Source organism: Ailuropoda melanoleuca, chromosome 4 (assembly GCF_002007445.2).
Source record: "Ailuropoda melanoleuca isolate Jingjing chromosome 4, ASM200744v2, whole genome shotgun sequence".
NCBI classification, from domain to species: Eukaryota; Metazoa; Chordata; class Mammalia; order Carnivora; family Ursidae; genus Ailuropoda; species Ailuropoda melanoleuca.
This window is the reverse complement of record NC_048221.1, coordinates 7,059,178-7,127,825: the sequence shown is the minus strand read 5'-3', so window position 1 is coordinate 7,127,825 and position 68,648 is coordinate 7,059,178. Positions and strand designations below refer to the sequence as shown.

The 68,648-nt window shown below is 51.8% G+C and overlaps 4 protein-coding genes and 1 long non-coding RNA gene across 8 annotated transcripts; 3 read left to right on the top strand and 2 right to left on the bottom strand.

Moving 5' to 3' along the window:
- Nucleotides 1–18,912: 18,912 nt before the first annotated feature.
- On the top strand, nt 18,913–26,498 carry OLFM2 (olfactomedin 2). Of its 3 annotated transcripts, none has more exons than XM_034657735.1 (6): nt 18,918–19,070; nt 21,626–21,663; nt 23,308–23,454; nt 23,702–23,921; nt 24,257–24,363; nt 25,370–26,498. In XM_034657735.1, exons 2-6 carry the CDS (start codon nt 21,655–21,657, stop codon nt 26,045–26,047), a joined length of 1,161 nt encoding a protein of 386 aa, XP_034513626.1. In that variant the 5' UTR covers nt 18,918–19,070; nt 21,626–21,654; the 3' UTR covers nt 26,048–26,498. The 3 variants fall into 3 exon arrangements, with proteins under 3 accessions (XP_034513627.1, XP_034513626.1, XP_034513628.1); XM_034657737.1 differs by having other exon boundaries at nt 18,975–19,014; nt 21,570–21,663; XM_034657736.1 differs by lacking the exons at nt 21,626–21,663; nt 23,308–23,454; nt 23,702–23,921 and adding exons at nt 20,751–20,897; nt 21,145–21,364 and having other exon boundaries at nt 18,913–19,108.
- A 3,732-nt stretch (nt 26,499–30,230) lies between these two features.
- Nucleotides 30,231–41,877, bottom strand: PIN1 (peptidylprolyl cis/trans isomerase, NIMA-interacting 1). The gene is made up of 4 exons (XM_034657738.1): nt 41,721–41,877; nt 39,473–39,685; nt 31,728–31,838; nt 30,231–30,854 (listed from the first exon to the last, which is right to left on the bottom strand). The coding sequence occupies exons 1-4, from the start codon at nt 41,776–41,778 to the stop codon at nt 30,745–30,747; spliced, it is 492 nt and encodes a 163-aa protein (XP_034513629.1). The 5' UTR covers nt 41,779–41,877; the 3' UTR covers nt 30,231–30,744.
- A 7,387-nt stretch (nt 41,878–49,264) lies between these two features.
- UBL5 (ubiquitin like 5) lies at nt 49,265–50,851 on the bottom strand. Its single transcript, XM_002921385.4, has 5 exons — nt 50,712–50,851; nt 50,371–50,437; nt 50,087–50,170; nt 49,903–49,940; nt 49,265–49,428 (listed from the first exon to the last, which is right to left on the bottom strand). Exons 2-5 carry the CDS (start codon nt 50,424–50,426, stop codon nt 49,385–49,387), a joined length of 222 nt encoding a protein of 73 aa, XP_002921431.1. The 5' UTR covers nt 50,427–50,437; nt 50,712–50,851; the 3' UTR covers nt 49,265–49,384.
- A 55-nt stretch (nt 50,852–50,906) lies between these two features.
- LOC117801844 lies at nt 50,907–52,459 on the top strand. Its single transcript, XR_004624593.1, has 2 exons — nt 50,907–51,044; nt 51,285–52,459. It is a non-coding gene; the product is annotated as an uncharacterized LOC117801844 (long non-coding RNA).
- A 2,125-nt stretch (nt 52,460–54,584) lies between these two features.
- FBXL12 (F-box and leucine rich repeat protein 12) lies at nt 54,585–58,327 on the top strand. 2 transcript variants are annotated; one of them, XM_002921386.4, is made up of 3 exons: nt 54,586–54,929; nt 55,048–55,120; nt 56,860–58,324. In XM_002921386.4, the coding sequence occupies exons 1-3, from the start codon at nt 54,844–54,846 to the stop codon at nt 57,679–57,681; spliced, it is 981 nt and encodes a 326-aa protein (XP_002921432.1). In that variant the 5' UTR covers nt 54,586–54,843; the 3' UTR covers nt 57,682–58,324. The 2 variants fall into 2 exon arrangements, with proteins under 2 accessions (XP_019657496.1, XP_002921432.1); XM_019801937.2 differs by lacking the exon at nt 55,048–55,120 and having other exon boundaries at nt 54,585–54,929; nt 56,860–58,327.
- Nucleotides 58,328–68,648: the final 10,321 nt, after the last annotated feature.

The following is a 68,648-nucleotide window of genomic DNA, read 5'->3' as shown; positions in this document are numbered from 1 at the left end:
CAGAGGCTTCTCATCAACACACCCTTCCACAATTGCTGAGACAGGAACGTGGCAAATCACGCACTGGCTCTTGAAGCTGTCACTGGGAAGTCACTAACACACAACGTTGGCTAGAGGGAGTCACAGGGCCACACCTGGGAAGCACGACGCTATCATGTGCCCGAGAGAGAAGCAGTGGGAAAGTTGTGAACAGTTGTATTGACTGCCACAGTTTCTAACACATTTAGAGAGTTACACGCTCACACCTGCAGAGTCACACACGCACGCTTTATCTCCTCCTGTATGGACCCATCTTTGTGACCCGTCCCTCTCCTTGGGGCCAGGCAGGGGGCTGCGTATGCCCTCCCCGTGGTTTGCTTGCAGAGCTCCTTTGCCTCCTGGCACATGTGAGGGGCCTCCCCCATCCCTCCTGAGCCGGGGGTCCCAGGGTAATGAGTTTCCAAGCCGGAGCTGAGAAAACAGCACAGACACCTTCTCTGCCCCCGGAGTGGGCGGTATTTTTCCACAGACACTGGGGAAGAATAATAATAGGCATTGGGAGATCTCTGTATTGGCTGAGAACCTTCCCCATCTTGCCAGCTGCAGCTTGGAAGGGGAGCCCGGAGGGGAGAAGGCAAATCCAGAGAGACCCCCCTTCTCCCCACCCGCATGTCCTCCCAACACCACAGGAGACCCTCTCCTTCCACTCATGGTCCACCCACTCCTCCTTTCAACTACTTAAATATTCCAAGGCAGGAAGCTCATGAATATTTATAGGGGCCTGGCAGTGAGAGAGATTAAAAAAAAAAAACATTTGGAATTTATGAACCAAGATCCGTCTATAAATAACAGGCCTGTGGCTGATGGGGTTCTTCCCTCACCCACCACATTTTTCAAGTTCAGTTCCAACCCCATCCAAGCCTCCTGGAGCTACCCCACACGTGCGCGTGCGCACACACACACTCACACACACACGGACTCACACACACACGCACACAGCTTGGCTACGGTTGCACAGGCTTCCATCCTCCCGTGCACACCCACAGCGAGTACACAGACACACGTTTGCACCTGCCTGTAGTCTGGCTTGCTGCCTCCCTTCCACACGCAGAAACTCGCACGCAAAATCTGTTTGAACACGTCCGAACAGCCTCCTGGGTCCATGTTCAGGCAGATACAACCCCTCAGGCTCAGACCAGCACATGCGACACACAGTCACACACAATCTTACACACCACGGAAACGGCTGTGGCCCCAGCGCGTGGGCCCACTCCCTGACCCATGACTTCCCCTCTGGGCCTTGGTTTCCTCATCTGTGTAAGGGGGACACTTCGAATCCCTACCTCATGGCGTGTTTGTGCAGAATTTTAACAAAGCAGTATCAAGTACCTGTGCAAGGTACTGTTGAAGGTGCTGGCGACATAGCAGTGAACAAAAACAGGTAAAAATCCCTGCCTGGCGTTCTGGAGGGAAGAATGATAATATACACAGTCAGTGCACAAAGGCGTCAGAAGTTGGTAAGCTAGAGAGGGGGTGGGTAGTGCTGAGACACTTGTAGTTTTGACCGGCATGGGAGCCGCCAGGGAAGGGCTCTGGAAACAGTGACATTTAAGTAAAGATTTGAAGGAGGTGGAGGGACGTTCCAGGCAGAGGGAACAGACAGTGCGAAGACTTGATACGGAAGCAGGCTTGAGGCATTGCAGGAACAGGAAGCAGACCCGCATGGCTGGAGCAGAGTGAGGGAGAGGGAGAGAGGGACAGGGGGACAGGGGCAGGGAAGGGAGGGAAGGGGCAGATCGTGCAGGGCCCTGTGGGCTCTGGTGAGGATTTTGCCCAGAGGAGGTGGGAGCCATGGAGGGTTCTAGACAGAGGAAGAATATGGCCTGAGGTTCTCACAGGCGCCCTCTGGCTGCTTTGGACCCAGGGTGGCAGCAGCGGCACCAGGGCAGAGGCACCTTCCCTGGGGAGATGACTGTTGAGATGGGGAGAAGTGAGTAAAAGAATTGGAAATTGTAAAGCTGTACAAGAAAGACATGATTAAAGCTGTCTGTAAGTGAATGCATTCAAAGATTCCTTCTTTAATTCCAGAAATGCTTACTGAGCACGTACTATGTGCTGGACACTGTTCTAGTTTGAGGACACAGTGATGAGCAAAGCGATAAACATCCCTGCCCTTGGAGAGCCGACAGTATCATGGAGGAGAGAGACAAGAAACAAGATAAATTTTAATGCAGGATCAGGGGGTAGTGAATTTTTATGTGGAAAATGCAACAGAGCGAGCCCTGGAGAGTGATGGGGGCTGCACACAGAGACTGGTTGGACTGGGCAGGACTCGGGATGCATTTTGAAGCTAGAGCTGCTCCCAGGATTGGCAGGCAGATGGCACGTGTAGGTGGAAATGACAGAACTTGGTGCCTGGGTGTGAATGTGAGGTTGGAAGGGACACCCACATAGATACCCTTAGGTTGAATGTTCATTGTTTCCCTCCGTCTTAGGTTGGGTTCCCAAGAAGAACCTGAGTCAGGGATTTGGAGCACATGATTAATTGTGAGTGGAGGGTAAGGGAAGCAGCAGTGGGGAGGGGATGGATGCCGTCTCAGGTAAATTCCAGGCTTGGCCTGCTCGATGGGGGTGGCAGTGCCTCTAGAATGTAACTTGCACTGCGGAGGGGTGGGCTTTTGGACCACTGTGTCAATCCAGTTTTGGCTGCTCCTGGGGGTGGGGGCTACCTCTTAGACCTCTCCAGGGTGTGGTGATTCCCCAAAGCCAAGGGCAGGTCTCCAGAAAAGGTCACAGGTGCTAGCTGTGAGCTCCCACTCCCAGCATCTGTGGGGTGGGTGTGCCCAGTGAGGAGATCTGGGCAGAGACCCAAGAGCATCTCCTGTACCCCAGGCTCCATTGAACAGGGTCACAGGAGCACCAGGCATTTATGCCAATCAGCACGGATGTCTGACACCAGAACCTGTTGTCAGCTCTCTCGGGATGAAAAACAGGCCAGCTTGGCACCAGGGCTCCCCTGACACAGCTGAGATCCTTTCTGGATTCATTAACTGCCGGAGACTCAGCCCTCTGCTTCCCAGACTTGTCTGGGAATTGCAGATGGGAACTGAGAGGAAGAGATGCTGCCCTGGAGCTGGTCAGAACAGCTCATTTAATTCTCCCATGGTCCTATTGAAAGACACTGCTACCCATTTTGCAGATGTGGAAACAGACGCACAGAGAAGTTAAATCACTTGTCCAAGGTCACACAGTTAGAAAGTGGAGCAGCCAGGATTTGAACTCAAGTTTTTAGGCTCTGGGGGTCTATGTGCTTCCAAGCTACCCCCAACTGCCTTAGACCCCTTGACTCCTTCAAAACCCAGAGCCCTCATACCCACCCTGAGAAGGAAGGGGGAAGAAGGGAGGTGAGCCTGAGAGAGGGTGGGCACAGCGTGTGGGAGAAAGAGGTCCCATGGAGGACTTGGAGTGTGCAGGAGGCATTCATTCATTTATTCATTCACATCCTGATGAGGCCTGCCTACTCTGTCCAGCATGTGCTGGTCTTGGGACCCCAGTGGGAGAGTAGATCCAGTCCTGCCCTTGTGGAGCTCACAGCTTAGTAGGGCACACAGACGCCCACTCAGGCAAGGGAAGGTATAAAAGATAAGAACCTTGTGAGAGGTAAGGGGTAGAGAACTATGGAGACACACCAGGGGAGGGTCTCTGATCTGTCTACAGGGATGGAGCAGCTTCCTGGAGGCAGTGATGTTTACTCTCAGCCCTGGAGGAGGCACAGAGTGGACAGTCTTGGGATTTGGCTGGAGGGCAGCAGAGTAGAAACACCAGAATCCGTACAGCCCCACAGACCTGTGTTTGTAATTCCAGCCCCACCACTTAATATATAAAGAAGCAGCTTTGTAAAAAACACTGTGCGAACATTTATTGAGCACCTACTATGTGCCAAGTGCTGTTCTAGGCATTGGGAACATAGTAGTGGCCAAGGTGTGAGGTGTTTGTACTTGTACATTTACTTCCCCGTGGGAAAGAACCACACCAGCCAACAAATGTGTACACTAAGATGTCTACCACGACAAGTGGCAGGCAGGGAGATGGGGACAGAAAAGGGCTTCTTTAAGGAGGTAGTCAGGGAATGCTTCTCCAAGGAGGTGACTTTTAAACTTAGTTCTTAACTATGGACAAGAAGGATCCAGCATCATCACTATCCCATCAGACTTAATGTGGGGCATGAAATGGGACAGTTGTCGACCTGAGCAAATGCTCTTTAAGTTTGTAGCTTGGTGGTTGAGACAACTTTAGGGAGAGGCAGCATGGGGCCACAGTCCTGTGGGCTGGTCAATTACCTGGTATCCCTGAGATCTATTCTTTGCCCTTCCTTTAAACATTTTTTTTAAAGATTTTATTTATTTATTTGACAGAGACAGAAACAGCCAGCGAGAGAGGGAACACAAGCAAGGGGAGTGGGAGAGGAAGAAGCAGGCTCATAGCAGAGGAGCCTGATGTGGGGCTCGATCCCACAACGCCGGGATCTCGCCCTGAGCTGAAGGCAGACGCTTAACCGCTGTGCCACCCAGGCGCCCCAATTCTTTGCCCTTCCTTTGTTCTCTGTATCGCAGGGCAGTTGACTCCTGAAAACTACATCTCCCAAGTTCCCTTGCTCACTGGCTTCCTGTTTGGTTCAGCCAATGAGAGCCTGTGCTGGCAGTTGGAGGTGGGACAAAGAGAGAAGCCAGAGGATTTCTCCCCTCCTTTCTTTGCTGTAGGCTGTGGCCTTTTCTCCTCCCTGGGTCCAGCTCCCACCTACCCTCCACTCAGGCGGCCACGATTCCTGCCTAGTGGTCCCGGCTCCTGGGCTCTGGTAACATCCCTCCTCCCTTTGCCCTGCCAGCCCTGAAGCTTCTTGAATTTACTATTCTTTTGTTCATTCACTCCCCCCACTTACCTCTTTCAGCCTTTCTGCCTCCTCAGTATCACACTCACCATATTAAATTCCCTCCGTGGAAACATCTAGCATGGCCTCTGTTCCTCTCTGTTCCATATCAGGCGCCACCTCTCGACTTTTCCTCCCTCACCTTACACAATTCTTAGTCTGTATGGTTCACAGACACTCATTTACCTCCACAACAACCCTGTTTCACAGATGGGGAAACCGAGGCACGGTGAGGTTCAAGTCACTTGCCCAAGATCACGTGGCTAGAAAGTGACACTAGGAGGTCCCTCGCACATGCACTGTGCATGCATAGTGCCTGGCACATAGGCAGTGCTTGGCAAGGCTGAGGACAATAATAATCATTACATGTGGAGCTGGTCTGTGCTTAGTACCGAGGCTGGAGGTGATGCTGAAATGCCACCTGGGATGGACACCACAATGCATGCTGATTGAAGGCTCTTCTGGGACCTGCCACCTGGCAGAACAATTTTCAGGCTCCTGCTGGCTCCCGTCCCAGACCTGGAGGAGAAGGGGCAAAGGGCCTCTCTCTGGCAGCGCTGGCTGGGAGCAGCTGCTCGAAGCTTAGCTGGGATCGATTTCCCTTCAAGTGGCCCATTCTCGTTAACAAAGGGCTCCGGTGACCCTGGTGGCTGTCACTGCCCCCTCCCCTCTGAGAGGAGGATGTGTCTCACGGCTGGAGCTGTTTTCTGTCTTTGAGATTCATTTCTTTGAAAGCTCTGGAAAACTCACAAGGATAGGCCAAGTCAGCCCTCCGATGTGCTCATCTGGTGGATTTCTCTGCCTCTGTCTTGCTTGGGCCAGTCCATCCTCCATGATGTTCCTGACCAACTCCTTCCCTACTCACACATGGTTATGGGCTGAACTGTGCTGCCCCCACCAAACTCTCTCTCCTCTGCACCCCTGTCTCCTACGGCTGCTGTCATTGACCGGGTTCCACCAAACGCTGGATGGCATGGGGTTCCGGAAGGCAAGGGCTGCAGGGGTTAGCCTCCCAGAGCACAGAGAGGATAGAGGAGTCGGGAGTGAGGATCTGGACAGACTAGCAGAATACCTGGCTCATCTCCCACCTCCTGATTTGAGCTTCGGCACTCCATTGTACAACTTCCGAGTGTGCTGTGCCTCTGCCTACCAGAGTGGAACCGGCGTGAGGCCTGGGATCTTTATCTCCTTTGCTGCTCTGTCTCCAGTGCCTAAAGCATCCCCAGCACATAGTAGGTGCTCAAAAAATACTTGTGGGATGCCCAGTTCTCTCCCTTCCAGGTCTTTGCCCACATTGCTCCCTCTGCCTAGAACCCTCTCACTCACCCTGCTGACTCCTGCCCATTCATCCAGGCTGTTTGGCTATGGCTTCTTCCGGAAGGCTGTCCCTGAACCCTCAAACCCAGGATCTGTAGTCAGCCTTTGCTTACAGTATCCTGTACTGCCCCCAGCATGGCACTTGTCATACTGTTTTATATTCACCCCTTCACTTGTCTTTCAAACATATTAGCTCCCTCAACCCTCAAAACACCAACATTGTCATCACCCCGCCTCCCCTTTGAGAGATAGGCACACGGAGGCTCAGAGAGGGTAAGTAACTTGCCTAAGGTAACACAGAGCCAGGATTTTTTTTTTTTAAGATTTTTTTTATTTATTTGACAGAGATAGAGACAGCCAGCAAGAGAGGGAACACAAGCAGGGGGAGTGGGAGAGGAAGAAGCAGGCTCATAGCGGAGGAGCCTGATGTGGGGCTCGATCCCATAACGCCGGGATCACGCCCTGAGCCAAAGGCAGACGCTTAACCGCTGTGCCACCCAGGCACCCCATAGAGCTAGGACTTAAATGCGGACTGTCTGTTCCCCCAGATCCTGGGCTTCCTTTGTATGTTTCCCTGTCAGCACCTATCTGCTTATTTTTATTCGATCATCAATTTTATGGCTCTCCCTTGTGTACACATTGCCCGTGTTAAGCCATTTGAATATATTAACAACGATCTCAATAACATCACTCCTATTCTCAGCCCCATATTACAGTCGGGGAAACGGAGGCTTGGGGTGGCTGTCACTTGCCCAAGGTCACACAGAAGAGCTGGAATTTGAATTCGGGTGCCTGGCTCCAGAGTCGGAGCCCTCCATGACTGTGCTCTGTGGCCTCACCTTGGCTGGAGGAACTGAATGCCTTTGCGATTCACTTCCTTGAAACCCCAGGATGTTTGTCAAAGATGCACCCAAGTGGCAAAAGACTTGGACCCCATATTAGCTTGCAGCCCCCCAGGGTATACGCGGAGCCAGTGGAAGTGGGTTTTCAGGCAGTGCTAGCACCTGGCTATCCCTGTGAGTTATTAGCTAGCAGGTTGGTCCCCTGTCACCTCCTGACCACACGATCCAGCCTTCAAGGTTCCTCCTTCCAGCCTCCACCAGGGAGCCTTGCAGCAAACACCTCCATTTTGTGCAGGGGCGTCCCTGGCTATCGGCATGAAATGCCTCAGCCAGCCACGGAAGATAAATTTCCCCCATGACGACCTTTTCCACGCGCCGACGGATTGATTTCAGAAATCCATCCCCAGCCAATATGCCCAGCCCCAGCCCCCACCGCGGGCGTGATGGCTGCAAATTTATGCCCAGTCTAGAAATTGAATTCCTGTAAGTCGAGGGAAGTGTCGGAAAAGCTCACCCAGGCTCATTTTTACTTCAGGCAAACTTCAGGCGAGAGATTAAACCCGGGCCAGTGTCTTCCAGCAGCGGGGACCGTGGTGGCGGGGCAAATGACCTCGATGGGGGCATTTTCCTCATGTCCCTGCGTTCAGCCTCACCTGCCAGGGCTGAGAAATTAAAAGCAGCCAGACCCACAGGCCTGCATAGTTAAAGGGAGTTCCCATTTTTGACCTGCTACTGTTAGAAAAGGGGCACACTCTGTGTACCCAAAGGCAGGCCTCCAGGTCCCCATGGCAAATATTGAGCCATTCAGAGGGATGGGAAATAAAGCTGTTAATTCATCTCCATCACCAGCCAGGCTCCTGCACCAGTTCCTGAGGCTGGCTCAGTCTCAGCAACTTTGTGGGGTTCTAATTAAGCTTCCTTGGGCTGTGACAGAGAGGACTTCAAAGCGTGGATGATTCCAGAGTCCCAAACCCCCACCCTGCCCCTGCCAGCAGCCCAAAGGCCGGGGAGGGAGAAGCACAGAAATCAAGTGACAGCTCTGGGAACGAAGAAACCCGTCTTGCTGGAAAAAATCTCTCTTACTTGCCTTGAAAAATGAGACATCTGATGCAAATGTAGCCGCTTCTCTTTGGTACAAAAACCCCTAAATATTAAAGAAATGAATCCTTGATGTCTACAAAGAAAGGATCAAAAAGGAACCCTTCTGAAAAGAGAAGAGCTTTTATTTCACTGTGAACTTTTCTAGATCTAGCCTCTGGCAGGGATGCCTACAGAACACGGGGTGTGGGAGAATAAAGAAATAAATGATTGCCATTCATGTATTCATTCACTTAGGAAGTGTCTATAAAGCAGCTACTGTGTGCCAGGCATCGGGCGGTGTGCCAGGGAACTGCGGGGAGAAATTAAGACCTGGTTCCTGCCCTTCAAAGCCAGTGGGGCATGTGCAAAGTCCTTGACCACTAGTCCTCAAAACTGTCAAGGTCCTGAGAAACAAGGAAAGACTGAGATACGATCACGGATGGGGGATCAAAGAGATGAAGGTGGAGAAGAAGGAGTCGCGAGGACTAAATGCAATGTGGGATTCTGGTTGGGACTCCGGACCAGGAAAAGGACATTAGTGGCAAAACTGGGGAAATCCAATAAAGTCTGAAATTTAGTCATAGTGGTGCACCAATGTTGGTTTCTTGTGACAAGTGTACCGTGGGTACATAAGATATTGTCAATAGGGGAAATCGGGTGGAGGGAGTATGGGAGCTCTCCATCCTATCCTCACAACTTTTCTGCAAATCTAAAATTATTCCAGAATAAAAAAAAATTATTTAGAAAAAGTCAGCAAGGGACATGGAACTATTCTAGTTGGTTCCATGAGTTGCTAGAGAATGTCCTACTGACTGAGCTCGCAGTGTGCCAGGCACTGCAGTTGACTCTTGACAGGTACTAACTCCTCATCCTGGTGACAACCATGTGAAGACGAGAAAGCGGAGAGGTTAAGAAAGGCACAGAGGGGTTAAGCTCCTTGCCCCAGGTCACAGAGGAAGGAACCGATCAGAATTTGGACCAAAGCCAGCCTGTGCTGTTAAAGTCTAGAGCTGCCTGTTTGTGCACGTGTATTTTATTGAGCATCTACTGTTTCCTGCAGGGTCTGACTAAAGAAACATGTCTTTGAGGAGTTGTAGGGGTTTTAATTTGGGGAACTGGATACCAAGATGATGGAAGAGATATAAAACTAAACAAGGGTTGGACATGAAACCCAGAGATTAGCAACAGCAGAGAGCCTCTGTCCCCTAGGACTTGGGGTCAGATAGAAAAGGTGGTACAGAGTCCAGGAGTGGAACTATTCGTGAAAGCTGAAGCCACAGAGGAGCTGTAGCTATGGCCAGAACACAGGAGACAGCAAGGGGAAAATACTCCTGCTTCTCCCTTTGTCCCGCCCTCAGATCTTCCCTGAATGCTTCCATTGGCTGCATCTTCCTGGAAGCCAGAGAGCAAGGCAGTGTGGGAAATGTAGTTCCCAACCATAAGGAGCAGGGGAAGCTGTCAAGCGGCTTACACTTAAGTGTGTGTGTGTGTGTGTGTGTGTGTGCGCGTGCACGTTCAGGAAGCAGAGGACAGTTTTGATCTCCTTTTTCCAAATGACAAAGGCCAAGTGATCTGCTTAGGAACTCACAAAAGGATAGCTGCATACCCAGGAATTGAGCTTTTATTTGGTTCGACTGCGTAGGGCTCTTATGAGGATTGGTGAGAAATTAGCTGCAAGGCCCGGAATAGGGCCTGGCTCACAGGATATGTGTCACCAATGTTAGCTGTTACTGCTGCTGCTGCTGCTATTATTAATTATTATTATTACCACTACCACTTTCGTGGTGTTGAAGGAACCCCTCTTTGCATAGAAGAGGCATATCCCATGGTCAAAGGACTCTGTGTGTCTGTCTTGGGGGGCAATACTAAAAATGCCATTTAAAGCATCGGAACCAGAGCACCCCACCCTGCGGAGGCCCGAGCAGGTTTTCCCCATGTGAAGGGGAGGGGGGAGTGTCCTAAGCAAAGGACAGAGCACAGACGAAAGTCCAGCAGCAGGAGAAGGGAACTAAAGTAACCGTGTGGGGTGGACGCCAGCAAGTGGGGAGGCTAAGAATTCAGCTGGGCTCCACGGGGCAGGACTAGTGACTGGCTTTATGTGGAGGGCACCTGGAGCCACGAAGGGTTCAGTGTGGAAGTGACTGGCTTCTCAGCGGAGAACGGATCAGAGCTGTCGGTCTTGTGGCCAAGCTTCTGCGGTGGAAGAGACTCTTCTCCCCCGAGCATCATGGCTAGGAGCAAGGGTTTGAGAGTCTGACCAGCCAGGGTCCAAATCCTGGCTTGGATACTTATCTGCAATGTGAGTTTAGACAACTGACTTTCCTCTCTGTGCCTCAGTTTTCCACCTGTAAAATGGAGCACTTGTTAGTACCTGTGTCACTGTGTGAGGGGAGGCTATGAGGACTCCACGTTTGTAAAGCAGCTTAGTGTCTTAGTGTGTTTGGGCTGTAGAACACACGAAGTATAGACGGAGGGACTTAAGCAACCGAGAGTTATTTCCCGCAGTTCTGGAGGCTGCGGAGTCTATCGAGGTGCTGGCGGATTCAGTGCCTGAAGAGAACCAGATTTCTGGGTCATAGACAGCGTCTTCTCACTGTGTCCTCACGGGTCAGGAGGGAGGAGGGAGCTCTCCGGGGCCTCTTATCAGGGCACCAGTCTCACTCCCAAAGGCCTCATCTTCAAATACCGTCACATGGGGGTTGGGTTTCAAATACGAATTTTGGGGAGACAGAAACATTCAGTCCATGGCAAAGGGCAACCCCTCAAGTGTTAAATAAAATATGAAGGCTCAGTGTGGGTGCTTGGTGTCTGCTCCTCCCCTTCATCTATTCTGTGACTTTAAACCCCATCCCTCTGCAGGCAGCACCCAAACGCACATCTCAGGCCAGACTCTTGATGTCCATCCCCCTCCCTCTGCCACAGGCCCCTCCTCCAGCATGCTCCATCTCAGTAAACGACACCCCCGTCCACCCACCCACCCTATTGCTCATCTCCCTCCTCTTTCCTTCCACCCATGTCTGGCCCCTCAGCAAATTCTGTGAGCTCTGACTTGTCTGTGCCAATTGCATCTACCCTGGGGAGGCCCTCATTATGGCTCACCTGGACAACTGTGTGGTGAGCAGCGAATGCAAAGGCCCTGGGGTGATAAAGAGCTCAGGAGTCATTGAAGATCTGAAAGGAGGCCTGGGAGACTCAGCAGGCTTGGGAGAAGGTTTGTTCCCTCTCAGAAAGGTCTCCTCAAATAGGGTGTTCTTGAGTGTTGGGGTGGGCGTGGTGGGGACTTGCACTTTCTCAAAGCAAGCTTGTCTGATGACGGGCGTGATCCTTGTATGAGAATCCCTAGCCTTCATGTAAACCCTTGCCCATAAACCCTACTTTTAGGGCTGTCTGCAGGGATTCATGGTGGTTCCAACACAGTGTGAGCCACACTCCGACGGAATGGACTGGGTGTGTAAATACTTGCGCAAGGCAAGCCTTCTCCACACCTTCCTTGGACTTGAGTGGGGGAGGTCAGTCGAACTAAAGACTGTGTCTCCTCCTGCATTTCCCAAGAAAGTCTGTGTCATTGATTACTGGTCCATGTTGGCGCTGTGATGGCAGAGCCTAAGACATCCTCAAATGTAAGCACTGGCTTTGACTGGGGCTCAGGCAGTGCTGGGGGTCTTCTGCCAAGGCGTGGGTGGCTTCAGAGGGTAAGAGGTTGTGCTGTGGGGCCAGCCTGATAGCTGCTCAGGACAAGATGGGAGGAAGGGAATGAATGAATGATGAGTGAATGAATGAATGGGCTCACAGTTGCCCCCAGCCACAGGCTGAACAGGCAAAGCCCCAGCTGCTTAGGCTGTGGAGGCCTGGGTGGGCTGATACCATCTTTAAGACCTGTCAAGCTTATCTCTCGGGGGGCACTTGCCCAATATCTCCCGGTCTGACAGGAGCAGCCTGCTATTATCTCAAGCCCTCCAAAGGGACGCAGCCCCTGTCACGGCTCAGACGTGGCAGACAGGCATGTCCCTGAGTATTCACCACGGCCCTTCTGCCATCCCGGTGGTCAGGGAGAAGCCATGAGTGCTGTAAGCCTGCCGGGTGCCTATCTCCAGCCTGCTCCCTCCTCAGGACAGACAGAAGCTCGTTCTGTGGCAGAAGGGGAAGCGCACGGTGGATCTGTCAAGAGATTTGCTCTCTGTCCCCCTGGCCACCCACTGTCCAGTCATTCATTCAACAAACATTCAGCGTGCCGGGCCTGAGGGGTGCAGTCGATGAGCCAGGCAGACAGGGGCAGAGGCAGGCTTTGAGCCATTGGCCACACCCATGAGGTCCTAATGGCCACTGTGATGAGCCCTTGAAGGAACACTGGGAAGGTACTGCCTGGAGGTGTGGACTGGGGAGCCAGATGGCCTGCGTTTAAGGCCAGGGCCATACCACAGGCTGTGAAGGCTGGGGAAGAGATCTGAACCCTCTGCCCCACTTTCTTCCCCTATCAAAGGCCCAAATGACAGTGCCTGCTGATCGCCTACCTACAAAGTGCTTAGAACAATGCCTGACGTCGAGGAAGAAGTGGCGGTATTAGGGAAGGCCAGCGCAGGATATGCCTTGGGAGGACACATTTACGTGAGAGCCCCCAGGAGTGGGAAGGGTTCACCCGGCCATGAGATGGGACAAGAATGTTGATGGCAGAGGGTCCAGCCAAGGCAAAGGCCTGGAGGTGGGAAAAGCGGGGTGTTCCAGGAAGACTGGAGGGTGGACCAGAGACAAGGGCCGCGGTGTAGACATGGCCGATTGCTGGCCGGCCAAGATGAGACAGGACTCGCCTCCATCACGTAGTGTCTCGGAGATGCTCCGGGACAGCAGCCTACTGTGCCACATGGCAGTGAGGACGGAGCAAGCCTCTCCACCCGGCTCCTCGCTCACTCCTCTGCTCACTCCTCTCCAAGGTCATCATCCTGTGGCCTCAGCCCCAGCCCCGCAGGACTCTCAGCAGTTCCTCCAGATCGTCTCACCTCTGTGCCTGCGTCAAGCTCCGACCACTTTGACTTCAGGAAGCTAGTGAATTGGCTTTAGCATCATGAGGGTATTAATAATAATAATAATAATAATAATAGGGGCGCCTGGGTGGCACAGTGGTTAAGCGTCTGCCTTCGGCCCAGGGCGTGATCCCGGGGTTCTGGGATNTAGCAGCAGCAAACACATAGCGCTCACTACATGCTGATGACTGTCATAATCGCTTGCACTTAGAGAGCATTCACTCATTCAAGCTTCCCAGAAGCCCTGTGAAGTAGGTACAGCTGTCATTGTGTCCATTTTCCAGATGAGGAACCCGAGGCAGGGAGAGATGAAGTGACTTGCTTCAGAAAGATAGCAAGCGAGTTGCCCAGCCAGCACATAAACCCAGGCAGCCTGACCCCCAGACTCTGTTCTTAACCACCTGCCTCTATTCTACCCTCTGAGTAGGCGTAAGAAACAGCCAAAGGAAATGAGTTGTTTCTGTCAGAAGCGTTTTTAAAAAAGATTTTATTTATTTGTTTGAGAGAGAGAGAGCACACACACGTGTGCACGAGCACAAGCAGGGGGAGGGGCACAGGCAGGGGGAGAAGCAGAGTCCCTGCCAAGCCCGGAGCCGGATGTGGGGCTTGATCCCAGGACCCCGGGATCATGACCTGAGCCAAAGGCAGACGTTTCACCGACTGAGCCACCCAGGTGTCCCATGTCCTAAGTTTTTTTAATTGAAAAAATATACAATGTTCTATTAGTTTCAGGTGTACAACAGACTGATTTGGTAATTCTATACCTTCAGCAATGCCCATGACGGGAAGCGTAGTCACCATCTGTCCCCGGACGATGTTGTTACAATAGATCGACCACATTCCCCATGCTGTGCTGTTCATCCCCGTGACTTATTTATTTTATAACTGGAAATTTGTGCCTCTTAATCCCCTTCACCTATTTTGCCCACCCCGACCCCCTGCCCAGTGTGAGAATGTGGCCGGGAAAGGATGCTGGTGACATCACAGGGACTCCTTTTTGGGAGGATCGTGGGAGAGAGCCTTGCCTGTTCTCGGCACCGAAAATAGTGAAACTTGCTCCTAAGCATCTGCTGTGCTTTCGTTTCAGGACACTGGGAGCCGCATAAATGACCAGCTTTTCCTTTTTGAGTTGGCTGCTAAGAAACTTGGAGCCAAATTTATGGCCTGACCATATGCTGGTTGTTCGGGTTTTAAAGGGATGAGTTTTTCTTAGCCTAATTTCTGGCTCTGTCTATGTCCCCACTTTTCCCTTCCTTCCTTGTCTCCCTTGCAAAAAAAAAAAATTAAAGGATTGAGAAATTTAGAAGAGAAGACCAATCTGAAGAGGACAATAAAAATCCTGCTAATTTCCAATTTTCATGGCTGCATAGTATTCCCTCCTGTGCCTGGGCCTTAAGCTTTGACATCAAGCCCCCTACTGTCCAACAGCTGGAGGTGGGGAGTTCCAGGGGTCCAATTTGAAACCGCGCTCTAATGAGCATCCTCGTAGCGATCACGTGCTCGTCCGCACGATTCCCCTGGGCTCAATTCCTCCGCTGGGATTGGCTGGGTTAAATGCAAATGCAGAAACCTTGAGGCTTTGGGTCCGGATTGGCAGACTGCCCTCCAGAAACATCGAATTCCTACTCTCCTATCTAAGTGGAGCTATTGTGTGGTAGTTTACATATCCTTGTAAGCCGCTTGGAGTCCTCTGGAACAAGGCAGGGTACAAATAAATATATAAGCCCCAAGCCACTTCTGCCTCCTGATTAAATTACCCGGCCTCAAATGCAATAATATCTTTGTCTTATTAAGAGACAGCCGCTCGCTCGCTTCCTGCTGGCTAACCCCCCCCCCCCATAGCCAGTTCTCCACGGATGGCTGCCCCGAGACCTGTAGCCGTCCCTCCACCCCTGGAGGGACCCGGCATTGTGTCGGAACCAGGATGTAGGTGGCAGAGCTCTAGGCGGAGATGATGATCGTGCGTGTGACAGCGAGAAACGTTTTTCCTGCGTGTCAATCCCGGACCTGTTACGGGGACTGCTGCTTAATTGGGGCAGCATCCTCGGCGGAAGTATTTGAAAAAAATCCCAGCCAGAAAAGACAATTTGAGAAACAGCTACTTGAGCGCGTAGCGTGCCCGCTTAGAGCCCATTAGCAGGAATATTAAACTCAGAACCAGCATCTCAGCCAAGAGAGCAGCTGGCTTCTCCACTTCATTTGCCACATCCGAGGTGGGACAGGCCACCTGATCGCAGGTTTCTGTACCTGGACAGTTCCTGGGCTCTCACACCTGCTGTTATCAGCATTTTTCTTAGGATAGGCCATTCTCTATCCCTAGGACTGTGACCTCCAAGAGTTCATGACCGAGGTTCCAAGCTAAACCCAGTCAGAGAGCTGGCATTTGCACTCTCCAACAGTGAGCCTTCCAGGACATTTTCAGTGGTTCCCGGGGACGTGAACTCGACTGCGTATTTGAACTTGAACCTGCCAGGCGAAACTCTGGATCTCTGCTGTGCTGAGACTTGGCAGCCTAGCCCCAGGCATTTAATTACACTGCTGCAGAGAACACTTCAGCGAGGTGCGTCCAACGCAGACAATTATTTTAGGAAAGCCATGGAGGCCTTCTCTCCTTGCCACTTAAATCTTGCTTCTCTTTTACAATTCAATATTTCGTATGTTGAGAGAAAATGGCTTGTTTGCTTCAAAGGACACACTAGGAATTGTAGAAAGGAGATGTTAATTATGTTGAACTGGGCTGCATTGTCTCTGCACAAATGAGAATCTTTGAGGGGGTTCTGTCCAAATTGCTGGGGGATCAGAGCCAGGGGAACACGGATGGGGGTGCTTAGACTCAAGTTCTTTGTTTTGTTTTGTTTTAAAGAACTGGATTTGTCATGAAAGGAGACAAAGCTAACCTCACATTCTCCTGGAATCAAGGCGGAAGGCATTCTTGGGTCCCCCCTTCTTGTCTTAGGTGGGACTGTCTCAGAAGCAGAGTTAGTGGGGAGGAGTTGAGTGCAAGTGTTCACCTGGGAGGTGATACCACTGGGAACTGGTAGGAGAAGTGACGGACTCCCATGCAAGTTCAGCTAAGGAGCTGGGCCCTGCTGTGGGCACCTGGAGCACAGGTCCCAGTGGGCTTTCCTGGAAAACCGTCTGCAGCATGCCTCTCAGAGCCCTCCGACTGGAGAGGTGAGAGGGCTACTGGTATCCGGCACTAACTCCTATGTGGCACTGTTGGGGACTGCCGGGGGGGAGGGGCTTCTGCTGCCCAGTGCAAAGGTGGAGTGGGCTTTGACGGCCAGAGGAAGTCTTTGGCGGGGGGATTCCGGATGTTTCTGCACTGAAGGCCTGGGAGCCATGAGTGTTGGCTCTACCTGAATCATACCTGCATGCAAGAAAGGCTGGGCAGGTGGGTGACTTCATTGCTCCATGGAGGAGACGTGGACTGGTAAAAAGGGGGATCCCCCAACTTCAAAAGGGTGAACATAAGGCACAAAGAATGCCTAATTACAATCATTTCAGATGGCACTTATGAATGGTTTGTTTTTCTTATAAATTAGTGGAGTCAAGCTCATCTGTACGATTATATCACTCGCTTACATTACAATAAGCTTAAAAAAAAAGATTTTATTGAGTGGGAGAGAAAAAAGGTGGGCTAATAGCTGGCATCTCCAGGATTGCTTGTAACTCACAGTCTGGCTTATCTCTGCCACGGCTCATGGGAACAGCGTCTGTGGGCGATCAGTTAACAGCTGTCCAAATGAACAATTATTGTGGGGCTTTGTTTCTCTGTAAAACACTTGGGTTTTATCAGAATTTCTTGCAGGTGTATAGGAACGCATTCTGGTTAGGACCAGAATCTTCCATTGCCCACCTCTATGGCCACCACCCATCCTGTTCACCTGGTCCTATGCAGTCTCATTGGCCCTAGTCCTCTGTCTTTGCTTCCCAGTCTGTTCCCTCCACAGCCACCAGAGGGCGCCTGTGAGCACCTGAGTCTAGTGACCTCCCTCCTTGTTCAGAACCCTCTGTGGCTCCCACCTCCCTCAGGAATAAGCAAAGTCCTTCCTACAGACGACAGGTCCTGAACATGATGTCCTGTCCCCTCCCTGCGCTCATCCCCCACCCCACCACCTTTCTCACTCTGCTCCAGCCATGGTAGTCTTCTCCATGTTTCCTGAACATACCAGGCATGGTACTGCCTCAGGGCCTTTGCACCTGCTTTTATCTCTTCCTGGAACATCCCCAGATATCTGCATGGCTCATCCCTCCCTCAGGTCTGGACTCAAACGACACTTTCTTGGAGGCCCTCCCAGGCTACCTTAAAACTGCAACCCCCAACCACAGCATCCCTCCCATCATTCCTTCCCTATATTATTTCTCTCTGTGGCACTCATCACGCTTTAAATATTTGACATTTACTTGTCTATGTTTGTTTTTGTCTAATGTAACCTCCCAGAAGAGCTTTTATGTTTGCACATTTTGTTTACTGCTGTGTTTTCAATATCCAGAAAAGAGCCCGACACACAGTAGGAGCTTACCAAATGTTTCCTGAACAAAAGAGACCATCATGCCCTGATAAAACAAAAAGATTGGGACTTGTGACTAAGTCCAGTGTGTTCTGGGGAAGCTCAAGGGGGCCTGATCTGGGGGCCCACCATGTTCCATCCAGTGATTACTCAGTGCTTTTTGAACAATGTTTCTCAAACACCTCCAGATATTTATTTGAATCTGTGCTGTCAAAAGTGTCCCCTCTCCTATCGCCTTCTCCTGGCTGACTCATCCCTCAAGTTCAACTTAAATGTCCCTTCTCTGGGGGTACCTCCTCTGAAATCCCCAGCCTGAGGAAGACCCCCTGTAACTCCTTGCACTTTCTTTGAAACATTTACTGCAGTGAATGGTTCTAGAAGTATCAGTGGGGTTACATGTTTGATGTCTGTCTCCTCCATCCATGAGCAGCGACCAGATGTTTTGTTCACCCCTCTCTACCTAGCCCTATCCCAGACCCTATACCATGCATAGAATAGGCATTCACTATATATTTTCTAGTAAGTGTAGAAAATTTTGGAGTTCCCTGATGCACATTAGCATTTCAAGGGCTCTGATAAGTCCTGCATCAAAGGAACTTGCTTCACCCAACAATGCACAAATTTATTTGATCACAGAGCATGCCTGGAAAAATTGCCAGTGTTCCAAGGAGCATGGCTTGGGAAATAGCCACGATTGATCACTGAATTATCTAAGCATCATAAACTGATCTGAAGTTGAATTTAGGAGTCTGCAGTGATGCTTTCTTTTCGAGGGACTGGAAGTCCCTATGAGGATTCTGTCACCTTTTCATTACCTTATCTGGGCCTCTCAGGAGGAGGGGTGGGGTGGGAGATGACACAGTAGGGTTACTCCTAGTGATCCTTGGGCTATATCCAGAGTCCATGTTTCACAGTGTGCTGGGAAGGCAGAGAAGGTGGCCCAGGTTTGGGGCAGTACAAGTGGGTCTGTGCCCTGTTGACAGTTATGGAGGCAATGTTGTGTGCATGTGAACATGAGTGAGAGAATGAATTCCTGTGTTGTGGAAGGGCTTGAATCCCTCAATTCCTTGCCGTATTCCTTAACCTCCCATACCTCAGTCTTATCATCTGCAAAATGGTTTTCCTTGAAGAGGAATGGAGATCCCATGCATCAGGCATTCAGCACTTGGTCCAGCACATTCCAAGGCATCTGTCATTTCCCTGGGTCCTCTTTCTCCCCCAGCATGGGCAGGGTGAATCCCCCACTGAGTTCCTGCTCTCTGACCCCTGACTTCCCTGCAGACCCTCTTCCAAAGCCCAGAGGAAGGCTGGCAGCTGTATACCTCGGCCCAGGCCCCCGACGGGAAATGCATCTGCACAGCTGTGATCCCCGCACAGAGCACCTGCTCCCGAGATGGCCGGAGCCGGGAGCTGCGGCAGCTGATGGAGAAGGTAAGAACCTTCCAGGTGCCCCAGGAAGACTGTGAAAATCTCCCAATTCCCACCCTGCCTCCAGCCCCCATCCAGGCTAGCTGGGGGCCAGATCTAGCCATGCAGGTTGTTCAGAGCTGGGGGATAACCCGGCTACCCTCCAAGTGGATATTTTAGTCAATATCTATTCAGTGCTTCTTTCGAGAAGCTGAGTGTTGTGTGGGGACAGGGAGACAGCATCTGAGTCTCCCGTGTGTGGTCCCTGGCCCCACCATGCATGCCCTACTCAGCTCTTTAACTCACCAGACTCACCTCTGAGAAAAGTGTCTTGTGTGCCTTGGGGAGGGGTCTCACCCTCCAACCCAAGACACATATGAGATTCCATCCCCTCCTGACGATGGTCGATATAAAACAGTCCCCATTCAAAACATCCCTGAGGATGTTTTGATGCCCTTTGTAGATTGATTGCTGTCCCTTGACACTATCCAGCTGAACTGCTCATTAGTCAGCTACAGGGACCAGCTACCTCCCATCCTCATCCTACAGAGGAGGAAGTGAGGGATTGGTAGAGAACAGGAGATCCTGGTCACCTCTAGGGTCTCTGACCCACGAACTCCGCCGGATCCTGCCCTGCCCACAACACCAGCCCTGCTTTGCCAGTTTGGGACACCCACGTGGGGTCCCCTGATTGTTGACAATGGCTATAAACATGTGTGTGGCATCCAAGATAGGACTGTTGGGTTTCTGAGAACTTCCAAGTGTCGTGTGAACAGGGGTTCAGGAAAATCTGTGTGTTTCCACAAGCACCCGGTGCTGTCTCTGAGTTCACCTTCACCAGGGAGCTCACTTTATCCAGGTAGAGCTCACCTTAGCCGAGTGAAGTTCACCTGAGGCAGGTGGACGTGGGAGCCAGGGGGTTCTCGTGCCGGGTTAGGAGGGGCTAGGGCAAGGGGATTCAGTTCATTCACGCAGCCGGAAAGTACTTACTGAGCATCTAGTTTAGGCCGGTGCTGGGCCCCGGTGATTTTGCTGTGGACAAGCTACGCGGGTCTGCCCGTGAGGATCTCACCTGAAGGAGGCAGATGAAGAAGAATGTTCCAGGTCGTAGCTGTAGCTGGGAAGAAAATAACCATGTGAGGGAGAGAGGATGGAGAACTACTGGAGGCAGGGGGGTCAGGGAAGGTCACTGAGAAGGTGACGCTACAGATGAGGCCTGAGGCTGAGGGTGTCAGCATGGCAAGACAAGGGGAACAGCGCCCCCGGCAGAGGGATCAGCAACTGGAAAGGCTCTGGTGACCGAAGGAGCTTAGAGTCTGAGAGAAGAAAGGGGGCTGGCAGTCGCCGGGGATGAACACGGAGAGGAGGCAGGTGCAGGGTCTGCTGGGGAAGGTGATCCGGTCTTCCTTTTGAAAAGCTCCCTCTGGCTGCTGTGTGAAGAACTGACTGTGGGGGTGGGGGGGCAAGAGTGCAAGCCGGGGGACCAGGGAGCAAGGGGAGCGAGGTGAGAAGTGGTCGTGCCCAGACCAGGTGGGAGGTTGCCGGTAAGATCAGGGGAGAAAGTTGGTTGGGTGCTGGCCTCCGGCTCCACCAGGCCTCATCTGTGGCATCTCAGGGCTTGGGGAGGGCAGGAGTCTGGCTCTCCCTAACCCTCCCAAGCTCCTAGGTCCAGAACGTCTCCCAGTCCATGGAGGTCCTTGAGTTGCGGACGTACCGTGACCTCCAGTATGTGCGCAGCATGGAGACCCTCATGCGAAGCCTGGACGCACGACTCCGGGCCGCTGATGGGTCCCTCTCAGCCAAGAGCTTCCAGGTGGGTCCTTCTGGGTCAGGTCAGAGGTCAAGGGAAGAATTGGGATCGGCGTCCGTTAGTTCTAAGAGTGGGGTCCTGTCTGGGAAGGACCAAGGGTAGGCTCGGCTCCAGGGTCTAGTTTGGACCAGATGTCAAGGGCCAGGTGTGCATCAGAGATAAGGGGTGAAGTTATGGGTCTAAGGCTGGGGTCAGGCCTGGGTCAAAGGTCAGGGGTTAGGATCAGTGAGGATTCCATCTTGGTGGGCAGGAGCTGAAGGACAGGATGTCAGAGCTGTTGCCCTTAAGCTCAGTCCTGGAGCAGTACAAGGCGGACACGCGCACCATCGTGCGCCTGCGGGAGGAGGTGAGGAATCTCTCCAGCAGCCTTGCAGCCATCCAGGAGGAGATGGGCGCCTACGGGTACGAGGACCTGCAGCAGCGGGTGATGGCCCTGGAGGCCCGGCTCCATGCCTGCGCCCAGAAGCTGGGTATGCCTTGACCCTTGACTTTGATCCCTGACCTCCACGCCCAACCCTAATACCATCTAGGTGCCCAGAAGCTGGACATGATTTTGACCTCTAACTTCTAAACTTTGACCTTTGACTTCTCTACCCAAGGCCTAAAATAGACCCCAAAACTGGAAATGGCCCTGACCCTTGACTCCCAGTCCCCTTACCCTCAACCTAACTCCANCGACGGGAAATGCATCTGCACAGCTGTGATCCCCGCACAGAGCACCTGCTCCCGAGATGGCCGGAGCCGGGAGCTGCGGCAGCTGATGGAGAAGGTAAGAACCTTCCAGGTGCCCCAGGAAGACTGTGAAAATCTCCCAATTCCCACCCTGCCTCCAGCCCCCATCCAGGCTAGCTGGGGGCCAGATCTAGCCATGCAGGTTATTCAGAGCTGGGGGATAACCCGGCTCCCCTCCAAGTGGATATTTTAGTCAATATCTATTCAGTGCTTCTTTCGAGAAGCTGAGTGTTGTGTGGGGACAGGGAGACAGCATCTGAGTCTCCCGTGTGTGGTCCCTGGCCCCACCATGCATGCCCTACTCAGCTCTTTAACTCACCAGACTCACCTCTGAGAAAAGTGTCTTGTGTGCCTTGGGGAGGGGTCTCACCCTCCAACCCAAGACACATATGAGATTCCATCCCCTCCTGACGATGGTCGATATAAAACAGTCCCCATTCAAAACATCCCTGAGGATGTTTTGATGCCCTTTGTAGATTGATTGCTGTCCCTTGACACTATCCAGCTGAACTGCTCATTAGTCAGCTACAGGGACCAGCTACCTCCCATCCTCATCCTACAGAGGAGGAAGTGAGGGATTGGTAGAGAACAGGAGATCCTGGTCACCTCTAGGGTCTCTGACCCACGAACTCCGCCGGATCCTGCCCTGCCCACAACACCAGCCCTGCTTTGCCAGTTTGGGACACCCACGTGGGGTCCCCTGATTGTTGACAATGGCTATAAACATGTGTGTGGCATCCAAGGTAGGACTGTTGGGTTTCTGAGAACTTCCAAGTGTCGTGTGAACAGGGGTTCAGGAAAATCTGTGTGTTTCCACAAGCACCCGGTGCTGTCTCTGAGTTCACCTTCACCAGGGAGCTCACTTTATCCAGGTAGAGCTCACCTTAGCCGAGTGAAGTTCACCTGAGGCAGGTGGACGTGGGAGCCAGGGGGTTCTCGTGCCGGGTTAGGAGGGGCTAGGGCAAGGGGATTCAGTTCATTCACGCAGCCGGAAAGTACTTACTGAGCATCTAGTTTAGGCCGGTGCTGGGCCCCGGTGATTTTGCTGTGGACAAGCTAGACGCGGGTCTGCCCGTGAGGATCTCACCTGAAGGAGGCAGATGAAGAAGAATGTTCCAGGTCGTAGCTGTAGCTGGGAAGAAAATAACCATGTGAGGGAGAGAGGATGGAGAACTACTGGAGGCAGGGGGGTCAGGGAAGGTCACTGAGAAGGTGACGCTACAGATGAGGCCTGAGGCTGAGGGTGTCAGCATGGCAAGACAAGGGGAACAGCGCCCCCGGCAGAGGGATCAGCAACTGGAAAGGCTCTGGTGACCGAAGGAGCTTAGAGTCTGAGAGAAGAAAGGGGGCTGGCAGTCGCCGGGGATGAACACGGAGAGGAGGCAGGTGCAGGGTCTGCTGGGGAAGGTGATCCGGTCTTCCTTTTGAAAAGCTCCCTCTGGCTGCTGTGTGAAGAACTGACTGTGGGGGTGGGGGGGCAAGAGTGCAAGCCGGGGGACCAGGGAGCAAGGGGAGCGAGGTGAGAAGTGGTCGTGCCCAGACCAGGTGGGAGGTTGCCGGTAAGATCAGGGGAGAAAGTTGGTTGGGTGCTGGCCTCCGGCTCCACCAGGCCTCATCTGTGGCATCTCAGGGCTTGGGGAGGGCAGGAGTCTGGCTCTCCCTAACCCTCCCAAGCTCCTAGGTCCAGAACGTCTCCCAGTCCATGGAGGTCCTTGAGTTGCGGACGTACCGTGACCTCCAGTATGTGCGCAGCATGGAGACCCTCATGCGAAGCCTGGACGCACGACTCCGGGCCGCTGATGGGTCCCTCTCAGCCAAGAGCTTCCAGGTGGGTCCTTCTGGGTCAGGTCAGAGGTCAAGGGAAGAATTGGGATCGGCGTCCGTTAGTTCTAAGAGTGGGGTCCTGTCTGGGAAGGACCAAGGGTAGGCTCGGCTCCAGGGTCTAGTTTGGACCAGATGTCAAGGGCCAGGTGTGCATCAGAGATAAGGGGTGAAGTTATGGGTCTAAGGCTGGGGTCAGGCCTGGGTCAAAGGTCAGGGGTTAGGATCAGTGAGGATTCCATCTTGGTGGGCAGGAGCTGAAGGACAGGATGTCAGAGCTGTTGCCCTTAAGCTCAGTCCTGGAGCAGTACAAGGCGGACACGCGCACCATCGTGCGCCTGCGGGAGGAGGTGAGGAATCTCTCCAGCAGCCTTGCAGCCATCCAGGAGGAGATGGGCGCCTACGGGTACGAGGACCTGCAGCAGCGGGTGATGGCCCTGGAGGCCCGGCTCCATGCCTGCGCCCAGAAGCTGGGTATGCCTTGACCCTTGACTTTGATCCCTGACCTCCACGCCCAACCCTAATACCATCTAGGTGCCCAGAAGCTGGACATGATTTTGACCTCTAACTTCTAAACTTTGACCTTTGACTTCTCTACCCAAGGCCTAAAATAGACCCCAAAACTGGAAATGGCCCTGACCCTTGACTCCCAGTCCCCTTACCCTCAACCTAACTCCATCAGATTTCTGGATCCTTCCTCACTCCTGGTCCCAGCTCTTCCCAGTTTGATCATACCACATCATCCTTGCCTTGTCTCGCTTGGGCTCTTCCCATCCTCTACTCTTATCTACCCTGTTCCTGCTTCCCAGGCTGTGGGAAGCTGACTGGGGTCAGTAACCCCATCACCATTCGGGCCATGGGGTCCCGCTTCGGCTCCTGGATGACCGACACAATGGCCCCCAGTGCGGATAGCCGGGTGAGTGATTTTGCCCACTCCAGAGGTCAGAGCCTGGGGGAGACAGCCTGCGGTTGTCCACAGATGCCCAGCAATTCCACACCAATGCCTCTCTTCAGCCCGAAGTGTCCTAGGATCTCCAGGGCCCTTGGCCCTCCCGACTGTCTAGTACCCACCAGGTGACCGAGGACCTTCCAGCCCTGAGAATAGCCAAGTCTGTTGACCTTGGGACTCCCAGTGGTCTCCACAGTCACGATTGCCCATCACCTCTGACCCACAGGAATCATCCACTAACTGCCTAGTGACTATCCTAGTGACTAATATCGGTCACTAGGTGACCACTGAGTGTCACAGACTAGAGGTAGTAAATAGCCACTGTCTCACTTGATCACTGGCCTCCCAGGGACTATGGTGGTTCAATTAAGTGGTAAAGACCTTGGGTTTGGGAATCAGAATCAGACTTGGATTCGCATCCTGCTGCCACCAAATTCTTAGCTAGAGAAACTTGGGCAGGTTCCTTCATGTCTCGGAGCCTCAATTTCCTTATCTTCAAAATGGTTGTGAGAGGGTTGGCATGAAAGTTTTCAAGATGAGGGCGCCCCCCTGCTGACTGACATGGCAACAGTAGGTGACAATGGCAGAGGAGATGCTGCCGGCAGGCCGGGTCATCTTGTGGCTACAGGGGTGAATTCAAGTGACTTCGTCACCCCAGGCCTGTCCAGTGACCACTAACCATCCCATCTCCAATGAGCAGTGAATACCTGGGCCCCGTGAGCCACCAGGGACCGCGATTTCCGCAGATCTTTAGGTAGCGAGTGTCTGTTTTAAGACCAATGGTGTTTCCTTATCAAATGATCCCATTACTGGGACGATGACCGGTCACGAGTGGTCACTGGACATCCCATGACTGATTCATGACCCCTTAGTGACTGTGGATCCCCCCGTGATCACGCGTGATTCCTGTGTGGCCGCGGGGGCGTTTGGGCGGCGGCGGTGGGCCCCGCAGCGACGCGCGGCTCTCCCGTAGGTCTGGTACATGGATGGCTATTACAAGGGCCGGCGCGTCCTGGAATTCCGCACCCTGGGCGACTTCATCAAAGGCCAGAACTTTATCCAGCACCTGCTGCCGCAGCCGTGGGCAGGCACGGGCCACGTGGTGTACAACGGCTCCCTGTTCTACAACAAGTACCAGAGCAACGTGGTGGTCAAGTACCACTTCCGCTCGCGCTCCGTGCTGGTGCAGAGGAGCCTGCCGGGGGCCGGCTACAACAACACCTTCCCCTACTCCTGGGGCGGCTTCTCGGACATGGACTTCATGGTGGACGAGAGCGGGCTCTGGGCCGTGTACACCACCAACCAGAACGCGGGCAACATCGTGGTCAGCCGGCTGGACCCGCACACCCTCGAGGTCGTGCGGTCCTGGGACACCGGCTACCCCAAGCGCAGCGCCGGCGAGGCCTTCATGATCTGCGGCGTGCTCTACGTGACCAACTCGCACCTGGCCGGCGCCAAGGTCTATTTCGCCTACTTCACCAACACGTCCAGTTACGAGTACACGGACGTGCCCTTCCACAACCAGTACTCCCACATCTCCATGCTGGATTACAACCCCCGGGAGCGCGCCCTCTACACCTGGAACAACGGCCACCAGGTGCTCTACAATGTCACCCTCTTCCACGTCATCAGCACCGCGGGGGACCCCTAGCGGCTGCGGGAGCCCAGGCAGCCCGGGAGTGCTGGGAGGCCGGGGGTCCCTTTAGCTTTCTGTCTCTGTGGGCCCCCTCTCCCCTCTCCTGTCCACTTTTTTTCTCTCCCTCCCTTTCTCCAGGCTCTCCTTCTCTGCCCCTGTATTTCTACTAGTGCATTCTCTCTCTGTGTCTTTTCTCTCTTGTTCGTCTCTGATTTTGATACTTCACTCTTTCCGCCTTTTTCTTGATGTCCCTTTCTTTTCATGGATCTGACTCCCCAGTTCTTTCCCTGTCTGCCGCTCTCTCTCCCTCTTCCCTCCTTCCCCTCCCTCCTTGCTTCCCACCCATCCCCCCAGCCCTCCCTCCAAGTCCCCTCTTCCCCTTCAAGGAGTTGAGTGCATGGATCGGTTTCCTTTTTTATTTACACTCTTTCTTTCCAGGTTGCTGGAATAAACGGGACCTTTGACATTTGAGGCTTTGGTTGCTCTTTGTGTCCCAGTGGGCAGGAGGCAAGGTGGAGGCTAAGTGTGAGTCTGGAGACCCATCCCAGCGGGGGGCCCCCTTTGCCCTAGGCCGCAAACTGTGTGCACCAGGGCAGGGGAGCCCAGCCTGGGGGCTAGGTGGGTGGCATGGCAGGGCGAGCTCTTCGGGAAGACAGGTGAGAAGACCCAATCCAAAGTTTTGTTTGAAAACAATTTGTCTGAAGGCAATTTGATCCAAACAACCGAGAATTCTATCACAACGATGAAAACAGGGCTCAAATGAATCCTCTCCATCATGGGTTTTTCATTCATTGATCATGCTGGTGTATCACTGAGCCATCTAGCAACTTAAAAAAAATTTTTTTTTAATGATTTGGCAGCTTTTAAGAATTTAGGTATGAGAGAGTAGGACTCAAGATTTTTCCTTTTCTCTTTTTGCTTTGTAATTTCAAAATCACTTTAAATGAGTCGCACCTGTTCTAAGTTCACTACCAAAAAGGTAGAAACAGCCTGAAGGGGCACTGGGTGCCTTCAGCTGACCCCCCGCCTGGAGCCCATTCTCGGGAAGGGGCTTGGGCAGAGATGGGCCCCAACATGAAGACCAGAGCTCGTGCAGGGGAAGGACCGGCAAAGCTAGGAAGAGCTAGGAAGTACGGGCGGCAGGACGGAGAGTGAGGGAGCCGAGAAGAGGCCAATTCCTCAGGAGCCTTGGTAATATGACTAAGGTGGGGAGTGGGGCGGCACAGAAGGGGAAGAACAGATGGGGGCCTTATTTTAGTCAGATCCCTGGTGGCCAAGGTGAGGCGGACTGCAAGAGTGGGGAGAGCTGCCTCTGGGGCTGGTGGTTGGGAAGAGACGTAGTGCTGACTGCCACCCCCACGCTACCCCACCACATGGCCCCCACTCAATCTGGAGAGGAATATTATGTAAAGAGCCCCAGGGGCCTAGATCCCACCCCCCTGAGACCATGGAGGAAGCTAGAGCAGCTCTTCTGGGAGCTACCCTCCCCCCGCCCATCTCTAATTAATGGCCTCTCTGATTAAATCATCTCCGCTCCTTGCCGGCATCTCCGGGAACTTGGGACACGGGGGCCATACTGCAAATGAAACCAATGAATAATAAATGGGACTGCCTAATGCACTCATTTAAAACCAATTTTTAAAGAAATCTTCAAGAAAAGCAATTAATTTCCATTTAAATGAACAGGTTTGACATTGAAAAAGAACCGATTCCTGCATAAGCCCACTGAGGCACTTTGTACCTGCTTTAAAGAAAGGCACAGAGTTGGGGGACACTTACAACCTCTGCAGCCCAGCCCTCCTGTAGGGATTTATTTGCAGGCAAATCCCTCAGATGAGCACGGTGCGGGTGGAGAGTGGTTCACTGGTCTCTCCGACTCCCAAAGTAAGGTCCGGGACCGAGGGCTGTCGAGTTCCGTCTTGGTCCAAAACAGACCCGGCCCTGGAGATGCGCACGGAACACAGGCCTAGGTGTGGGTGTGCGTGTCACCCCTGCACGCGGGCCCTCCAAGAGATGCCCCAAGCACCTGGCATCATAACCGGCCTCTCCCTCTCCCACACACAGAGGCAGGCCCAGTGCTCCTGCTGCTTTTGTGTTTGTCGCTTTTGTTCTGACCAAGGATGGGCAGGAGAAACAGCCCCCCGCCCCGCTCCCGCCGTCCCCGTCCCAGTCCCAGGCCAGGATCCTTGTGCACTTTAGGCTGCCTTCTGCCGCCCCATGGACATGTGGCCTGGCTACAGTGGGGAAGCTTTGTAGCCCGCAGGGCAGTGCCTGTGTTACCCCAAGTTGAGGTGATCCATCTCAAGCCTGCCGCGTGGCCACAGAAGCCTGAGCGGGTGCACGTGGCAGAAGGTTGGAACCCCACCCCCCACCCCTGCTCCAGGGCATTTTGGGCTGGGAACCGCCAGACTGCCAGATTGAGGGGACAGGAGGGAAGACTGCACCGCTGTCACCACCCAGAAGGCCTGGGATTTAGGACGCGACCTCCAGGCAGGAGGCCGTGGGTGGGGATGTGGAGCAGGTGAGGGAAGCCACAGCTACTTAACCATGCATCACGCTGACACTGAGTGGACTCCGGGGCACATTTATCTAACAGCGACATTCTTTTGTGTTTGGGTTTTGGCCGCTGCACAGCTACACAAAGGAAGGAGGTCCACGGAGGGAGATGGTCACACCCAGTCAGGGGGACTTCCTAGTGTCACCCAGGACACACACCTAGGGATAACCAGAGTCACATGGCCACATGCATGCTTGGGGGCACGCGTGCACACATGCGCACATGATGCCTGAAGTGACAGAGAATGCCACAAAGACCATTTTCCTGTCAACCCCACACGGGAAAATATACAACACCCCCCAGGAGAGTCTCAGCCCCCCCGTCCACCCCCTTCGTTTCTGCTCCTTCCCAGAGGCTCCAGGGGTCAGGAGGCGTGTAATCACTCCCTCACCTAAAGAATTGGTGCAAACAGGGGTGCTGCTGCCTGCCCCACAGGGGATGGGGGATTCTGCCTGGAGGTGCAGCCAGCCCGCCCCTCCCCTCCCAGCCTGCCAGAGTGGAGAGGAAGCCCATTAAACCTTCCTAATGACACACACTCTGGCAGGCAGCAAGCAGAGAGCGATTGCTCTAGAAACCAGCCAGATGGGAGCTGGCCCAGGTGACTGTTTATGAGACACAGCCCTAGGGGCCTCCCTTGGGGTGGGGCTGGGCAGGGCTTCTTTTGCTCAGGTTCCCAAGCCCTGCTAGCCTGCCATGCCCCCATCTGGGCTGGTTCCCATTAAATGAGGGGTCCGAGTGGGCTAAGCCCATAAACCCCTTGACTGAACTGGGCCCCCAGCCCAGTCCCCAGCACAGGGGTAGCTGTGAGGTGACAGAAAGCAGGTGGGCCACACCCACAGGCCCTGGGAGGGGCCTCCACATGCTTGGCCATAGGCATCCCCTCTGCTCCAAGACAGCCCTTTCCCCATGGTCCAGTACAGGGCCTCCCTCCTCCAGAGGGCTGAGCAGGATCCCCACTTTCAGAGGCACCTGGTAGTAGCCCCCCTCCCTTCCTGGCTGGTCCCCTGTTGCTAAGGTAACAGCATTTGAGAAGGAGGCAGGACCCAGGAACAACCAGCCAGAAGCATTTGTGGTAACAGGAAAGCCGGCCTCAGGATGCTGGATGTACCCTGTTCTAGTTGGGAGTGGCTTACATCTAGAGGGGTGTGTGTGTAGAGGATACGGATGGGGGGGTGTGTGTGTGTGTAGGATACGGATGGGTGTGTGTGTGTGTGTGTGTGTGTGTACATGTGTACGCACGCAGAGGGCACCCAGGGCAGGGGGGCTTCAGTCTGGCTCTCCAAGGATCCCTGGCAGATCCCCTGCTCCACCCTGACCTGCTGAATCCAGAGANTCTCCAAGGATCCCTGGCAGATCCCCTGCTCCACCCTGACCTGCTGAATCCAGAGATGTGAGGTCAGGGCACTGCCCTTGCATTCTAGAACGTTCTTAAACACCCAAGTCGAAGCACCAGGGACACTGACTGGCGCCCCACTTCCCTGCTCAGACCCTACACCCACCCCAGGCCCAGGATGAAGGGAGGCTTCTCGGGGAGGAAATGCAGCCTGGATACTTGGACCCTAGGGATGGCGGAAGACGACTGCTCCTGACAGCTCCCCCCTCACCTCAGCAGGGAGGGAACGAGACACAGGACAGCACAGCAGTGGTTCCAAGTTTAATCAAGGGTGCGAAGGGGGCTGCACTGCCCCTCAGTGAGGGCCCCAAGGTGGTGGGCAGCCCGGGCCCCACGTGGAGCATCTGCTTTTTGCAGTCGAAGAGAGGAACAGAGCATAACCAGAAACAAGGCCGTCCTGCCCCACTCTGGGCCTGGGTGGCGGGGAGGGACACAGGGGGCAGCTCAGCTGACTAGGCCTTCTCTTGGGGACAGGTCACCCCCACCCTTTCAGTCTGGGAGCCTCCCACCCACCTGCCCTTCTGAAGTCAATTCCTAAAGGGGAGAGGAGTCTGGCAGGGACAGCCCCAGCGGGGGGCAGAGGGAGCCCCCACTCGTGAAGAGCTCCCCTCCGCCATTTTGGGAACAATAAATACTGTGACGTCAGCAGGGAGGGGCACCCGCTGGCCGGCTGACAGCAGGGAGCAGAGTCTGTGGGCCCGGCCCCGTCCCGCCCCACCCGCCCCTGCAGGCCGGGCCTGAGCCCCCCAACCCCCCACACCCTCACTCCGTGCGCAGGATGATGTGGATGCCGGAGTCCGTGAACACGGGCCCGCTCATCTCCCCTGTCCGCAGCGCAAAGGAGGCATCTTCAAACGGCTTCTGCATCTGACCTGGGGAAACGGGAAGGGTGGCGTGTGGGGATCAAGGCCCGGCCGCAGGCCAGACCCACGTGGGGCGGGCAGATGGGGCTCCCACCTATGCTGGGCCCCATGCTCATCCATCTCGCGGTTTATGGCCCTGTCAGCGGGGCAGCGAGGCCATTAGGCAGGCCCCAGGAAGCCCGAGGACAGCATGAGGGATGGCAGGCAGAGCGGCTGCCGCCGCCGTGCGCTTGGGAGGCACATTTCAGTGATGAACTCATCTCCCAGGGCCCCCGCTGCCAGCCCCTGCCGCATCATCCGTCCCGCCTGCTTCCTGGGGCGGGCGGGCAGCTGCCAGCCCCTTGCTGGCTCTCCCCACGCTCCTCAGCCCATCCTGGGCCCCTCCCTGGTGCTCTGCTGACCCCAGGATGGAGGGGGGAGGGGGGGAAAGGAAGAGGAGGTGGTCTGATCTGCTCTGCTCCTCCCTTCCAACTGCCTGAGCCAGACAGGCCTAAACTCCTCCCCTCACCCCTGCTTTCCCACTCCGGAGGGTGGTGTTGGGAGGGGCATTCTTGGGGACGGGCCCTGGGGCTCTCAGAGGACTCAGCCTTATACCCCTCAACCAGAGGAGAGGCAAACGGCAGCAAGTACCCACCTTGCTGGGTCCATGATGGGGACAACTGCCCAGAGAGACCCCCAGACCGACTCCCCACCGCAGGAGGGAAGGACACCAGGCAGAAGGCTCTGCAGCCCTGCCACCCCGCAAGCAGGGTGAGTCCCTCTGAAGCTTGCGGGACTATGCTGCCACCTGGTGGACCCTGAAGGCCTGTGCAGCCGGGGCTGTCCACCCCCCCCCCNGACCGAGGCTCCTCTAGGGCTAGACGGTGCCTGCTCCTTGCGCACCTCTGCTGAAGGCACCCAGGTCTCCCCTGGCCTTGGCCGAGCTGCAGTCGCTGAACTGTGAGGCCAGAGATTCAAAGTCTTCCTCTCCTGACTTGATCTTCTGGATGTAGCCTGTGGGCAGACACGACACGGGGACATGCAGGGAGACCTTGCATCAAAAGCAGGGCAGGGTGGGGTGGAGGGCTCCAGGCGGAGGGTGGCTCTTCCCTCGGAAGGGAGGCATGCAACCCCTGCCCTACTTCGCACACCCGCACGTGGGAACACATGCCTCACACACGTCCGCGAATGCCGGCCCCCCAACATGCGTGCACACCCTGACCCCACGGTGGCCTCAGTGCTGGTCTCACACCCCATTCCTCCAGCCCCTCTCCCTCCCAACATAACATGAACACAGCGTGACCTCTTCCCACCCCCCAACACATACTTTGGGGGAAAAAAAATCTACCTCCAGGCCCTGTTGGGGAGGAGAGCAGAAGACAGGGCAGACACTGAAGAGACACTGGGACCCAGAGTCCCCGCCAAGATCCCCCAGGGCAGTGATGGGGAAATTTTCTAGAGGCTTCCAAGAGTAAGGCAGGAGGCTGGGGCACCAGGCCAGCTCTGCCACAGGAGTCGGCTGAATCCTCAGCCCCTGGGCCTCAGTTGTCCAATGTATCAACTTGGAGGAAGGCCCAGGCTGCTTCCTGGGGCGTCGTGAAGAGATCACAACGCAGCCTAGGTGGGACACGTGTCATTCCCATGGGCTATGGCCCCAGAGGCAGGCGACACAGTTCTTCTCTCAGCTGCCCTAAAAGGGTGTGCTGGCATCACACTGGATTCACCCTCTGTGTGGCACAAACTGTCCCTGTTGGGTACTGATTCTCCCGGGGCGGGAGACAGGGAAGCCAAGGGCAGCATGTGGGGAGCAGAGCGCGCAGGAGGGCTGTGTGTGCCTGGCGGGAAGAGCCCCTACTGGCTCTTGAGTCCAGGCAGGAGCCCTTGGAGCCGGAACCCATCCTTTCCTCCCCTAAATGCCCCCCACCTGCTCCAACCAGCTGCCCTAGCACATGAATGAGTCCTCCCGCCGGACCAGCACAGCCACTGGGTGGGCTCCCAGGATACCGAGCCCCAACCACCAGAATGGCCCCTCACCTTGAGGTGATCCCACATGGCTTCCCAGGCAGCTACTCTCCTGGGGACATTTCGCACACCCACCCAGCCCACACTGGACGTGAGGGTCACCCGTCATACCTGCCGGTGGGCTTCTCAACACTCCGTGACACTTCCGTCCACTGCTCCTGTCTGAGCACCACAGGGACACTGCTGGCTAATCTCCCTGGTGCTCTGAGGCCCAGACATCTGCTGGACGTTGAGCTAGTACAAACCTCACTAGGACCACAATCGAAACAGCACAAGCGTGACAACACACCTATCGGCCCATCTTACTGCGCAGCACGGCGGCATCCAGTGTCCTGGTAGCTGATCTGCTTGGCTGCTTCCGCGGCTGGCCCCATCACCTCTGCCTTCCCCATGTCCCCGTCACTCATCATGTTCTCCCCATCCCTTTGCCTCTGAACCATCAGTCACCTGCCCACAGGCCACAGAGACACGCAGCACAGTGCCTGGCACGCACACCTTGACAGATGTCACTTGCTGTCACAGTTCCCCGTCCATGAGGGCTATGCATCTCCGTGATAAGGTTCCCTGTTTCTGTGTGATCTGCCCATCCCTGGGCTCCCTCGCCTGTATGTGTCTGTCTGGTCTGGTCATCAGTGTGATACGCTGCCTGGTGAGAAAGGTTCGCCGACGCCACACAAGCCCCACCCTCCGCGGGCAGTGGTGGTGTGCGCCTGTAATGCCCTGGTGTGGCTGGACATGCCCCTGGGGCTGCCAGGGGGCCCCTGTGCCAGCTGCATCCACCCGTGATCCACCCTGAAGCAGAGATCATGAAGGCCCCACTCCTTCTCCGCTCTCTGGACTTCTGGTCATCTCTCCGCCTCACCTGGGCAGCCTCGAGATTTTTCCTCGTCTCCCTTCTGTCTGGACCTTGATCCAGTGGCCGTGGGATCCTGAACACACAGGGCTCCCCGCGGTACCTGTCCGCGCATGCCCAGCACCTGCAGCGCCAGGCCCTGCCCCGAGCCCCTTACAAGCACCAACTGGCCGCAGCCTCCAGAGCTGGGGCCGTGAGTCTGCAGGGATCCCCGAGACTAGATGGCCTGGCCAAGGCACACAGACAGAGATCAGCCTAAAAAATCAAATAAAAGCCAAGCTTTTGCCCGCCATTGTTCACAGCACCCAAATCTTCCTCTGACCAGCCAACACTCAGAAAACATTCTGATTGGATAGGAGCCTCAAGTGATGAAAAAAGTAAAACCACTCCTTTCTGATCTCTCCTCTCTAGAAGCTGATTTGCAGGAATCTGGCCACAAGCCAAGATGCAAAGGGACCCTTAGACCCCTGTGCATCCCCTCGGCTCGGTATTACCCCATCCCGGGGAGGTTTCTCCCAGCCCTGCTCTGCCCCCACCACCTTGAGGCCTCTGCTTAATGGTCTCTTCCCGCAGGAAGCTTGCTTGTTGTCCTTTGGCCTCACCCAGGAGTCCTTCCTAAGACCCCACTGTGTGAGTGCCTCCCTGCATTTGCCAGTGTCCTGTCTGTGTGTCTGTCACCCGCCTCATACTGGGAGGGCAGGACCAGTTGGCCTTGCTCACTGCTGTGTTCCCTGAACCCAGCTCTGTGCACAGAACAGATGCTCGCTAATGCTGAAGGAATTCATGAATAAATGAGACAGAAACAGGCCACGGGGAAGGAGGGAGAAGGATCCACCCTCCGCTCTTTAGGTCGGAACGGCGGAACCTCATGTTTTTTCTCTGTGCACCTCAGATCAAAAGGCTCAAGATGGGGAGAAAAGGAAGCACTTACCAGACGCCCCCTGCCGCCCTCCAGGCAATGCCCTGGTCTGGCCTGCCTGCCTCAACACCCCTCACCAAGATGGCACCCATCCAACGGGGCTCCAGTTGAGAGAGAGGCAGACCCAGGGGCGGCCTCTCAAGGAGCTCCGAGTCTGAAGCAGGGAACTCCCACCTGCTTCGGGGAGTTCGGGAGCCCCTGAAACTAGCTGCATGACAGAAGGGCACCTGTCGCTGTGGGTAGATCACAGGCTGGCCTGCTCAGTGCATCTCTGAGGCCGAGGAGGCCAAACTCTGGACCCCCTGCTGTCGCATTCAGACCTCAGCTCTATCCCTCCTGAGCTTGGTGACCGTGGTGGCTGACTGCCTCTCGGAGCCTTACTTGCCTGGCCTGTAAAATGGGCTAATGATAGCAGCTCCCACCTTGGAGGGCTAACAGGAGGGGTAGCTCCTGCTGGCGCAGTGCCTGTACAGAGCAAGCTTCTGATGGTTACTAGCTGTCCGTCCGTATGTTGGGGACTGAATTGTGTCCCCTCAAATTCATACGTTGAAGCCTCCATCCCCAATGTGACTATATTTAGAGATGGGTCTTCATGCAAGTGATCAGGGTTAAATGAGGTCATAAGGGAGGCCCCCAATCCCATAGGATTAGTGTCCGAGCTCCATGTCTCATCCCCCATGTGCACACGCCCAGGAAAGGCTACGGGAGCACACTGCGAGAAGACAGCAGTCTACAAGCCAGGAAGAGAGTCTTCACCAGAAAGTGACTTGGTCAGGACCTTCATCTCAGACTTCCAGCCCCAGAACTGTGGGAAATAAATACCCAGGCTGTGGTTTCCGTTATAGCACCCCGAGCTAATACACCACATTTAGGGGAAAGTGAGTGAACAAATGGGGTGGTCTCTGACTCTTTTTTTTTTTTTTTAAAGAAGGGGAGGGGCAGAGAGAGAAGGAGAGAGAATCCTAAGCAGGCTCCACGCCCAGCACAGAACCCAACGTGGGTCTCGATCTCACGCCCCTGAGATCGTGACCTGGGCCAAAATCAAGAGTTGGATGCTTAGCCGACTGAGCCACCCAGGCGCCCCTAAAAAGGTTTAGAGACAAACTAGGGAAGGGGCCTGGACAGAGAAAAAGGTGACAGGATTAGATCTGCCGTCCCAGAAGACCCAAGATCCAGCGGGAGGGGCCCAGAGAGACCAGAGAGCCAGCCTGAAGCCAGCAGGCTGGAAGGGACTCACCGAGCTTGGTTGGGGACACTAGGCCAAAGGTGCTCACTGACCCTCAGACCCTGGGTACGAGTATGTTTGAGGGGACTGCTGCTCACACCAAGGCCTCCCTGGGACCTTCAGGCCCTGGGCATGTGGGGCTGAAGGGATGGGGAGCAGGCGGAGAGGGCTTCTCCAGGGCCTGGCCTCCTTAGACAAGGACACCAACAATGACAGGCAGCTTGTCCTCAGATCCCTGACAGGGCCTGGCCACAGCCCAGCAGCTGCAGAGGAAAAGGAGCCTCAGCAAAAACACGGACACACTGGTTCTTGCTGCAGGCAGCCCAAACCCTCGGGGCAGTGCGGAGCACTAGACCTCAGCGGGTACTGATGAGATCCGAGCCCCAATCCTGATCTCCTGATCACCTGGAACAAGCCCAAGACAGAGGGAACATCCTCTTTCACAGAAGAGAAAACCAGGCCCAGATGCCCCAAGCTTGCTGACAGGGCACATGAGTGTCTGGTTATGAACATACCACGGCCCAGGCTGTCTCACTGTGCTCTCCTGATGACCCCCGAGTGGGCCTGTCCCAGCCCCATCTGAAGACACTGAGTAAACAAGGCCAAGGTCACTGAAGAGTCTACATGTGGGGCCCACCAGGCTCCCGAATCCCATCTGAGTCCCACCAGGCTGCCCAGAGCTCTTTCAGGGAAGCAGCAGATGCTCTGTCCGGACCTTGGCCCCCGACCACACATGCCTGCATGACTGGGGTCCCGTGTAGACAGCAAGCGCCTGGCACTGAGCCCACCGCTCTACTGAGCAGCCCACCGCTGGTTGGCCCCTGGATCTCATGGCCGTCCTGCCCCCGTTCCAGCTGATGCAGCCAAGGCCACATGGCTGGCACCAGGCTCCATCTGTGTGTGACTCCAGGGTGAGCCACACTGGTTCTGCCCTCACCCCACCCCGCCCAGCTAACCCGTTACCCCGTCCTGATTCTGCCTCCAGACCTCTCCAGCATCTGCTCCTTCTCCCCTCCCTCACCCATCAGGTCGCACTGCCTGTAGCGGCAGGTCCTCCCATGGCTTCCCCCAGGCCATCTGTGCAGGTCTGTGCGTCCAGCCCCTGCTAACTTGCCCAAGTCTGCACCGACTTAGGGTCAGGCCCCAGGGCCCGGCTGCTTCCTGGGAGCACCTCCTCAATCCACGTTCTCCAAGACCTAAGCTGACCTCAGCACCCCCAGGCTCCCGCCACAGTATCAGCCCATCAGGTGCACGCTTGTCCATCCTGGACACCGGGAGGCACCCTCACCCCTCCCAGGCAGTCCCCATGGCCTGACAGCCTTCCTTCCCAGCCGTGCTCACATCTCCCCACGCCCTCCTGCCTCAGCCTCCTGCCATCTCTTGCCAAGACTGTCCCAGAGGTCTCCGTCTCTGGTCTGGCTTCTCTGCTGAATCTAGACCCTCTCCCAGCTGGCCCCCCAACGGCTCTCCCGTGGGCCCCTCAGACTTAATGAGTCCCTCCCCAGACTGCCCCTCTTCCCAAGTCCCCTCCACCAGTCGTGGCACCTCCTGCCATTCAATCTCCAAATGCCTGCTCTCTTGCCCACTCTGGTGGGTCCAAAAGCCTCAGAACAGGGACCACTTGAGCTGGGAAGACCCAAGTCACCTCGTGATTCTCTGGGCTTTCCCCACCTACTTCCTCCTCGTCCCCTGGGGCAGCCAGACCCCTCTCACTGCTCGACCCAAACAGCCTGGGCTGTGGGCCCTCCTGCTTCCCTGGCCCTCCACACTCCAGCCACACAGCTCTTTCCTGAAAGTAAAGCAAAGCAGGGCCGTCCCCTCATCGTATGTTGCCATGTTTCCGGCTGTCTCCAGAAAGGACGCAAACCCTTCACCTCACTCAGGGACCCCTCAACCTTGCTGGGACGTGCCCTTGAAGGGTCTCATCCCCCTCAGTTCCCTGCACAGCGTTCCCTGCTGGCTCCTGAAACAAGGCCGTGAGCACTGACTGTAGGCCAGGCTGTGTGTTGAGTGGTGGGACTATGGTGGGAAGAGAGCCAGTCCCCGTCCTCACGAAGCTCAGGAGGCGAGCTCTTTAATCTGCCTTCCAGATTCTGTGCAGGAATTCTGCTTCTCTCTGGAACGCTGAGGCGTGAGGCTCGCAGAAGCCCGACATCGCACCGTGTGTGTGTGTGTGTGTGTGTGTGTGTGTGTGTGTGTGTGTGTAAGTAATGCCCCGGAGGCCAAATACTGGACCAAGTGATGCGACAGTAAAACAGCCAATACTGACCGAGTGTGCGCTTTGCCAGGCCTGTGCTCACAGCAACACTCAGCACGCCCGCCAGCAATCAGAGAACATTTACTAGACCCAGAACTGTCATTCGTGCTGTACTGCATCAGCTCACGGTCTTCACGACTATCCCACGAGGCGCAGGTTCTATTATCGAAATACTAATCTTACAAGTGAAAAGACAGGTTCAGAGATGTTTAGAAAGGGCTGGACAGAGCCAGACGGGCACTCGGGCCGGCTGGATCTGGGGGAGGCACTGGGTCATATGGGGGTTAAGAGCAGTCCAGGACGGGTCTGGGGTCTGTGGTGGCAGAGCCTGAATGAGGACACCACATGTGAGATCCAGACCATCACTGTCTAACAGAGCTTCCTGTAAGGATGGAAATGTTTTAGGTCTGAGCTAAGAGGGCAGCCGCTGGCCACGTGTGGCTACTGAGCACTTGAAGTGCGGCCAGTGTGAGGAACCAGTCTTTGATATGACTTAGTTTTAATTAATGTAAACGGAAACAGCCATGTGTAGGTAGTGGCTGCCAGGCTAGCCAGCTCTGCACCAGGGTTCTGCAACTGACGGCCGTAATGGGCAAAATGCTGCTGTTTTCATCAAGTTATATTGACACACACAACCCACTTGTATATGTATTATCTCAGGCTGCCATCAGTTACAAAGCAGAGCTGTGCAGCCTGCAAAACCTAAAATATTTACCATCTGGCCTTGAAAGAAAAAGTTCGTGTACTCACCACTGCCCTAGAGTGTGGAGGAAACACAGAACGGACAGGAAGAGCCTCCTTTCTCAGGCAGATGTAAGTCACTGACTCTGCTAGCAAGTTCTCTGTTGCGACCTTTCCAACCTCCCTCCCGACCCACCCGCCCATGTGCCCCAGAACGCTGCCTGATGTCATTACCATCAACAACGGCTCCCACTGACTGAGGGCCCACCGGTCACCAAACACTCTTATCTCACTGAACTGGCCTAATGGGCTTCAGGGGCAGGTATGTGACAACACCCATTTCACAGAGGTGAAAACTGAGTCTCAAGGAGGTTATCCAAGTCCCCCAAGGTCCTGGAGCTTATGGGGCATAGCTACCATTGGAACCCAGGTCTGCCAGCCCCCAAGGCTGGGTCCTCCCCTCCTAACCTGGCTCACCCTCGAATGCCAGACAAAAAGAAAAAAGAAGAGGCATCTGTGTGGTCCAGGCTCGTGTCACGTTCAGGCACTTCTGTGTCAGCCAACACTGACAGCTGAGTTGGCGGGGGTGCAGGGTCTGATGTGATTTCTACAAGGCTGGCTCTGGCTCCCAAGGAGAGGACACCCCTCCACACACATACATTCCCCCTAACCTGTTTCCAGCCCTGCTCACCATTAATCAGCTCCAGGGCCTCCTCCTTGGTCCTGGTGATCTTCTCCTGCCGCCAGGACGAGGGCCGCCGTGACTGGCTGTGCTTGACGAGCAGGTGCGAGCAGCGGACCCTGGTGGGCTCCCCCTGTCCATTTTTGCCGCCACTGCTGCTGTTGCCACTCGGCCGCTCCCACTGGCTGGCGTTAGTGATGTGATTGAAGTAATACACCCGGCCTGGAGGAGGGGCAGGCGGGGCTCAGCTGGGACCTGCTCAAAGACCACCACCCTGAGGCCAGAAGAAGGCACTGGCCAACGGGACGCCTTTGCTCAACAAATCCACTGTGTCCACCACGTGCTACAGGCCCTTAGGGAGCTAACATTCTAGGTGTTGGAACAGACAGGCACCAGACAAGCAAATAAGACAATGAAATAACTTTAGTTATGGGTGACTTCAAGGAGGAAAATAACCCAGAGTGACAGGAGAGAGGAAACTGGGGCGGGGGGAGGGGGCAGGGAGTGGTTCGGAGCATGTACTCAGTGGCCAGGCTGCCTGTTTAAATCTGGCTCTGTCACCTCTGTCATTCACTGTGTGAGCTACCCTCTCTGGGCCTCGATTTTGTCACCTGTAAAATGCAGATTAACAACAGTCCCTGCCTGTAGGGTTGTTCTAAGCAATGAGTGAGCTCGCAGCTCTTAACCACACTTAGGGTAGTGCCTAGGGCACACTAGGAGTGTGACAGCGATCATCTCCATTTTATAGATGACAGAAATGAGGCCTCGCCTTCCAGGTCTTTGGTAATGTTTCCTGAGTGTACACTCGGCTCCAGGCACACATGGATGGAGGCAGGAATTATACCCAGGTTGTCAAACACAAAAGCTCTGTTCTTAACCCGCACCCAGTGCACACTGCTGCACAACTAGGGACCAGCACTCCTGGGGGGCCAGACGTCACCCAGGGCCTGAGGAGAAGGAAGGAGTGAAGGCAGCAAGCGAGAAGACTGAAGTAGGACCCAGGGGAGCCCCGGCATGATTCCAGGGGCTGAGATTTTGCCTGGGTTGCATGGACGACTTGCACCCAGCACCATGAAGAGCTGATGTCACCCCTGAGGAAAACCACCAGGGTGGAATCAAGCAGAAATGGCAAGAGAAGGGGCCCAGAATTGGGCAGAGCATCAGATTCATGCTGCAGGCCTGGAGCAGGGTGGGTGAGAGCTGAGCCAGTGACTGACTCTAAAACCTTAGCAATGGCCTCTGTCTCCCTGAACCTTGGCTTTCTCATCTGAAAAGTGGGGGTGAAGTGAGAGAATTAAGGACATAACTTCACAGGGTTACTGTGGAGAACAGTGATGATATACAGGAAATGCTCATCAGAGGCCTGGCATTCAATTAACAGAAATCATTGTGACTCTGATTTTTATGGGTTATGGAGGCAGTGCGGCGAGATGCTGGGCCCTCCTCACTCACTAGTCTTTAGTGACAAGGGCAGGGGGCTCTGCAGTCAGACTTCTAATCCAGACCCCACCACCTGGAACGAATGACCTTGGGTGAGTTCCTTAACTTTTCTGACCTCACTTTCCTCACCTGCAAAATGGGGGTAATAACTACCTATCTCCCAGAGTTGTGGTCATTCAGAGAGAGAACACAAAACACACTTGGCACAATGCTGAGCGGTGAGAAGAACGTGCCCTATTACTGATATTATAACTGTGGATACGCCTTAAAGCGGACTCCCAGCACAGGGTCCATCCGCAGGCAGAACACCACCGGGCGGATAAGACCGACTCCGCATTAGATGGGGTGGGGATGGCAGGCGGGTTAGCAGGAGTAGGTTGTGCACCCGAGGCCGAGCAACACCCTGGGGCCACGCCCTGAGCATGGGGTTGGGGTGTCCTTCCCGGGGTGCCCCCTGGGCCCAGCGGAGTGCAGAGACGTTCCCCGGGGACGTCAGGTGCATCAGGCCAAAATGTGTCAGCCAGATCGGCAGGGCCACGGCCATCACCCGGGGGAGTGCAGCGGGATCACCGGCCTTTCACCCCCCGGGCAGCGCGCTGCGTCTCTCAGGCCCCGCCCCTTGCCTCAGTTTCCTCCGGCATCCCCGCTCCTGAGGTTCGCAGCCCCCACGGGGCGGGCCCGGGCCGTTACCCTGAGAAGACGCGGAGGAGCCAAGACCCCACGGGAATCGGGCGGCGGCGCCGCGTCCGAGGGGCGAGCTCGAGCCCCGCTTCCGCGGGCCCGCGCGGCCCCGCCCCAGCCCCGACCCCCGCGGCACCTGAGCTGCGGCTCATGCGCTTCTCCCAGCCGGGCGGCAGCTTCTCTTCGTCCGCCATCTTCCCTCCTGCCGCAGAGCCCGCTCCGCCTCCACCGCACCGCCTATGCCGCCCGCGCCCGCCCACCGCCGCCGCTGATTGGCTCGGTACGCCTGGCCCCGGGGCCTGGCGACGATGCTCATTGGGCACCCTAACAGTCCTGAGAGGCTTTCAGGCTTTCTATTGGGTAACAGCGAAACTGGGCGGATCCTCTCAGTATTTCGCCGGGTCCCGCCCCCGTACGGCCTCACCCGGGTCCCGCCCCCTTCCTCGCTCTGCCCCTACTGGAGCCCGTCCTTCTCGACACCCTTTGGCGAGCTCCAAAGAAGTCCGGACCCCTCCTTTGCGTCCTTCGCCGCAGGCCCCATTCGATTGGCTACTGTGGCAGTAATTCCCGCCTTCCTAAACCGTTCCCAGAGGCCCGCACCTCCCCCCATGCGGAAGTGTCTGGGGTTTGGAGGTGACGGCAGCCCACGAGGTACTTGAAAGAGGCGGTGCTGCCTTAGCCGTTGCCGTAGCAACGTAGTTGCCTTGGTGATGAGCAGCGAAGAACCCAGAAGCCTAAATTTGGCTCTTCCATCTTCCCTCTTCCCACCTGTTTCCTCCAGATGTCCAAAGCTATCCCCCCCTCCTTTTATTTTCTTTTGCAAGACAAACCCTTCCCTATGCCACTGACCCAAACATCTTCTTCTTTGGAACCTACTTTACTTAACTTTTTCCCTCTCAGTCTGGCTCCTGCCTCTGTCCTGGGTGACTGGTGGGTGCTGGCGTGCCACTTAGCTGGGGACACAGGAGGACGCGCCGGTAGGAGGATGATGAGCTCAATTTGAATCGATTTAAAATTGAGAGTGCGGCACCTGTGGGACACTGAGGAGGTGCCTGGGGACAGGCTGGAGATAGATATGAGAGGCAAACACACCAACAGGATAGAGTTCAATGATAGTTCATCTATAACTAGACCCTTATGTGACCATTAAAAAGAATGAGGCACAGTCATATGAAACACAGGGAAATATGCCTACGAGAAATCTGAGACAGGATGTAGCAGGCTAAGAGCATTCTGGAGCCAGATTGCTGGGTTCAAAGCCTGGCCCTCCGCTTGCTATGAACTTGAACAAATTACTTAATCTCTGTGCTTCAGCTTCTCCCTCTGCAAATGAGGGTAAGAAATGATATATATCAGGGCGCCTGGGTGGCACAGCGGTTAAGCATCTGCCTTCGGCTCAGGGCGTGATCCCGGCGTTATGGGATCGAGCCCCACATCAGGCTCCTCCGCTATGAGCCTGCTTCTTCCTCTCCCACTCCCCCTCCTTGTGTTCCCTCTCTTGCTGGCTGTCTCTGTCTCTGTCGAATAAATAAAAAAAAAATAAATAAATCTTTAAAAAAAAAATAAAAGAACCCTCCCTCGTCATCTATGTTACCCTGAGGTATAGGGTTCTTTAAAAAAAAATGATATATATCTCATACATACCTTTGATCCAAAGATTAAATTAGTTAATCTGTAGAATGCTCTCAGAAGTGTCTGGCCCATAGCAAGAATATGTGTTTCATGGATGAAAAGAAAAGCTAGTGTCAGTACAACATAGCAACTATAGTATACATGGAAGCACAGCAAAACAAAACAGAAAATCAACAAAAATCAATTGAAAAGAATTAGATCACTTACAGAAAGATGTCAAAGCATTAAAAAAGCACAAAAAGGAAGCCGCTGAACAGCATGAGTAGTAAAATATGTGTGGTTATCTCAACTGTGTAAAAACTATATAACAAAATTTCTGGATTCATTCGAATACATTAATAACTACCACTGGTAATTCAGGTGAAGGAGAAGTTGAGGAACATAAGTTTCAATATAACATTTTGATTTTTTTTTAGCACATACAATAATAATCATAACCATAATCTTTTTTTTAAAAGATTTTATTTATTTGAGACAGAGAAAGAGAGAGAGAGAGAGCACGCACGAGCAGGAGGAAGGGGCAGAGGGAGAGTGAGAGTGAGAAGCAGACTCCCTGCTGAGCAGGGAGCCAGATGTGGGACTCCATCCCAGGACTCTGGGATCATGACCTGAGCTGAAGGGATGTTTAACTGACTGAGCCAGCCAGGTGCCCCACAATTTTTTTTTAAAAGATGATTTTCAACTTAGCACAGAGTTGCAAAAATAGTGTAGATTTTTCATATACCCTTTACCTAGCCATCCCTTATATTGACATCTTACATAATAACAGAATGGAGGTGGGGCTCATGGCTGGCTCAGTTGGTGGAGCATGTGACTCTTAATCTTGGGGTTGTGAGTTCGTACCCCATATCCTGTGTAGAGATTGCTTAAAAATAAAGTCTTAAATAATAGAAGGGGGGGCGCCTGGGGGGCGCAGTCGTTAAGCATCTCCCTTTGGCTCAGGGCATGATCCCGGCATTCTGGGATCGAGCCCCACATCAGGCTCCTCCGCTATGAGCCTGCTTCTTCCTCTCCCACTCCCCCTGCTTGTGTTCCCTCTCTCGCTGGCTGTCTCTATCTCTGTCAAATAAATAAATAAATAAAATCTTTAAAAAAAAAATAGAAGAGAGGGGCGCCTGGGTGGCTCAGCTGTTAAGCGTCTGCCTTCCGCTCGGGTCATGATCCCAGCATCCTGGGATCGAGCCCCGCATTGGGCTCCCTGCTTGGCAGGAAGCCTGCTTTTCCCTCCTACACTCCCCTTGCTTGTGTTCCCTCTCACTGTCTCTGTCAAATAAATAAATAAAACCTCAAAAAAAAAAAAAAGTAATAGAACAGAAATTACCAGGGGTCATTTTTGTTCCCCTGGAGACATTTGGCAATGCCTTAAGACATTTTTGGGCGTCACAAATGGTGGGGAGGGAGATGCTACTGGCATTTACTGGGTACAGGCCAGCGATGTTGTTGAACATCCTACAATGTGCAGCAATCGCAACAAAGAATTATCCAGCCCCCATGTCAACGGCGCTAAAGCCGAGAAACCCTGCCATAGAATAATTATCAAACATTTGTAAATACTATTGGAAGTCAACATTAGTACAATATTATTAATTAGACTTTAGACTTTGGAAAAGAATTTCCCATTTTCCCACTAACATTCTTTTCATGTTCCAGGACACACATTGTCATTCTTAGTTTCCTCCAGTACATGACATCTTTTAGGTCTTTTCTTGTCTTTCATGACCTTTGATACTTTCAGAAAGGAGAATGTCCCTCATTCTGATGTTTTTGTCATGATAGGGTTTGTCTGATATTCTCATGATTTGATTGAGGTTACGTGTTATTGGGAAGGATATCACAGAGACAATGTGCCCTTCTCAGTGCATCATACCAGGTGATCAATGATGTGGCAATGTTTTACTTGTATGAAGGCATCTTTTACTGCATAGCAAATTACCTCACAAATTTAGTGGATTAGCATTTACTATTTCAGTTTCTACGGGTCAGGAATCCAGAAACAGTTTAGCTGGTGTCAGCGGGAATGGCGATGATCTCACCTGAAGGCTTAACTGGAGCAAGATCTACTGCCGAGCTCCTTCATGTGGTTGCTTGCAGGATTTAGTCGCTAAGGGGATCAGGGACTGAGGAACAGAGTTCCTCACTAGCTTTGGCTAGCGGCCTCTCCATGAGGCAGCTGGCTTTCATCAATGAGCAAGTGAGAAAGCAAGACAGCAAGCAAGACAGAAGGCACAGTCTCTTCACAACTTAATCTCAGAAGTGATATCCCATCACTTTTGTCATGTTCTATTTGTTAGAAGCTAGGTCTGGTCTATGCTGAAGAGGAAGGGATTACACAAGGATATGAATTCCAGGACAAGAGGATCATTAGAGACCAGCTTAGAGTCTGTCTCCCACACTCGTGATGTTATTAACTCTGATCACCTGGTTAAGTCAGTATCTAAACTTACTATTTTTCTCTTTGTAACAAACTTACGATTTTCCTCTTCCTCTTTATAAAGTTACTATTTTTCTCTTTTTGGGAGATACTTTGAGACTGTGCAAATATCTTACTTCTGCTTAAACTTTGCCCACCAATTTTAGCATCCATCAGTATTTCTTTGTCTACAGCAATTATTACTACGGTGATGCAGTGATTTCTTATTTCCCTCTTTCCTTCTACATTTAACTGCAATCCTTCTGTAATAAAGAATTGTCCCTTCTCCCCCATTTATTTATATATCCAATTATTTATTGATATGAGCATGGGCTCAAAGATATTTATTTTACTTTCTGATTAGAGTCCAATACTATTATTTGGTGGTTTGGGTTGTTCCAAATTTGACCACTGGGAGCCCTTTCACAGGTTGGCTTCTGTGCCCTTTTTAAAAAAAAAAAATTAATTAATTAATTAATTACACGGAAAGAGACAGTGAGAGAGGGAACACCAGCAGGGGAAGTGGGAGAGGGAGAAGCAGGCTTCCCGCTGAGCAGGAAGCCTGATGCGGGGCTCAATCCTAGGACCTGGGATCATGACCTGAGCCAAAGGCAGACGCTTAATGACTGAGCCACCCAGGCACCCCTTCTGTGCCCTTTCTACATGCTCTCATCCTTTCTCTTTGAGCAGTTCCTACTTCGTGGCACCACAAGATATTCCAGGCTCAGCTTGTATATCCTCTGTCCTAGTTCTGGAACTAATCATTTTTTTTTTAAAGATTTTATTTATTTACTTGACAGAGAGAGACAGCCAGCGAGAGAGGGAACACAAGCAGGGGGAGTGGGAGAGGAAGAAGCAGGCTCCCAGCAGAGGAGCCTGATGTGGGGCTCGATCCCAGAATGCCGGGATCACGCCCTGAGCCGAAGGCAGACGCTTAACGACTGTGCCACCCAGGCACCCCTGGAACTAATCATTTCTATAAGGCTTGGTTCCTTTCACTGGGGAATGGTATTTAGAAACCAAGATCTAGGTGCTGGGTATGCCCATTGCTACTGAGCTGTCACTGCTTCTGGTCCAAGTGGATAAAGAAGGAAATATAAACATACATATCTGCATTTCTGCATGTCTGTATACATATTAAACTAAAAACATGAGTCCATACTGATGCCTCCAGTTCTAATCCAGTCTCACAGGGTTTATTCTAGCTACCTCATTTCATCCCACATTGTTTTATTTGTAACTTCTTCCTCTAGCAGTGAGAAATCTGGCTCTTACTATCTACAACATTTCTACCCATTCGTTCAACTGTGTGTGTGTACGATTACATATGTACAAAAGTAGTTCCAGAATCGCTCAATCATAATGCTGTGAGGAATACATTTAACTAGAGTACAGGGTTTGTGTATAAATCTTTTTTTAGCCTTACAGTAGCTAAAATACTTTTTCCAAAGTTACTTAGGTTAGCTCCTTTCTTCTCAACCCCTTTTTGGTGTGGTCATGTGATTCACTTGTAATACAGGCAGATTCATTTGACAGCCTGCCTTCCATCTTTCTTCCTACATCCTGGTTGACACACGCAAAGTCCTTCATCTACCACCACAGTTCTACACACGGGAGTTCCATCATCATAAAAATCCCTCCATGCTTCCTTTTTATGTAAAAAAAAGCAAAACAAGCAAGTATCAATAAACTAATGAAAAGGAATGAGATAATTTATATGGAAAGGGGAAAAATAAAGCATAAAAAAGCAAGCTACTGGGGTGCCTGGCTGGCTTGGTTGGTGGAGAATGTGGTTTGATCTTGAGGTCATGAGTTCGAGTCCCACACTGGGCACGGACCCTACTTAAAACAAAAAAGCACCGAATAGTATATATTACAGAATGCATAATTATCCCAATTGTATAAAAATTATAGGTTGTATTTTAGAAAATTTCTGGATTTATTCAAATATGTTAAAAATTCCCACTGGTGGAAGGGGTGCTGTCAGTAAGAAACTTATTTTTTAACAAAACATTTGGATTGTTTTACAAGCAGATAGTAGCATGGTCATTTTTTAAAAATAAAAATGAAGTTTCTATAAATGTATTGGAAAAGACCTGACTTCACAAGAGAGAATGGGACAAGAGTTTTACTTTCGGCCTGTACTTTTCTATGCTGATTTGAAATTAACAAGTAACCACCTTGTCAAGGTTGTGGTGTATTAAAAAAAAAATCTTGTTGGGTTTATTTTTAAATAGACAAACATGGGGGGAGACAGCTCTAAGAGGAGGAAGAGCAAGGTATCAGAAACAGACATTTCTTTTTTTTTTTTTTTTAAAGATTTTATTTATTTATTTGACAGAGAGAGACAGCCCGTGAGAGAGGGAACACAAGCAGGGGGAGTGGGAGAGGAAGAAGCAGGCTCCTAGCAGAGAAACCTAATGTGGGGCTCGATCCCAGAATGCCGGGATCATGCCCTGAGCCGAAGGGAGACGCTTAACGACTGCGCCACCCAGGCGCCCCAGGAAACAGACATTTCTGACATTAGGAGGGAGCTGAGTCCTAAGGACAGAAGGGAAGCCAAGAGGACAGGTAGGGAGGCGTCTAATGGAGACCAAGGAAAGATCAACCTCCATGAACTATAGGCCAGCAGCACCCTAGGCAACTGGCAAGTCCACTTCCCAAGAAGCTTGGTAGTGAAATGAAGGCAGAAGACTGGGTGGAGCTTAGGGGCAAAGGAAGGAGCAGTAGGCTAGACTTGAACATGTTAATGTACTGCAGGAAATCAGCCAGGTCAATACAATAGAAGGGAAAAGGGATGGGGCAAGTTTCTGGGTGAAGCTCCTCAGAAAGGCTCCAGAATGCAGCCCTGGGGAAAGGCCAATATCAACCCTGGGATCTGTGGCCTGGGATCTGTGGCCACGGGATCTGTGGCCACGGGAACACAGTTGGGGTGTTTGGTGTCCTGTCTACTCCTACCTGGGTGAAGGCTGGTGAAAGCTTAAAACACTTTGTGCCGGACACCCTGCTGTTTTAACTGCATTATCTCATTGAGATGTGGTGCCATCACAGTGCTCCTTTTTACAGTAGGAAACCGAGGATCAAAGAGGCTGGCTTCCCCAAATCCTACCACTAATGACCAAAGTTCAGCCTATGCCACACTGTCTCACTCTGTCCACTAAGACTTCAAAAGTCCAGGAACTGTGGATGCTTAACCATGCTTTGGCTCATCTACATTTCACAACATGGCAATGAAGTAAACACTATCAGTTCCAGTTTGGATAAGGAAACGAAGGCGCAGAGAAGTTAATTACCCTGCTGAGAATCACTATCAGTGGCAGAACTGGGACTCCAACCACAGTCAGTCTGAATCCAGAACCTGTATTCCTAACTACTGTATCTACTGTCCTTACCCAGGCACCCCTTGGTCTACTAGGATGACAATAATTCCATGATCGCTTGACCTTCACAGACCCATGGCAAATCCCAGAGCTGTGGGCGGGCTTCCATTCAGGCTCCCAGGCTGCTGGCTTACTCTTTCCTCATCAATCCAGTTGATCCTGAGCTCTTACTGAGCAGCTAGGTACTGAGAGTATAGTGACAACCAGATGTCAACCCTCCCCAATTAGATAAGGCCTCACTCAAAGATGACAATGAAGCAACTTCTAAGATTTTATTAACATGAGTTTTTAAAAACAAGCATCCATACCAGTGTGGGGGTGAGGGTGGGAGAGGAGGGGAGGACAAGGTAGGGCACGACAGGGGGAAGGAATTCTGCTCTACTGGTAATAAAGCTCCAGGTTCATCCCATCATGGATTTCATCTGAAGTAAAGATGTTAAGAAATTCTCACTGTGGCCTCCATCTCCACCCCTCTCATCTTGCACAGGTAGGTCAGGGTGGCCTGAGGGCTCCACCCAGGGCCAAGGAAGCCATTTGGAACTGGGTCATTTTGATTTGGAAAGAATCCCCCCCCCCCAAAAAAAAGGTCATGCTCCCTTTGCACAACAGACTTGCCTGAGTCTCACTCCACCCTGACCTCCTGTCCACACTCAGGTAAAATTCAGTAATATATATTTTGACCTTAAAGCGTCTTCTAAGCCAAGTCAAAGTATTTCACCAACCACCCTCATCCCCCAACAAAACAATTACATGGCTCCCATTTTCTAAATGCTTACCATGTGCTGCATACTAAGTTAAACACTTACGTGCCAAATCTCATACAGACTCCCAGCACTGAACAAAGAGAACCAAGTCTGGTATGTAAACCCTTCCTCAAGACGTCACACAAAGGATACAGTCCCCCAGAGTCACATGGTCCTTAAAAATCGTGTACCTGTGGGATAGAAACCTTTTAAAAAGAAGTCTAAGGCGGCTTTTCATCCTGGAGGCAAGCTGAGGAAGCTCTGCCTAAGCCTGCAGGGCTCCCGAACCCAAACCTGACATAGTCCTGTCCAGCCCCCAGCTCTACACTGCACTCACCACTTCTTCAGGACGATCTTGTTCCAACGGGTGCCAGTTTGGGCTGCGATCAGCTTCTTAAGGTCCCCGATGGTGTCATCAGTGCTGGGCGCAGGCGAGTTAAGGAAAATGGAAGGGAGAGGTAGAACGTGGAAGAGGACATTCCAAGGCTGAATGCACTCTGCCAGGACCCCAACTGCCCCCTCTCCCGGCTTTAACGAAAGTCACCCTACAACACAGACTGGGTTGCCTGGCTCATGCCAAGCACCCCCAGGAACCACTGCCTCTCGGCCGCTGGTGGATACTTGCACTTAACGCGGACCTTCTTACCTAGACGGTCATTGCAAACAACCTCGATCATCCTGTCTGGAGCTACACACGGCGTGGGGTGGAAGGCAGCACAGTCAGGACTTCAGGGGTCTCCCAGGATCCAAGACCCCGCGTTTGAGTCTTATGTTTACCCCTCAACCTCCCAGATCCGCATCCTTCCGGGCCGCAACTCCCAGGACCGCGGACCCCAGGCAGCCGCGCCTCCCCCCTCACGTCGCCTGAAGGCCCCGCCTCAACTCTCGCAGGCGCGCACACCCTTGATGGCCGGGTCCCATCACTTTTCCCCGACTCCAGACCTCTCTACCCGGCCCCTCACCTCGAAACGCCTGGAACCAGGCGACGCCACAACCTCCTCGCTCGAGGCGGAACCTGGGTCAGAGTGGACTCGAAAAGCCGGAAGCGGAAGTGAACAACCGGAAGTCCCGGCTCCCGGCTCCCGGCTCCCGGCTCCCGGCTCCCGGCTCCCGGCTCCCGGCTCCACGCCCCTCCGACTTCTTTCCGGACCAAGACCAGGATGGGCTTGCGGATTCCAGGCGTGGCTTCGGGGTACCGAATTTGGGCAGGGGATTCCCGCCCATCGGTGCGTGGGGCCAAGTTGGGATCCCGGTCTGTGCGTGGCCGGGGAAGGGGCGTGAAAGGAAAGTCAGAGGTGAGGGGCCGGCGCTCATTCCGTTGGAAGCTGTTGGTTGAGGTCCCTTAGATGTGGGGAGATGTCTTGTGTGGGGTTTGGTAGAAACATCAGGGGAGCCTGGGGACGTCCCGTGGTGGGTAGTGACTTCCTGTTTCTGAGCTCGACGAAGCCTCTTAGTTGAGCCTCTTAGCCACAGGGCTGTGGGGAGCCTGGGTCGAGTCGTGCAGTCATCTCGTCTGGCCCCCTACCTTCATTCAGGGCCGGGCCTTGGAAGCGTTTTGCTCACCCTTCCGCTTTGCCTATCGCTCCTGACCCCCCGGGACACCTGGGCGCAGACTACAGTCAATAAGCAGGGGAGCCGGCTGATCTCGTCCTGGATCCCCGTACTTATTAGAATAGTTGCACGCCAGCCAGCATCACAGGCAAGTAAACTGGAAACGGCACCAGTGCAAAATCACCCAGGTTTGCGTCTTCAAGGAAGATCGCCGCTGCCCGGCAGGGAGCACCTTGTACCAGATCTCAACCTTGCCTTTCAGTCCCAAAGCAGCCCCTCGACTAGTCTAGTTCTCCAGAGCTGGTGGGACAGGAGGCACCCCTCTCTAAGTTCAACCAAACAGCTGCCAGTGGAACCAGTCAGCTGTTCTCTCTCAACAGACAGGATTTTCCCGGTTTGGTGAGCCTAAAGGGATTCGCTCTGAAAATGAGCCACCACTTCTGATTTGCCCAATCCACCTTCTCAAACTGGGTTGTGAGATTTGGTGGAAGACATGAGGGGCCATCCTGTGGAAAGGGCAGATGCTCTGTGACCCTTTGGGGGCTGATCTGACTTAAGGGAGCTGGCCCAAGAGGGCCTACCACAAACACTGGGCTCAGGGACCTTCCTGCTCAGAACTTTGACCTGTCATTCCCCTGAGAGTTCTGAGTGTGCTTGAGAGAGCAGGGAATCTGAATAGAAAACTTACTTAGGTTGGAGACACAGTCTTTGAATTTGCACAGATGAGTGAAAAACCCACCCTCACCCCTTCATATTAAACTGTATGATCTCAAACAAGACAGTTACCCTCTCTGATTGTTATTTTCCTCATCTATGGAAATGGGATTCCCACCCTATGATTATAGCAAGGATTGGTCTCGGACCAGCTTCTGATGGTTCCTTAAGAATTTACACAAGAACAGATGGGGCAAGAGGGGAGGTTGGAAGGTCAAAGGTGAGCTGAGGGGACTGATGTGCCCAAGGAAGTTTGGAAGGAGCACATCATTGCATTCACAGAATTACAGTGTCACACAAGATGGTGGTGGTGGTTACCACTAGATGGTGGAATTGCTGATTCTCCTGTTCCTCTGGCACTTTTTGGTGTTTTCCCAGATTATCCACAATGAACATATATTACTCTTGTAATGGGGGGGGAGTAAATGTTACTTTTTTAAAACAAGAAGTTCTAATTTCTCAATGATTTAGAGTTACAGGCTGGGGAGTGGGGATCGGAAAGGAGTAGGGGGTGGGGCTGAAAGAGGATGAGAGTAAGTCTGGGATTGTTGGGGGTTTGGGCTTCAATGAGAGGTGGTGGGGATCCACTAGGGGGCTGCCAACCCCAGGTGGGCTAAACCATCCTGAGGTGGGTAGTGGGCAATGGGAAGTCCCAGGAGTAGGCTGCCACTGCTGCATGGACTCCTTCTACCCCAGATTTAGGTGAGAGAGGGAGGGGCCTCAGGAGATATGACACCTTATTCGACAGAGATAGAGACAGCCAGCGAGAGAGGGAACACAAGCAGGGGGAGTGGGAGAGGAAGAAGCAGGCTCACAGCAGAGGAGCCTGATGTGGGGCTCAATCCCATAACACCGGGATCACGCCCTGAGCCGAAGGCAGACGCTTAACCGCTCTGCCACCCAGGCGCCCCTCTTCATCTTTTTTAATCTGATAGATGAAAGCCCTGGTGTTTCCTTTTTGTTTATGGATAAGAACAAGCATACAGATGTATTTTTTTTAGCTTTATTGAGGTATAGTTGATACACAAAAATCGCGCACATTTAATGTATACATCTTAATGAGTTTTGCATTTCTTTTTAAGACAGTTTTCAACATCTCCAATTCCTACCTCTGTGTGTGTGTGTGTGTGTGTGTGTGTGTGTGTGTACTGAAAACATTTACTGCCGATATACGCTCTTGGGGGTGTGATTTAGCAAAACCTCGAAATTAAACTTCACATGTCCTTTGACCCATCAGACCGGTTCCTGGTTTATTTATCCGATAGAAAAAACATGTAAGAGGGACACCTGGGTGGCTTAGTTGGTTAAGCGTCTGCCTTCGACTCAGGTCATGATCCCAGGATCCTGGGATCAAGTCATGCATGGAGCTCCTTGCTCAGCGGGAAGCCTGCTTCTCCCTCTGCCTGGCACCTCCCCTGCTTGTGCTCTCTCTCTCCTCTGACAAATAAATAAAGTTTTTTAAAAAAGAAAAAAATGCAAGATATATATAGATAGATACATCTATATACATATATTTCTATTTATCCAATAGAAAAAACATGTGAGAGAGATACCTATAAAATATATATAAATGCTTATATATGTATATATATAAATGCTTAGCTCAAATATTGTTTGGGTAACAAATCTGGGAACGACTTGAATACTCATCAATACAGGAATGTTGAATAAATTTCACTGTTTTTATTGATAATTTTTTAATGAATTGCTAATTTAAAAATGAGTGATGGGGTGCCTTGCTGGCTCAGTCTGTGCAGCATGCGACCCTTGATCTTGGGGTTGTGAGTTCCAGCCCTGTGTTGGGCATAGAGATTACTTGAAAATAAAATCTTAAAAAAAAAAGATGATATGGGGCGCCTGACTGGCTCAGTGGGTAGAGTATGCGACTCTTGATCTCCAAGTTGTAAGTTCAAGACCCAATTTGGGCGTAGAGATTACTTAAAAATAAAAGCCTTTAAAAGCAAATGGGCGATATATATCTGGTGGGAGTGTCACCTCAGCCTCTAAGGAGAACAATTTGGCTCTACCAAAACGAAAAATTGAACACGCCCTTTGTTAAGCTATTTTGGTTCTACAAATTTATTCTTGTTCATAGGCATCAAAAAGCGTTAGTAAGAAAGTTAGGGCCTCGCTCTCTCAGGACAACCGCTGCTTGACCCCAGGCAGCGCTGCTCTTAGGGAGCCTTCCGGGCTGGGTCGGGGGTCTGCAGCCCCGCCCTCCCAACGCTTGGCGCTCTCAGGGCCTGTCACCCCCCCCAGGCCCGCCCCCGGGCTGCTCGTCACCGCCCTTGGCCCCGCCCCACGAGCCTCCGCCCCGCCCTTGGCCCCGCCCCCAGCACAGGCCAGCCCTTAACCCCGCCCCACGAGCCCTGTCCCGGCCCTTAGCCCCACCCTCAGCCTCGTCCCAACCCTTAGTCCCGCTCCCCGGCCTCGTCGTCGATCCAAACACGTCCCCGGGTCTCCCGTCACCGCCCCGGGGCCCCTCGTCACCGCCCCAGCCGCGCCTTCCGGGCTTGGTCCGAGCCCCAGCCCCGCCCCCAGCCTCGTCTGCGCCCCCTAACCCCGCCTCCGGGTCGCGTCAGAGCCTCAGCCACGCCTTCCGTGCTTGGGCTTGGTCCCCAGTCCCATCCTCCGCGCTCCATCCTCTGCGCCGGCGGGCGTGTTGCCGGGACCCAACCATGTCACCGCAAGAGGAAAGCTGAAACTGTCCTCCCGCCGTCGGAGGTGGCTGCCACCGCCCTGACGGCACCTTCCCGCCACCCGCTGGCGCCCCCGGAGCGAGATCCCGAATCCCCTCAGCCGCAAGCGGAAGTGCGTGTCGGTCGGATCATGGCGACTTTGGCAGACCTGCCGGACTCAGTCCTGTTGGAGATCTTCTCCTACCTCCCGGTCCGGGACCGGATCCGCATCTCCAGGTGCGGCCCCGCCCCGCGGGGGGGGTGGAAAGGTCGGGTCGGGGTGGGACTCACCCTGAGGTGCGGATCCGGTCCCCGCGGGGCCGGGGTTGTTCTAACGGCGGGTCCCCTCCCCCAGGGTTTGTCACCGATGGAAGAGGCTGGTGGACGACCGGTGGCTCTGGCGACATGTCGACCTGACGCTGTACACGGTACGCGGGGCCGACGGGGCGGGCCTGGGCCGCGGTCGGGTGTCTGGGCCGCGAGCCCCACCCCCTCGCTCCCTGGATTTCGAGCTTGGCAGTTCCGGGCGCTTCCCCGCACTGTCACTTACCTGAGTTGCTTATATTATCTATTAATGAGTTTTCCTGGCGAAATCATTTTTCAGATTCAACTTAATTTCCAGAATTTATTTCCTGAGTAGTGCAACAGAACCTTTCCCACTTTTTCCCATTTGCATCGTATTTATTTTTGTTGTTTTAGTATGAACTATTGCAAATATCTATAGAAATGTGTAGAGGGTAATATCTGAAACAACTATGTACTCATCACCTAGATTTACCCCATTTTGACCTTTGGTCATTTTTGCTGCAGATTATGTGAAACAGACATGCAAAGGTTTATGTATACATGTATGCACACAATATTTATAGATATATTCGTTCCTTTTTTTGAAACCGCCCTCAGAGGTAACCACTATTATAAAATGGATTTGTAGTCTTCCGATCACTTTTTTATTTCCTGTATGAGTACCAAGAAGCAATATAAAGTTTTGTTAATGTGTTTCTCAAATTTAAATAATGGTATTCTATTTAGGTAATTAAATGCTATTTATTGTATATATACCCACAACTAGCTTTATTCACGCAACATTGCTTTTGATATTTATTTTAATTGAAACGTAATTCTAGTTTGTTTCTTTTAACTTGGTTTTTTTTTTTTTTTAAGATTTTATTTATTTATTTGACAGAGACAGCCAGCGAGAGAGGGAACACAGGCAGGGGGAGTGGGAGAGGAAGAAGCAGGCTCCTAGCGGAGGAGCATGATGTGGGGCTCAATCCCAGAACGCTGGGATCACGCCCTGAGCCAAAGGCAGACGCTTAACGACTGCGCCACCCAGGCGCCCCTGTTTCTTTTAACTTGTTAAATAAATATACCACAATTTATCTATTTTTCTGTTGACAGACATTTAGTTATTTCCAGCTTTTTACTATTAGAAACAGTATTATAAAGGAGTGTCTCAAACTTACCTGTGTATATGAATCACCCAAGGATCTTGTTAAAATGCTGATTCTGATTCATTTAAATGGATGGGGCCCCAGATTCTGAATTTCTAGCAACCTCCCAGGTTTTATGCTATGCACCAATTTTACACTCTGCAGTTTCTTTTTTTCTTTTAAAGGTAAAATGTGCCTATGTTAAAATGTACAGTGCTTCCAGTTACATTTTGTTTGTTTTCTAGTAATTAACTTTCCAGGGTTAATATTCGCAGCTTTCGCCATTACCAGGTTGTGATGATGGTGATGATGATGATGGTTTTTTAACATAGGTGTAACTTACTCTAGGCAGTTCTAGCCTTTTTCAGCTTGGTTTTGTGTTGCTTATTTCGACTGGCAGTGGTCATTAAGAAAGGGATAAAATATGCTGGTGAGTCGCTTTGCTTTCTTACTTACTCCAGATTACGAGAATCCGCTCTTGTGCTGAAGACAGATCTATTCTGGTCTTCTCTTTTCCCTCATGGCTTTTGCTCAAACCAGAAATCAGAATGAATGGGTTATATTGTGTTGTTGCTTCTGGGGAGGTGCAGGGTCAGATGAGCCTGGCAGGGGAAGGGCAGAAGCCCAGGGGAGCACTGGAGCCCCGCTGGGGCTCTTTTGTCTCCAGGCAGGCAGGGGCCTTGGAATATTCTCCATATCTCTCACCCTGTCACCCCCATCTCTGGCTCTTACAGATGCGGCCTAAAGTCATGTGGCACCTCCTTCGCCGGTACATGGCATCCCGGCTCCATTCCCTGCGGATGGGTGGCTACCTGTTCTCAGGCTCCCAGGCCCCCCAGTTGTCCCCCGCCTTGATGAGGGCCCTGGGCCAGAAGTGCCCCAACCTGAAGCGCCTCTGCCTGCACGTGGCCGACCTGAGCATGGTGCCCATCACCAGCCTGCCCTGCACCCTGAGGACCCTGGAGCTGCACAGCTGTGAGATCTCCATGGCCTGGCTCCTCAAGGAGCAGGACCCCACCGTGCTGCCCTTGCTGGAGTGCATTGTGCTGGACCGTGTCCCTGCCTTCCGAGACGAGCATCTGCAGGGCCTGACACGCTTTCGCGCCCTGCGGTCATTGGTGCTCGGTGGCACCTACCGCGTGACAGAGACAGGGCTGGATGCGGGCCTCCAGGAGCTAAGCTACCTGCAGAGGCTGGAGGTGCTAGGCTGCACCCTCTCGGCCGACAGCACCCTCCTGGCCATCAGCCGCCGCCTCCGAGATGTGCGGAAGATCCGGCTGACCGTGAGGGGCCTCTCTGCCCCTGGCCTGTCGGTCTTGGAGGGCATGCCTGCCCTGGAGAGTCTGTGCTTGCTAGGTCCTCTCATCACCCCAGAAATGCCTTCCCCGGCTGAAATCCTCTCCTCCTGCCTTGCCATGCCCAAGCTCAGGGTCCTTGAGCTACAGGGACTAGGGTGGGAGGGTCAGGAGGCTGAGAGGATCCTGTGTAGGGGGCTGCCCCACTGTATGGTCATCGTCAGGGCCTGCCCTAAAGAGTCCATGGACTGGTGGATGTGACCACCACCCATCCATCTTAGCTTTCATTGGGGAGCCCCACACCCTGTGAATGGCACTTGCAGAGGGCCTGTAGTTGGGCTGACAGGGTCTGAAAGTCACAGGTAGAGAGAACTGAGGCCTTGGGGCCTCCAGACAATTGGAATCCCTGTTTGCCAATTCTTTGGCCTCCATGACATCAACCAGCCTCCTGGAGGGCCTGTCCCCACATCTGGAAATGGGGAAGATCATAGCTACCTCATGGTTACGTTGAAAAGCCTTAACTCTTTACCAGCCCTGGGCCGAAAATTCCTTGATGAAGGGTTGTTCTCAGGAACAGGATGGATGCAGAAGGGTGGGGTTAGGAGTTAGGGGGACCTGAGAGGCCAAGGCCCCTTAGGAGGCCTGGAAAGACTGTCTATGCATGTGCACTCACACACAGACACACCATTGATAGACCTACTTGCACACGAGGGACATGGTGAGAAAGCCAAGTAAGACTTAGGCTTTGATGATCAAAAGTGTTAATGAAGGTTCTAAGTTGTATTTTCTATACTTGGTATTCTGTATTTTCCAATTTTTCCACAATATGTATTATTTTGCTATTAAAGAAAATAATTTTTTTTTTCAAAAAAGCATTTGGTTTCGTATTCAATAAACATTTCTTGAGTGCCCGCTCTATCACAGGCTGTGTTCTAAAGTCCTGGGGCCGCAGCAGTGAACAAAGCAAACCCTGAGTAGAAGGCAGGGCCATCAACAGGTGAACGCATTGATGGAATAGTTTTAGAGACAATAGTCCAGGTTTTTGTGATGGAGGTACCCATGTCTGGTGGAGTGGGCGGGATGAGCCGCTCAAGTTTGGAGACCTGAGAGGTGATGAGGAACCCACTCTGGGATGTGCTGGGGAAAGAGAAAAGACCAAGACACTGAGATGGGGATGACCTTGACATTTTTGAGGATCAGGAAGAACCCTGTGTCTGAGGGAACAAGAGGTGAGCAATAGAAAGTGAAGTCAGACAGTTGATGGGGTGAGGTTGGAGGGTCCTCACAGGTGGCACAAGTTTTGGGAGTTCAGTACGTCTCGACTTTCCCTGCCTGCTGAGTCTGAGCCACTTGAAAGAAGCAGGTGGCCGGCAGATAGTGATCAGGAGCGCCCGCCCTTGCGACTGATCTGAGCTGGGGAGGAGGGTGTGTGTGACTCCACAGGTTCCCCACCTGCCCACCAGCCCAGCCCGCCTGCTCTGGGGTGGGCAGAGCCAGAAGAGAAAACTGCTGAGCTGGGACCCTTGGTTCTTTGCTCCAAGCTCACTTACCAGAGGACCTGGGTGTCTCTCCCATATTTTCCCACTAGCAGGTGGAGCAGAAATTCCCCAGCAGGCCACATGAGCACTATGATACGAGTACTCCCCCAGTGTAGCCATGGTTAGGGTGTGCTTGTCCCATGCCGTGATCCAACCCGGCAGCTCCAGTCCAGGGCACCTGGGGGACTAGACTGATCAGGCTGGGGTGTTGGGACTGGAGAAGTCTCAGGCCGGGGAAAGAGATCTGTTTAAAGTGTGTCTGGAGACATGAGGTCTGTTGTGGTGAGCATGATAGAGTGGCCAACCCCAGTCTTATGCTGGGCTCTGCTGGTGATCCTGGAGTAGGCGGCTGATGCCCCACCTGGGGCAGCTTGAGGAAGAAAAAGGTTTCCTTCCCTTTTTCTTGCTTTGGAGCAGCAGGCATGAAATTGGAGGCAGTGGTAAACATGGAAGTGTTTAACGGCCAGCGCTAGCAAGTAGTGATGGGGCGTGGGAGCCCTAATTTGTAGTGTTTGCCCATGTCTGTGGTGTAAGTATCCCATCATGGCTGGTTTCAAGCTACCGACAGTCTAACAACTGACTCACAAAATTCCTGCAAGTTTAGCAATTGGCCCTCCTGAGCTGGCATGAGCTGGTGTCAGCATGCGCCTGGTTGGTGTGTCTTTCTTCCAGGCTCAACCTACTTTAGTGACCTCTTCCCTGAGCTTATCTCTGAGGGGTGGTAGGGTTATGGGACATAAGACAGAGCTCCTTCCATCCCTGACCGCTGCCTGGGAGCGTGAGGATGCCCTTTGTTATTAAATGCACCTGAGATTTGTTTTAAGCACGTGTGGTGATAGACATGGCGACAACTGTCTTTGAAAGAAAACTTTATTACTTACAATTCCCAAGAACAGGGGGCTCACCATGCCATGCAGAGCCACTATGGGGGAAAACCAGGGGCTGTAGGAGGCAGATGTAGGGGGAAAGCACGGGCATGAGCCTTTATTATGGTTTTTGCAGGAAGAAATGGGCAAGGCAGGGGAGGCAAGCTGAGCAAGTTCAGAATTGGCTAATTTGAGTAATTTTGGTGAGCTCTAGGCTCTAGGCTCTAGAAGAAGTCCCTAGTTGTCTGTTACTTGGCCCTGGGGTGATTTAGGGCAGAGGGAATATTGGTTTGCTGTGTAAGACTGAGATCAAGGAGGTAGTTGGATTGGTTAGTTTGCATATGAAAGTGTGCTCAAAGTCACCCGTTAGAGGGGGGTGGTCCTTACCCAGGTTCACAAGGCTCTAAGGTGTCAAAGCATCACAAAATATAGAAAATAAAAAACATGACTAGTACACCCTCCATTGAAAGTAAAGGATAATCACAATAGCGAACTTTAATTATCTTTTTTGCGTCAGGTACTATGCTCAGTCCTCATGTATGGACTTCTTCCAGCAGCCCAATGAGCTCTATTAAGGTACAATTCACACAAATAAACAGAGCGTATTTAGGTGCGTAATTTGGTGAGTTCTGACACATGTGTACACTTGTGAAACCATCAAGATAACAAATATTTCCATAACTCCCTAAAGTTTCCTTGTGGCTCCTTTTAACCCTCCCTCCATCCCTGTTCCCAGGCAGACGCTCATCTGCTTTCTGTCACTATAGATTATTTTTATTTTCCTAGAATTTTATGTAAGTAGAATCATATATTTTATACTTCGTGTATCTCTCTCTCTCTCTCTCTCTCTGTGTGTGTGTGTGTGTGTGTGTGTGTGTTGGGGGTGTCTTTCTTTCACTCACCATAATGATTTTGAGATTCATCCAGGCTGTTGTAGGAGCCAAAACTTTGTTCCCGAGTAGTATTCCGTTGTATGGCTAAAATAGCACAATTAGTTACCCATTCATCTTTTGATGGATATTTGTGTTTAAACATGTTTTTTCTTAAAATAATTTTTCCTGATATTAAAAAATAACGTTTGTAAAGAATTTTAACATTATAGAAAGTGAGGGACACCTGGGTGGCTCAGTCGGTTAAGCTGCTGCCGCTGCCTTCGGCTCAGGTCACGATCTCAGGGTCCTGGAATCAAGGAAGTCCTGCATAGGGCTCCTTGCTCAGCGGGGAGTCTGCTTCTCCCTCTCCCTCTGCCCCTCCCCCCACTTGTGCTCTGTCTGTCTCTTTTATTTATTAAATAAATAAAATCTTATTTAAAAAATTATAGAAAGTGAACCTCTTTCTAATCCCAGGCCCCAGAGGAAATCATTGTGAGAAGTTAGACGCATAATCTTCTAGAATTTTGTATACTATTGGGACTTTGGAGGAAAATCAAAGACATTACTTTTTTTATTTTTTTAAGTTTATTTACTTTTTAAAGTAATCTCTGGACCCAACATGGGACTGAAATTCATGAGCCAAAGATCAAGAGCTGCATACTCTTCCAACTGAGCCAGCCACACGCCCTAATCAATGACATCTCTTAATCTCCCTTCTGAATTTGAGACCAATCACGGGAGTTAGAGATGGAAACATCAGCTTCATGAGTAATAAAACCTGCATTGAAGCATGATGGTTTCACTACGCATTCCCTGTTGGCCTTATGATGTTGTACTGCTCCATTTGCCAAAAGTACTTGGGTGTGATCCAGTCGGTCAGCCACAAAGCTCCTCTGGATGTTTACTGTACGGCCCCAGCCTGATCAAACTAGCCCTTACTGGAGTCCCACAGACTCCCGAAGGGCGAGAGAAAGGGTGAGACTTGAAGATGCTCGGTTCTTTCTTCCAAACCTGCTAGTGAGATAAAGGGTATGGGTGTGTATGTTCAGAGATCACTTCAGCTGACGTTTGCCCTCCTTGGACATGCAAAGTCAGAGGAATGATGTTTTCTCCCTAATGGATTAAAATAGATGCATACCTGTTTCGTGTCAGTCTCGGCCTGTAATAGAGTTGCTATTGGCTAGGAATGCCTGGGGCACTCATCTGGGCCCCTACTATTGGCAGTGAGCCCCCACAGGCATTGCCGGTACGGGAGCCAATGTTGTGGCTGGACCCCCCTTGTGGTTCTTATTATGATTGCAAGCCACACCTCAGCAGCGACTATCAGATAACTCTGAAAACTAAGATTTATTACTCACAAGTCCTGGAGGTACATGGCATACCCAAGACTGCCAGGAAAGAGAGAGAGAGAGCGTGTGCGAGAGAGATCGCACAGTCCTGGGATTCTGTCTTTATTGGTGGTTCATGATGGGGTGGAGAGCCTAGGGTTTTGTGGATTCAATCTTTATTGGCAAATTTTGTTAACCTTAAAAATAAAAGTTATTTTACCAGAAAAAAAAATGGGTTTGTTCAGGAATAGCAGAGAATTACAATTCAGGACATGCAGGTTGTGGCAAAACCATAGGCAAGTTTGGAGAACAAATGAGAAGAATGCTCTTTTATAGAAGAAAGAGGGGATTTGGGTAGGGTTATTATAAGCAAAAAAGTCCGTTGGAGTAAATTGGGAGTTTGAAGTATAGTGGCTTCTCATTGGCTGAGCTGTGACTGTCTCCCATTGGCTGAGTTGTGACTGTCTCCCATTGGCTGAGCTGTGACTGTCTCTCACTGGCTGAGGTGTGCAAGTCTCTCATTGGCTGGGCTGTTGCTGAGCTAGGAGTAAATCTTTCCTCCAATCGCTGGGGTAGTAAATGCGCAGGCTTCTTCGTGTTGAGGATACAATGTATGTCTCTATCTGTTCCTTCTGAAAAGGGCTGCAAGAAGTGGTATGGTACCCCTTCTGGCCTTCTGACTCCATTTTATATTATTCTATTTTATTAAGTAGGCTCCACACCCAGCATGGAGCCCAACATGGGGCTTGAACTTAGGACCCTGAGATCAAGACCTGATCTGAAATCAAGAGTTGGATGTTTAACCGAGTGAGCCACCTAGGTGCCCCACCCCTGACTTCATTTTAAATGAGATCTCCTTTATTCAGGTTCATAAAACGGATGCCTCTTCTATCAAAAGCTTAATATCAGGCACTTACACTGCAACTCCTTAAACAGATGTTCCCTGGGCTTCACTTACTCCTCCCTATAAAAGAAGAGATTTTTTCTAACTAACCTTTAAGATACTTATAGATCTTATGGTTGGAGTGTTCTTATTTCAAAAGGCCTTTCCCCTCTTGAAATAATCTTTTTGAATGAAGTCTTTCTCTACCAATGTCCAGAATTATTTTTGACAATGATAAACATAAATCCTTTGGGTCATTTTTGACACCTTACCTTAAAACTAGACAAATCCATCAGCAGATAGCCGTCAGCTCTGCCTTAATTTTAGCATCAGAGCTGGTCCCACTCCTTCCGTTCCTCCCAGCCACCTTCGTCCAGCTATCTCCATTTGTCATTGGGATCATAGCCTTAACTTTCTAATTGTCCTGCCTGATTCTTTCCCTCCCTAGGGTCACACAGCAGACAAAGAGAACTTTAACATAAAATAAAATAAAAATATACATCAGATAATGTTACTCCTATAGCTCAAAACCCTTCAGGGCCTCCCCCATTGCACTCAAGGTAAAACCCACAATTTTAAAAAAGATTTTACTTATTTGAGAGAGAGAGACAGAGAGCGTGCACGAGAAGGAGTGGAAGCAGGTGGGAAGGGCAGAGGGAGAGGGAGAAGCAGAGTCCCCGCTTAGCAGGGAGCCCAATGTTGGGTTCGATCCCAGCACCCTGGGCTCATGACCTGAACCAAAGGCAGATGCTTAACCAACTGAGCCACCCAGGTGTTCCAAACCCTGCAATTCTTACAGTTGCCCAGGTGGCCTCGTATGATATGATTCCATTACTTATCTGACTTCACTTCCAGCTAGTCTCCACCCTGCCGAACTCACTTCAGACATTTTAGACACTGGACTTCTGCTGTTGTTTAGAAGCCAAACTTCTCCTACTTTGGGGCCTTTGCATTGTTCCCCCAGAAATTCATAGTCATTCCCTAAATTCCTTCAACCAGATTGCTGGGGCTGAAGTGGAAATCCTGTGTGTACATGATTCTGGGTCTTAGTTTTCTCAACTGTCAAACTGTTGTTCCTCCTTACCTCAAACACGAGGCAGATGTTATAACCAAAGGGGTGGGAAGGGAAAACGCTTTCTAAAATGAGAACGGTTGACCTTAAAAACAAAACTGGTGGTGATTTTTCCAATAAAAGATGGGGTCATTTAGGAATAGAAAAAATTGCAAACCCGGGCCCAAGCAAACTATGGCAAAACCATAGATAATTTCCACCAACAAAGGAGGGTAGCTTTTTTTTTTAAAGAGGAGAAAGGGGGCGTTCGGAGGGCCTATTATAAACTGAAAGTCCATTGGAATAAACTGGGAGTTTGAAGTGTAGTGGCTTCTCATTGGCTGAGCTGTTGCTGGGGGAAGAAGAAATCTTCTGCCTCCTGTGGGGATAGTAACTTAGTATCCACTTGGTCTCTCTCTTCCAGTTGGGTCTGCACTGGACAGCTAGTGCTGCGCGTGAAAGCTCTCCCTGCCGGTCTCCCGACTCCTTTCTAAATGAGGTTTCCTTTTATTCATTTTCACAGAACTTGCCAATAGGGAAGTACGGTTTTCCGGCTGGTTTCAAGAGCCCCAGCTGGAAAGAGTGTATGTAATACCCGTAGTCCCCAGCAGATGGCAGCACGTCACCAAATTTGTCATGCAGATTATTTTACTCTCACAGTACAGGAATTATGAGAAGTTGCTAATATTTGTATACCTCTTCGCCCTTCATAAATAGGGAAACGGAAGGAAAGTATATTTGTTGGGCATCTACTGTATTGGCTGGATACTCCAATTTATATCAGTTAGTTAAAGCAGAGCATGTCCCTCATCTTTCAGAATTCTCCAATAACAATCAAACGGGAAATGAAACAAAAAGTTAAACGTACGTACNTGTTCCCTCTCTCGCTGGCTGTCTCTATCTCTGCCGAATAAATAAATAAAAAAATCTTTAAAAAAAAAAAAAGAATTCTCCAATAACAATCAAACGGGAAATGAAACAAAAAGTTGTACGTATATATAGTGTCTAGGAGTAAACCTAACTGAAAGATACGACCCACTGAAGAAGAAAATTATAAAGTTTAAGGGCCTAAGGAAGGAACAGGATGAACGGAGGTGTGATCCAGTTTGTGGACTGACGGGTACCTTTGTAAACCTGGTGTTCTGTCTCTGAAGGGCAGAGAGAAGGAGCGAAAAAAGCTTTACTGCGAATCTTGAGGACCGGCCATGGAAGTGAGGCTCCACCGGAGCACGGCCTCACTCCTGGTCCCCTCCCGGGCTCCGCCCCCTGAGCCTGGGCGCCACCTTAGCCCTGCCTACGATGCCCTTCACTTACTCTTAGCCCCGCCTTCTAGGATGGGTCTTCGCCCCCCGCCACGCCCCCAGGAATTGTCTCCAGCTAGACCACGCCTCCAGAGGCTGTTCCCGCCTCTAGCTCCGCCCGCTCATCCTGGTACTCGTCCCTGGGCTTCTTCGGGCTCCTCCCTCTTCCTATTCCACCCCGCCCAAGCCCTGGGGCTCCGCCCCTCCCCGGCTCACAAAACCGGAAGCGGAATTATCGGTCAGCTGGGTGCCTGGAGGCGGCTGTATCGCCTCCCTGGGCGCCCAGCTGTGGTGTTGCCTGGTTAGGTCTGGCGGAAAGGATGCCAGGCCAAAAGGCGGGACCGGTCTGGTCCGTGCGGCGCGATATGCAAGAGCCTTGCGGGTCCACAGCTTTTCCCGACCTGCGGGGGTGCGCGTTGCTGGGTTGTATTGGGAGTACTGTGTTCAGATGATTCTGGACTTCAGTGTTCTCATCGGTTGCTCCTTCGCCCCCTTCTCCCGAGCACTAGGCTGATGTTGTAACTCAAATCCAAAAGTGTAGAGGGACAGGAACGTGCTTTTAGGTTTTAAATGAGAACTTTTCAAAGGACATGAGCATGGATGATCTTAAACATGCTATCTGAAAATATATATACGATTCCGTTTAGGTGGAGTTCTGAGAAAAACAGTCATCTGGAGAGCAAAACTGAGGAACTGTGGTTGTGCAGAAGTTTTGGGTGGAAACTGACTAGGAAAGGGACATGAACTTCCTTTTTTTTTTTTTTTGAAGATTTGGACAGAGAGAGACACAGCAGAGAGAGGGAACATAAGCAGGGGGAGTGGGAAAAGGGGAAGCAGGCTTTCCCTGGAGCAGGAAGCCGAATTTGGGGCTCTATCCCAGGACCCTGGGATCCTGACCTGAGCCAAAGGAAGAAGCTTAATGACTGAACCACCTAGGTGCACCGGGACATGAACTTCTTAAAGTGAGGATAATTATACCTTGATAGAGATTTGGATTACACAGATGCATTTATCAAAGCTCAACTAATGCACACTTTAAAGTTAATTTCATCTTACATAAATTTTTCATCAAAAGAAAATATTGTATGCAAATATTAAACTGTAGTGAGTGATATATATATATATAAATGCTAATGGTAGAATCTAGGTGGTGCTTATAAGGGTAACTATAAAATTCTTACAAATTTGCTATATTTTTGAATATGTGGATATTGAAATGTTAGGGGGAAATCTCATACACTTGGAGGATATGTTGTTTATGGAAATTCTGTTTAATATGCAAATACAGGGGTGCCTGGGTGGCTCAGTCAGTAAAGCATCTGCCTTCAGCTCTGGTCATGATCCCAGGGTCCTGGGATTGAGACCCGCATTAGGCTCCCTGCTCGGCAGGGAGCCTGCTTCTCCCTCTCCCTCTGCTGCTCCCCCTGCTTGTGCTCTCTCGCTCTCTGTCAAATAAATAATCTTAAAAAAAAAAAAAGATGTAGGGCACCTGGGTGGCTCTGTTAGTCAAGAGACTGCCTTTGGTTCAGGTCATGATCCTGGAGTCCCAGGATCCAGTCCCACATCGGGCTCCCCGTTCAGCAGGGAGTCTGCTTCTCCCTCTGACCCTCCCCTCTCTCATACTCTCTCACATTCTCTCACTCTCAAATAAATAAATAATATCTTAAAAACAAAACAAAACAAAAAGATGTAAATACAAAAGGAGGGGTGCCCAGGTGGCCCAGTCAGTTAAGCTGTTGACTCCTGGTTTGGCTCAGATCATGATCTCAGGATTGTGAGACTGAGCCCACTCTTGGCTCTGCGCTGGGCATGGAGCCTGCTCAAGATTCTCTCTCTCCCTCTCCCTCCACCCCTCCTTCCCTTGTATGCACACACTCTCTCTCTATCCCTCTCCCTAAAAAAAGATGTAAATACAAAAAATATCTAATTACATCAAAATTTAATACAGAATTGAAAGATAGGAAGCAAAGCAGGAGAAGGCATATGTGATATACAACTTACTCCTATATATCAATGACAAAAAGGCAAGCAATTCAATAGAGAATTGGCATGGAAATAGGCAATTTATAGATAAGGAAATAACAGTAACCACATTAAAGACAGAACCATTGGAATACACTAAAGAGCTCTATCGAAAAGACACCATGGGGTGCCTAGGTGGCTCATTCAGTTAGCTAAAATTAAGTCTCTTTACAACTTGCAGTCCACTGATGAATCCACGATCCCAGGTAAGCATCTGCCTTCAGCTCAGGTCTTGATCTCAGGGTCCTGGTATTGAGCCCGCACAGGGCTGTCAGCTTAGTGGGGAGTCTGATACTTCCTCTCACTCTCCCTCTGTGCTCTCTTGCTCTCTCTCAAATAAATAAATAAAATTTTAAAAAAGAAAGAATTCTTGAGATGATTTTGGTACAAAAAGGTGCTTTTATTATAGCATATGGGTATACGGTCAGAAAAAGCCATGCTGGGATCATGAGGNCGCTGGGATCGTGAGGAGTAACGGATTACATACTTTTAGTTGGGGTTAGGGACAATGTAAATCTCTAAGGAATTTGTGCATGTCAAAAGCAAGGTCTCCAGGACTTTGGAGGGCTAGCTATTAAGATAAGGTTGCTTTTAGTCTTTAATGAAACATCAGCAGTAGAGTAGCCACGAGATCCTTGAGGAATTGGGGATTTATCAATGGACTGCAAGTTGTAAGGAGGCTTAATTTTAGCTACATTTCTCTTGCCTTTGTTCTCATCAAATAGTACAGCTAAAGGAAATTAAGTTTGCCAATTAAGTAGCTAAACCTGATGGAGTTTAGAAGTAGATCCTTATTCCACAGTTGAGTCTCTGATGAAGACTCAGCCCTGGAAAACCTGACCTCAGCCTTGTGAAACCCTGAAACAGAGAACCCAGCTAAATCAGAGAAACAGATAATGTGTGTTATAAGCCACAAAGTTTATGGTAATTTGTTAAACAGCATGGAAAACTAATAAAATCCATTTGGAAAACAGACCCATTATGGTGGAAGATATGTACACCCAAGGACCCTGTAATTCCACTCTTTGGAATGTATACATCAGGAATGCTTGCACACGGGCACCAAGAAATATGTACTAGTACAAGAATATTTGAAATAGCCCCAAACTAGAAATGATTTAAAGTGCATCATCACTAAAATGGGAAGGAGACTGTGCTGTATTATACAATGTAATAATGTAATACTACGGATTATCATGAGTGAACAGAAGTATACACAATAATATGCACGAATCTCACAAAACATTTTTAAAATCCTGTATGATTTCATTTCTTTAAGTAAAAAACATGCAAAATTAAACTGTAGTAATCAGGAATGAATACTTAAATGGTATAAGTATAAAGAAAGGCAAAGAAGTGATAACCAT

Bases quoted from the DNA above. Each gene is read 5' to 3' on its own strand.
- OLFM2 (XM_034657736.1), top strand. The intron at 21,365-24,256 runs GTATGCCTTGAC...CCTGCTTCCCAG, and splicing joins TGCCTGCGCCCAGAAGCTGG to GCTGTGGGAAGCTGACTGGG. The intron at 24,364-25,369 runs GTGAGTGATTTT...GCTCTCCCGTAG, and splicing joins CCCCCAGTGCGGATAGCCGG to GTCTGGTACATGGATGGCTA.
- PIN1 (XM_034657738.1), bottom strand. From the start codon at position 41,778: ATGGCGGACGAAGAGAAGCTGCCGCCCGGCTGGGAGAAGCGCATGAGC. The intron at 39,686-41,720 runs GTGCCGCGGGGG...CCCCTCCTCCAG, and splicing joins GCGCATGAGCCGCAGCTCAG to GCCGGGTGTATTACTTCAAT. The intron at 31,839-39,472 runs GTGAGCAGGGCT...GTCTGCCCACAG, and splicing joins GGCCCTGGAGCTGATTAATG to GCTACATCCAGAAGATCAAG.
- UBL5 (XM_002921385.4), bottom strand. From the start codon at position 50,426: ATGATCGAGGTTGTTTGCAATGACCGTCTAGGTAAGAAGGTCCGCGTT. The intron at 50,171-50,370 runs GTATCCACCAGC...GCCTGCGCCCAG, and splicing joins AAGGTCCGCGTTAAGTGCAA to CACTGATGACACCATCGGGG. The intron at 49,429-49,902 runs GTATCCTTTGTG...TCTTTACTTCAG, and splicing joins CCATGTGACTCTGGGGGACT to ATGAAATCCATGATGGGATG.
- FBXL12 (XM_002921386.4), top strand. From the start codon at position 54,844: ATGGCGACTTTGGCAGACCTGCCGGACTCAGTCCTGTTGGAGATCTTC. The intron at 54,930-55,047 runs GTGCGGCCCCGC...CCCCTCCCCCAG, and splicing joins GACCGGATCCGCATCTCCAG to GGTTTGTCACCGATGGAAGA. The intron at 55,121-56,859 runs GTACGCGGGGCC...TGGCTCTTACAG, and splicing joins TCGACCTGACGCTGTACACG to ATGCGGCCTAAAGTCATGTG.